The following is a 72,089-nucleotide window of genomic DNA, read 5'->3' on the forward strand; positions in this document are numbered from 1 at the left end:
GAACAGCCTGAGACAATGGAAAACATTGCCCAAAACTGACTGAGGGGTTTTCCTGGTGATTGCTTGCAAATTCTTGCTGCCGGCTTGATTAAAGCAACCAGAAGAGAGAAAGAAGAGAAGCACAGAGCTGTCATGGGCCTGGCCTGATAGAAGGCTGAGACAGAGCTCCTGGATGCGCAAGGCTGGGGGTAAAGCGAGTTGGCAGAGGAGAGGGCAGCCTTCTGCCTTCCCTACCTACCTGGCTTCATTTGCAGTGCTGAGCTGAGCTGACTTGAGGCCATTTTGGCCTCCTGTCCCTGCTATTTGCCTGCATTTGAGGCTAGCCCTGGGTGGCCTGAGAGGAAACCCCGGTGGAGCTTGGTCTTGAAAGTACACACAGAAAGGACACTGCATATGGCCCTTGTTTAACCTATGTCGTCTACATCTTGGATGGATAAGATGGGCTCTTTCCTACAAGGGACCTGACTTTGCCTGCTTTCAGGGCAGCTGAGATTTGCAGACATCTGAAATCTGAATTGGATCCAAGCTGCTTAGGTACGGCATGAGCAGAGTCCTGGGGGAACCTGGGCTCAGGTAGCACAGGCACAGAGAAGACAGTGGGGAGCAAAGCTGTGTGGGGAGATGGAAAAGCAGACATCTTGCCTCGAGCTGCAGCACTCTTCAGTCTCAGACCTGCAAGAACAATTGCTGTCAACAGTTTTCAGTGGGGCAATGCTAGCCATCTCCCAGCCCATGCACTGGGCATTAGTGCAGTGACTATATGATTTTGCTCGGGTTGATTTAGAGAATTTCACAGCTAAATTTAAAGCACCATTATGTAGGGTGATGTGTGGGGAACAGCACCATGCTTTTTTTTTTTTTTTTAAACTTGGCTTATGTATTTACTGCTTTCCTAAGTGGGTTCTTAAAAAATATCTGCCAAGTAGATTCTGTCTTGTAAATAGATCCAAATGAATTTTATTAAGATTTTTACATAAATCTTTCCTACCCTGCTCCCAAGTTGACTTTGGCAGTTTATAAACGCTTCTATGAATAAGGAAAAAAGGAGTATTTATCCTTTACGAATAAGTGAAGTGCAGATTTCCCTGGCTAGTTGGTTAAATATTTTTTGGATTGTCCTAGAAGAGAACAATGGCTCACATCCATTGATAAAGTACACCTTACCTCCATATTATTAACAAATGCAGTCGGGTGAATCAGACTGCATCTGCCATTGAGAATAGAGATGCTTGTTTGGAGGATGGCGCAGGACTGAGCTCCCAGTGTGTTGTGTTTATAGTTCCAAAACCAAAGTACCGATTGGAGATTTGTCCCCAGGTCAGAGTCTCCTTGACAGCCTGTGCACTGTTGCATATCAAGTGCTCCTGCCTAAAAAAGTTGGATGGCAAAAAATAAATAGTGGTGCTCTAGAGTAAAAGGCAAGTTCTGATGTCTCACACATTCTAGGAATATGCCTCTCAGACTGCCGGCTCAAAATTTAGGGAAATAAAAAAAAAAAACAAACAAAAAAACCCAAAGCCACAATGAAGGTGACAGGATGATGTGTCTGTGGTAAAAGAAGAATAGAAATTATTTTAAAGTAGAAAAACATGACTGGAAAGGTAACTGAACAGACTGTTGAACCTGCTGATTTTTTTGTTTTCTGATGATAAAACAAGAAAATCCATGCAACGGAGTTGATCATTAGTGTAACTGTGATTTTACTGCTATGTTGGATAATTTCTTTCAATAGCAGAGAAATGGAAAGAAATACGCCAAAGATAGAGGATCTATTTACAAATAAGTCAGCTGGGGCAAGCAGAAATTCATGTAATATGCCATGAGCACGCTGAGATCCAAAAAAGGCATAAGGACTGAAGAAAACAGTAAAATGCATAGCACAGAAAGCTGTCATTCTGTTGGAAAAAGCTATTACAGCAAACCCAAAGCTTTGGCAATTTGTGCAATCAAGAAACAGCAATTAATTGAAGCTGGAAGAGACGTTTTTCCAGATATAAACCTGGTTTTATAAGACTTTTTTTTGCTGCTATTTATCCGGAGGCTGTTTGCATTTTAGGCCTACCAAGTCTAATCCTTTGTTGCTTCATACCTATCAGGCTCTCCCTAATATTGCTGCCAAAGGCTCTTCAAAAGCTGTGGTCATCCAGAACCCTCCTCTGGCCAGCAGCCTGGCAATCGGTCCTGTCTTGTGGGGGTGGTGGCATCTCCCCGCACCGCCATGTCAGTGTGATCTTCTTGCGGTGTAGGGAACTGGATGTAGTTTTGCTGATATGACAATGACTTCTGGTGGCATCACCTTGGAAGACAAATTGACAATGTAGATTTTCATTAAAAAGAAAACCTAATATAAGTGTCTAAGATTTCTGTCTCGAAATCAGTGACCTGTATGTGGAACAGGGTAAGATACTGTAGTTCAAAAGAGACTCTGTTGCTCCTTGCTTCAATAAAAATGAGAGAGAAAGCAAGATTGCAGCTGAGAGGGAATTGGTTTTGGAAGCTCCAGAGCAGTGCACAGAAATAAAGCCCCCCCTGTCCTCCCTGCTCCAAGAAGTGTCTCTCTGGGGCCTGGCCAGGCACATGAATCACAGCAGAATTTAACAGGTTCAAGAGAAGCCGAGTGAAAGTGTTTGGTAACCCTGCCAGATTTATTGCTTTATTCATTATTTATGCAGACAGCAGATGCAGTACAGATTTAGGGACTGAGTACAGTAAATAAATGGCTGACACGGCCCAGCCAGATGCATTAAACACTTCGGCGCTTCATTCCTATTGCACCAGTATGCTAATTTTGGTTCCTAACCCCAGTGCTCAGATATTGGTATTAGAAGCAGCACCCACCCAAAGCTGTTTTGTTGTGGGTGACAGCAGCAGAGCCGAGATGGGATGGTGCCCGTGTCCCAGGGGCTGTGAGGGGTAAGTGTGCAGCGCAGCGCAGATGCTCTTCCTCCAGCGTCTGCAAGGTGATAGAGACTGTGTGGGAAATCTCTTGCTTAAGAAATGGGGTATCTGTCCCTTCCACTGGGGATTGTCTGGGCTAGTAAAGCACAGTGATCCCCGTACCTCCGGGGGCTTTCGTGGTCAGTGAGCCTTCATGGTGACTTGCAGGTGCTCTTCTGCAGCTGGGGCCCTGCAGAGTGGCAGATCCCACAGGTGGCACCTATCAGGTCTCGTTAGCTGTGGGGAGGAGGTGCTAACAAGAGCTGCACCCTCCCCTGGATCATGGCTGCCATGAGGAGTGAGGAACAAAGCTGCTCCTAGAGAAAAGGGGAGAGCTCTGCTCTTGTGGTTTGGTTGTTTGGCTCCATCCTTGGAGGCACCACAGCGGAGGCTGCGACTGGCAGGGGTGAGTGACTTGGGGGCTGCTGTGGCAAAAACTTTATGTTAGGGAAAAGAGGAATAAGGGAAGGCTGAGGTGGGCCTGATGGTGAGGGGGGAAGGGAAGGAGCCTGCTGCTCTAGGCTTGCTTGGTTGTCTGGTGCTTGGCCATGAGAAGGAATGGTCTGGCTGGGCAGCCTGATGTGAGACAGCTTGGGAAAGCTTTGTTCCTCTTGGTTCCTCAGTGCTGAACTTGGGGTGGCTCAGCTTCCTGCAGGTGCTGAGGAATGGCCAGGTACTGCGGCTCAGGGTACCCCAGTCCTGATGTTAGTGGCCAAAGCTTTAGTGACACCCAGCTGTATAGGTCAGCAGTCCCCCCTTCCTGGCAGTGTGTTTCTGTGGCTCTGTTGTTACTGGTGGCTTTCCTCCTCTCAGGCTTTCATGATGAGAAATTTGCCTCGCGGCAGCACGTGGGTGTGAGAGAAAGTGCTACAGCATGGCTTTGGGGGAAGGGTGTGGAGGAAGGCTGCAATCCTTTGTGCTGTTCTGAGCAAAAGGAAAGCCAAGAAGAGGGTCCTTTTCTTTCTTTTTTTTTTTTTTTTTTTATGATGCAGATAATGCATTTTCTTCTAGTTGGTGTTGATGTATTTCATACATCTGTCTTGGCCAAAACAGCTTTAATAATAGATGTGGGGAGAAAGCACTGACTGAAGGTTGCTCTGCTTGTATAAAACCGTTGCTGAACGTTCAATGATGATACAGCCTCTTGGCATAATTTAAATATTATTGTCTATGGTTATAGGAAATTTATCACATTTAAATTCCTGTCTGTCATCACTGATGTTATCTGGCTCCTGGGCGCGTACAAGTGACGGGTTTGAGGGAAAGCAGCACCCGCTGTCTCTGCTCGCCCTCGGTGCAAACCCTTGCCCTGTGGGAGGGCTGGTCCTCAGGGTGCTGTGGCAGGACAGGAGGCAGGTGGAGGTGCTATGCTCCGAACGAGACCTGTGGTGGGCTCCTCAGCTGTTTGCACTGATTAAGTATCCCTTGGCGCTTGGCAGCAGTAGGGCTATTAACCCTAATGTCCTGGCTAAACTCCAGCCTGGCTAATTACATTCTGCCCAATGAAGATTCAGGTAGGAAAATTATTCTTCTCTTCCTGTCCTAAACAGTGTTATGCAAAGGGTGGTTTAATGCTGAAAATGAAACCTGTTTTTATTCAGAAACTTAAATCTGGATTTAGGGATGTAACAGAAAATTGAGCCTTCAAAGCAATGCCCAGGCTCCTCAGCAGACCCAGGCACAGAATGTGGTTCTTTCTCTCTTCTGCAAAATTTTCACATTCCTTTACTAATAACAAACCTCCTAAAATCTGTTTAAGCTCATTACTTGCAGCAAATAAAAATACTTCACGCAAAAAGGAAACAGATGGTCCTGAATGTTGAAGATCTGTTTGAGATGTATTTTCAGCCCACTGTCTGGAACTTGTCTCGAGTTGTAAAGGAATCGAAGTTTAATTACGAGCTCTGCAATGCTAACACTGTATAAGCAGGGAATTCTCGCGTGTTGGCCTCTCTGCATATCAACATAACTAATTATTTTATGGTATCCATATCCTTGCTAAAGGAAAATATTTATGCATTTGTTGGAAGGAAAATAACTTTGGGATTGGGGGCTTCCCCTCTGGGACTAAATTGTTCCTACATTAGAGTCGAGTAGTTTTGCTGTTAAGCTGGAATAGACAAAAGATTTGCGTTACCCAGGCTGACCTGGCATCCTGCCTGTGGAAGTGGTGTATGTGGATGGTTCCTACCCACTTCACGTTTACATTTCAGAGTGGAAGCTGGGTCATGGTGCGAAGAGCCTCAGACTGCAGCTATGCCCTGTGTATACTGTAGCCTGCAGTGCCTGACTATTTGTCATTTCTCTGGATTTAAAGCTGTATTTGGGAAAGCACAGGCTTTAAGCAGAAGCAATGGTTATGGTTTTTTTTTTTCCATGGGGACACCTCAGGAGGTTAATTCAATCTGTGTTACTCGGACTCCACAGTTCCTGCTGGCACATCATCTGGTTTTCATAGTCAGTGTCCTGCTTCCAGCAGAAAGGCAATATGTGGCTTTAAAAAAAAAAAAAAAATCACACAGCTGCTGTCATGTACATGTTGTGTTCTTAGATGACCCATGGACATGCTTCCTGTCAGGTAGATATGATCACCTAGACTGAGTAGAGGAGGAAAACCTAAAGCCAGAGCTCATGCTGACCCCAAGCAGGGGAAGGGCTGTCTGTGGGTGCACCAAGGACAGCATCTGCAGGGCAGGTTAGCCCATTTCTTAGAGTAATAGTAATAATAATGTTGTCACCAAATTATTTTGATCAGGAGAGAGTTCATGAATCTGAGACTGACTATTCTGACTTGCTTAAGGTTCATGAGAAATTGGCAGGTAGGATGTGTGAGTAATGATGCTGCTCCTTACAGCCAGGCTGTTTAATGCTTGTGCTGAGGTTGATTACTTGGGACCTCTGATGCTTTTCTGCCTGGCTGGATGCTGGACATCATAGCGGGACAATGGCAAATGGCGAATAACATGTATCTAGAATGAATCTCTAAATGCATAATTTCAGGAATTACAGACTGTTGAACTTATATTTGCATAACATCAATGAATACCAGACTGGTAATCAAACAGGTATAAATTAAAAAAAAAAAAAAAAGGCTGTCGAGTAAAGGGGTTTTATTTTAAAAGTTAATGACTGACTTGTAGGATTTTTATGTAATGTATTTTTGTAGAAATCTTATTTTTGCCTCAAATCTAGGACTTGGTTTTTCTCACTTCCTCCCCTCATCCTTTCACAGGAAGATTGGAATAGTTGTAAAAAGTGAGGGTTTATGGAGGAGGCATTCTCAGCTTCTTTCTTATAAAATTATGGAGAAAGAAAAGGTCAAGCAAGGTTTCACTTATCAGATTTTCTGTCAGTTTTTCTCCTTTACCTTAACTGAAAAATAATGAAAAGTGAAAGGTATTTTTAAAAATAATCAAAATGAAAACTTCTGTTTCCTACAAAAAATAATTCAGCATTTTCTCGCAAGAAATGGTGAGTGACAGGTTTCTAACCTTGAAAATACTTCATATTTTACACCCCACCCCCCACCCCCGTCTCTTACCCCCAAGTGTGGCCAGCTCTGGCATCATGCCCAAGTGAATCAGTGAGAAGATGTCTCAAGGTTACTCTGTTCAGCACAGGAATATTTCTGGATTTTTTTCTTTTAGTTCCTCCTTGTTTGTTTTTGTTTGGGACATAGAAAACTCTGTTATTGCAAAATAAGCTAACATATCCTGGTTTATCCTCAAGGAAAAGAAAATCCAAACAAACTGTATTAAATGTTTGCCTAGCTGAGACCTTGAACTGCTCTTGTGTGTCTGCCCATGGCTATGACTGCGGGCAGAGCGACGGCCGTGCTCGGGGCTGGGGTCCAGCGGGTTCCTTGATGCATCACTCCCGCTCATCGGGGGTCTGGCCTGGCTCTCTGCAAAGGCACCAGCATTACCCAAATGACTCTTTTGTTGGTTGTTTGTTTTTTGGTTTTTTTTGTGGTTTTTTTTCATGGGCTGGCTTCACAATTTGTCTGTTTGAGGGTTTTCGATGATTCAGCCTCTGTGCTTGGCTGGGAGATTAGAAAGCCTCTTGCATCCTCAGCCCATAAGCTGTTCCAGCTGCCCCCGTGCAGGGGTTGGTGGTGTGACATTGTGGGGAGTCTAGCCAGAGCCCTCAGTGGGGTCCCTGGGGTTAGTGTGTGTTCCCTTTCTAAGGCTGAAACAAGCTTTTCAGGGGTTTTGTTCCCAAAACCACACCTGATTTTATTATTCCATTTGCAGCACGGGCACTCCTCTGCATACACGTTTCATAGCTCTAGGAATGTTCTCCTCTAATATTATAAAATATGACCTCACGAGGAGCCTAAACTTCTCCTAACTGCAGCCACTGCTTGCCCCGTGAGTGTACAAAGCAGTGGGGCTCTGTCTTTGCCAGCCCGTGGCGCAGGCCTGCTGTGGTGTGTGGGTGCCAGGGGTGCTGGCAGTGCTGCTGGGGAAGCCACAGGTGAGCAAGGCAAGAGGGGAGCAGCTCCTCTCCCTCCGTGTGGTCTTCAAGCCATGGTGCTATAGGCAGGGTATTGCCTCTGGTTACTATATCACCCCTGCATCCATGTGCAAACCAGGGACATCAGTTGGGTAATCCTCACCTTTCTTTCTGGTTGCTATGAAATCTGGTTTGTGCTTTAACCCTATTCTCAGTAATAGTCTTCTGTTGGGTAATACCTGTCAAGGAAACTCCAGGGATCAGACTCTGATTTTTTAGCTGTAGAGGTTTTGATCCTGTGCACCATGCTGAGCAGGTGAGCCTTGCCCAGCCTGCCGGTACAGGGTGCACAGCCTCCAACCCTGCCTCCTCCTCGGAACCCACCAACTCACTTACCCAAATACTCCGCTCTGACTGTACACCTTGGCACAGCGCACGCGCTTTAGCCTGTGTGCTAATGGTGACTCCGTATTTGAGCTGAGAGACAAGTACTTGTGAAAAATTCACCATACCCTGAGGAGGCTTGGGCTCCATTGGGATCCTGGAGTGTGAACTCGAGGGGGTCTGAGCTGCTGTCGAGTGTCTGCCCAGGCACATAAAGCCACTGGAGGCAGCATGTTGGCGCCAGAATTTCTTTGAGTTAAATCATGTTTGACAGTCTGAAACGATACCATCATCTGATGTCTAGTTTTCAGCTTGGCTATTTCTTCATCAGAGAATTTTTTTAAGTAGAAATCCTTCTAGTTTGTTTCAGCAAGTTTCAAAGTGGTTTTTTTGTTGTGTATTTTTGTTTGGTGGTTTGGTTTTTTTTAGTTTAGAAAGTGCAAAATTTACAGGAATAATTTCTATTCCTTTCAATTTATCTGCAACTTTTTTTGTTCACTGTAAACGCCTTCTTCTGTTTAACAACTTCCCTGTGGTCTCTGTGGATGCTATGGACCACGTGGGATCCTGCCGGGGCAATGCTCAGCCTGTAATGTGCTCTGTGTGTTTGTGTTCTGCTGCGTTATAAAGGACCGTCTCATCGCTTCAAGCCTCAGGCATGGGCAGTTGATATCAGTGCTCTCGGCTGCCTTGATACCATGATGCTATGGCCACTTAACTACCCTACAACGTGTACTAATGGGCTCAAAGTCTTATGAAGAACTCGTAGCAGTCGGTAGTCCTAGAGTCCTAGGCCCAAGTTCTACAGTGGGCACCAAAGGCACCCAGTACTATTCAGAAGGCAAGCGAACACACTGAGGGCATTGAAATACTTTCTCATAGGTGATCAATAGACTCCTCTTTATGCCATTTCTCATTTGATCCCTTCCTTGCCACTCTGCCCACAGCAAGATGGTATGCAATATATATATTCAGGGTACTGAGGAAAAATCAGTATTTCTTTCTATGGGATATCAAATAATGCTCCAAACCATGGGGATAACTTTATATTCAGTCACCTTTGAGATACTGTCTATCAAAATCAGTCTTCTTTGGTCCCAGTGCTCATATTTTGTGTGTGTGTTGCTTTGTGTTTCCGTGTATTTTGTTTTTGCCTACCTAGTCCTTACTCTGGCACCTTTATCCAGTATGCAAGTGTTATCTTGCTTTGCAGGCAGTCCCAAGTCTCTGTATCAGGAATCCAAATGAAGTCTGTTTTCCGAAGTGCCCAGCTTTGCTGCCAGTGAGGGGGTCTCCCCCTCCTCCCTTCAATCTTTTGCTTTGAGTGCGTTAATGAAATGTGTGTGCAGTCTTGGTACTGCTGCGAACTCAGGCACCTGGTGTCGCATCAGGAAGTGTCGGTGGCTGAACTGCAATAACATGTCCTCCCTGTACTAAATGCACCCCTTGTGGACTCCTGCTGTTCCTTCCTGCTTGGCAGTGTATGCTCCCAAACTGTCCCGCTGAAACCACCGCAGGAAGGAATGGTTCATCTGCAGTGGGTTTTGTAGTGTGAGGTTTGAAGGATGTTTTCTCCAAGGCATGAAGTTAAGCAATGTTTACATTGCTGTAGACATACTAATGTTGTTACGGTTCTCAGCAAAGTGCAGTGTGCAGTCTCAGCCTAAGCAGCTCTGTAGCATTTTTAACAATTCTTGAGCATGCTTTGTATTCTTCCAAAAGATGGATTTTGCATCTCCCCTCCCCCATCAACATGTAATCTGAAAATCCCCTTCAGACCTTCCCTGATGTCGATTAATGCATTAGAAATGGCATTTTATGAAAATAGCCAAGCAATTTTTTAATTGCGAATGTCACCAACCCCATCCTGGTGGTATTTGTTCTTGCATTTGGACCTGTGATCTAAGATCACACATTGCAGAGTTTCTCTACCGACCTTGTTGCAGACATTTTCTTCCTGAACATAAAGCTTATTGTTCTCCAGATGTAATTAGACCAAGTGTTATGACAGTTGGTAGGATTACAGCACTTTGATAAATGACTTGTTTCTTAGAAGGGAAGGTTTGTGAAAACAAGATCATTCATCTCATTTGTTGCTCGTTTCCTCTGCCCAACTTTCTCCTTGAAAATATGCATATGGAGTTAGATGTGTCCTCAAGGAGAGATTTTGATGTTTCTCACAGCCTGTGGGTCCCTTCAAGTGGCAGCCTTGCCCTTGAGCATGTCAGCTATTCATCAGAAAATGGTGTCATTTACAAACTTGGCAAAAGGCCTCTCATCAGCTTCTGTAGACCTCTGATAAAGATATCGAAGAGGGAAGGTCTCAGTACAGACTCCTGCAGTACCCTGCTTGCTACTGGCTTCTAGGTACTCATTAACTCCTACTCTCTGGAGCTCAACCATCCAACCTGTTTTTTGCCCATATAGTGGTCTCCTCCCCCCTTCCAGGCTGATACACCTGAAATGGTATAAAAACTGTGGGAGGTGGTGTTGAAAGAGTTGTGAAAGTTGAGGTAAACGGCATCCACAGCTCCAGTCGTTCCCCCATAGCAGGCAATCAGGTTGGTCAGGCACAATTTGCCTTTGTTCAATCCATATGGACTAGTTCCAGCTGCTGCCTTCTCCTCCAAGCCCAGTCCAAGAGGACTCACTCCATGACTTTCCCACCCACCAAGGCAAAGCTGGCTGTTCCCCAGAGTGTCTTTTTGGCCCTTTTGAAGATGGGTGCAAACTTGCTTTTCTTCAGTCATTGGGGACCTCCTCAATCATGACAACATCTCAAAGGTGACAAGAGTGGCCTTCTATAACATTTTTCCCTTCTCTTGGCACCCATAGGTGCAACTCATCTGGTCCTGTGGGCTTGAAATCAAGAGACTGGATGAAAAATCTTTGATTTCTGGTCTTGTAACTGTTACTGATACTGCTCTGTGGAGGTCGGATGGACTTGGTGCTGTCTCTTCCAGCCACAGTCACTGTGATGAACCCAATAGACCTGTGCTGCACGCCAAGGGAACTAGTTTTTTATTTCAGCACCAGTTAGCCTCCTTCCAGGAGGTTTTAATGACTACTCCTCATTAGTTAATGTATATCTTTCTGGACATGCTGAAGCTTTAGAGTGATTGCAATGTTGTTTGGAGATGGTTGTGTTTCCAAGCTGGTTGGAGCTAAGCATGAGGGCTTTCCTGTTAAGTTCTGCACGCTAGAGTTGATCATTTATCTATTTTCTGAGTAATATGTGTGTCAGAGCTCAAGACAGTAGCTTTCTAGAGGCTTGAACAATGGTGACTATCTGTTCCACTTTACAGTGTATTTTTTTATCTGAAATTGGGTTTTAGGCTTTCCTCTGTTGAGCTGTGTGACTGATCTTAAAAGCTTCTTGATATATTACCCAGGCCGATTAGATTCTGCTAGACCTCTCCATCACCAAGAATTGATTTCCCCCTCTTCTCCCCTTAATGCTTGAACTCAGAAGGCCCTTAGGGCTTCTGGCTTAATTAAAAATTAAATTTACAGATCATTTCTCAAATGATCCCTTAAGCAGCCAGTAATAATGATCACCTCTGAGTGGTGTGTGTCACTGTCATTTTAATGTGCTGTGTTGTAAATAGTCATGTGTCCCCTCTGTGAACCCTGTGTGGAGAAGGCGGCCCTATGCTGCTTTCTGCTTGTTTATGTGTATAATACAAAAATCAGTGTGTTTTGAGTCCTGGGGATCTATACCATACTCCATCTTCAGTCTGGCTGGACATGCTGGTTAGACTCATTCATGTCACCTTTTTTTCTTACCATAGAGAAGGAAGGCATAAATTGTCCTGCACTTATGAACGTTTCTGTTTTGAAAAATATTTTTGTCTCACCCAATTGTTTCCCCTACAATTTGAAGATTATTTTTTCCCCTCCTCACCTAGGGTATTCAGTTTCTTAAAGTCCCTTTTCTCCCAGCTGAAAGGAAACTCGCATTATGTGAAGGGTGTAGGAAAAGCTGCCAATCCAAAGCGGTACAAAAGGTTCTTGCTGTGATGCTTCACAGTAAACACACCTCTGAGAGTCTGTCAGGTACTTCAGTGTTACAGGTGGCAGAGTTCCTTGCAAATGGATCATCCAACAAACTGAGCCTTCTTTTATGAGAGTTCTCTATAAGCCAACCCACTAATGCCTTTGTCTGTAAATTGTGGGGTTTTTCTTTTATTGCATAATTTGCCTGAATTTATTTAATCTGTGATGAATCTGCCAAGAGTTTTCTCTGATTATTTGCTATTCATGCTACGCAATTGATTGCATAAAGCACTTGCTGTATCTGCCTCTTCTTCTTACTTTCTGGATTGTGTGTATGTTTTGAAATAGAAAATTAACATTAATAAATGGTGAATGCTTTTGCTGATGCACAAGTGTCCTGGTTTGAGGTAAAACAGAACCAACTTTCTGTTTAGTAATTTTATTTCTTAGCTAGACCTCTTCTAACCCTCTGAAATTAACAGCATGTTGTGTCTGAAATGGTTGGTTCAGAGTGATAAGAGAGTTTGTGCCAAGGGATGGTACACAGAGAGGCTCTTGATTGTACTTATTGCTATAACAACCAAGGTCAGCTAATTTTTGTTATTTGCCCCATTGGAGGGTTGGAAGCGGAGGGGCGTAGAGGGGTCCCACCTGCGGGGAGGAGCGGACAGGACAGGGGACCCAAAATTGACCAACAGGGGTATTCCATCCCATCTGCCCCATGCTCAGTATAAAAGCTGAGGGGTCAAAGGGTCAATTCTCTTCCTTCAATGTCTGATGTCCAAGGAGGACCCTGCCTGTTCATCTGCCTTTGATCCCGATCCATGGGTTCTTGACTTCAGCTCTGGAACCTGGTTCCCACCCGTCGCTGAGTCCAGTGCCTGCCTGACTTCCCCAGTGCCTGCTGGTGACATCACTCTGGAGCTTAATACGGTTTTGTACATACTGGATCTATTTCATTATTTTCCTTTTCATTTTATTCTTAATATTTCATTAAAGTAGTTTAGTTTCTTCTAAACTCGTAAATCTCTTTATCTCTCCTCCTCCTTTCCATGCATGAGAAGCTGCGGGGGAGCATCTGTCACCGGCCATGGCCAATTTGGCCAAAACCATGACAACAAGTCTCTGTCCTCATGCAATGTATGTATTTGCATGAAGCCACTCTCAAGCATTTGAGCAATAGCACCTGGGTGATTGCCGCTCTGCTGGGTGTAGACCTGCAGACTTGTACAAATGAGACCTCTATCTCCATGTTTGCTTTCTCATCAGATAAGTTTCTTCCCTTTGTATATTCGCTTGTCCTCTCCGTTCCATATTATGTTTATTTTTATTTCCTTTCTGTATCCTTTTTCTCTGTCATTCTAAAAAGCACTTAATATTTGAATTTACTCTAACTTTTGCATTAAATGTTCCTTTAACCTGACATTAGTAGTCCTATGTGAAGTCAGAAAAGGCTTGTGCTTGTTTCTTGATTTGGCCAGCTCAATCATTTTTCATTGTTCCTCACAGGCATTTTAGGAAGCTGGCTGTGCTATGTCACACCTTTTGAGCTGGCATCGGTGGACCTGTGTCCAACAGCCTCAGCTCTGCCGGTTAGAGCTGTGTTGTGTTGCTCTGATCTGTGTCTCAAGTGTGCTGCTCTCTTCCCTCTCCAGGCACTGCTCTGTTCTATTTCCAGATATATTTTTATTTGTTAAACTCCTAAAAGAGAGGTTGATGAGAAGGCAGTCCCAGGGAGGATATAGCCTAGAGATGCCGTGCCAGATCCTCTGCACTCAAGGTTGAATTCTGATGGGGATGAGCATTTAACAGCTCTGCAAGTGGTCTCTGAGCTGAAGCCCTGCAGTGATGGCAGAGAACAGGCTCAGGAAGAAAAAAAAACACCCTTTGAAGCCCTTTTTACCAGAGTAGTACATAGTTTAATAATTGTTTGAATTACTCCAGTGGAAGCCCCTTGCACTCTGAAAACATCACTAGAGAAAAATGTTAGCCCCAGCTGAGTTATCGAATCATTAACCTCAGCTACTGAAGTGACAGTGCTTGCTTGTGCCTGTGTAAAATAGCTATTCAACTGGTGGCATCAAAGGAGTGGCTAGTCTCTAAATTCTAGGGGGAGAAAAAGAGGAAATGCTGTCTAGAGTATTTCTTAAAACAGCCAGGGCTGCTTTAGAGCAGTGGCTTGAATCCACTGTGATTTGTAGAACCCTAAAGCTTTACTAGTGGAATTTTGGGCTCCTGCCCAAAGTAGGGGTCTCTGCATCACTACCTGCTGGAGATCCTCTGGAAACGGCCCTGAGAAACTCCTCCCTGTCAGTTTGAGCAATCCATAACTCCTGATCCTGTTGCTACTGGGGCTGAGGGGATGCAGTGGGGCCATGGGGAAGGGCTGTCCTAGAGCCAGGAGCTGCTGAAGCTGCTCTGACAGACCATCTTGAGAGCAAATTAGCTGAGGAGCAGTGGAGTAGCATGAGGCCAAGGAAAAATGGTCCTGGTTCCTCTCTTAGAGGTGCTATTGCACTACAGCAGATGCAGGCAGAGCAGAGTCTCTAAACACAGCCTCTGTAGTGGTTTGGGGTTTAAGAGACAGGGTGCTGTTGAGCTTCTGTTGGTGATTAGTAATTTTTCCATTTTCTCTCAGGACGAGCAGGATAAACTGTGTTACCGCCTCCAGCCACAGCAGTGCAAGGGTACCCGTCTAAGCAGATGCCACTGGCATACATGCATTAGGTTCCTGATGGACACGTGGATGGGTCAGCTTTCACCAGAAGCTCTGTGTGGTTGGAGAGTGAAGGCCAGATGGAAAGGTCAGGGTAAACTATTCCTCTCGCCCCCCCTCTCCCCCCGCCTCCAAATAGCATGATAGCTCTTGAAATGAAGGAAATGGCTCTCCCCAAGTGTTATTCTGGAGTCTGCATGCGTGTATGCCACAGATGACCTCAGGGTTTTCTCACAACTTGGGCTGTCATAACAGATAGACTCAGAGTTTAAGGCATCTTTTGCATCACTGATTTGCTTTTCCCTGTTCTCTTCCTATTCCTCACTTAAGGATGCTAGTGCACGAAAAGTCCTCGCTTCTGATCCTAGCTAACTCCAGGGGGTCGTGAATTAATAGTTAAGGTTATTGGGATGGCAACTTAGTTGATATGTTGTTGTTTGAACTTACTTGATTGATGCCTCCATGTACAGAGGCAGGAGAGCAGTGTCCCTGCAGGCAGCTGGCTCGCCTAAGGCAGGCTGGGCATGGCAGCAATCTTCATTTTTCTCACATGGCTCAGGCCAGCACTGCCCTTGGTTTCCCCCCTAGTATCTCACCGAGGACGCATCTGTATCATGCGGCTGCTGTTTGCGGCATTATCTGCCAACACCACCATGCTGATCTTGGTACAAATACTTGGTGGAAGAAAAGTCCTGCTCCAGGCAGTCTGTCTGCACCCGTGGCAGAGGGGGCAGGGATGCTGCTGGACTTGCTTGTGTAGCCTTAAATAAAAGCCTGTTTATCTGTGCTCTCTGATAGCGTATTATTTCCTAGCATAATGTATTTCAAAGTAGCCCAGAAACATCTGATTGCCTGCAAAAGAGAAAAACTATAGATAGCAAGTGCTCTGAAGCTATTCTAAAGTAAATCTGTTCGGTGTAACTGTGGAAAAAAGATTATTGAATGTATCTAGAAATGATACCTGTGGGGCTCCTGTCTTACATCTGCTGAACGTTTCTGGGGTGTCCTGGGACCAGTTCAGCCCCAAGGGCAAGACAGCTAAAAATGTTGTCATACCTGAGATGTCCTCTCTGCTTGCTCTGTCTTGTAGGATCCTAGTTCCTCAAGACTATCTGATATGAACTCACCGAAATTTTGAAGTTTGGCAAGGAAACCCCTGATTCACACAAGTTTCCCTGGGAGAAAGCTCTTTTGGGGTGGGTGAGAAGGAGAATACTTGCGTGGGATCAGTCAAAACAGTGTTTTAATTTCTGATCTGCTATCGTAAGTCATGCTGCCATGCCAAACTGAAAAGTATTCCGAGTGAAAAGTAGCAGTAATAAGAAAAAAAAAAAAAGAGGATTTTTGCCATAATGCTTTTTTTCCCCTCACTCCTTCCAATTCTCCCTCCACATTCTCTATGAAGTTCTAGTAAAGTCACTGGGATCTTGCCAAGTATTCAGCAAGAAAATGGTTCAGTTCCAGTATTTTTTTGACAGACCCATCACTGATCATTCTCTGGAGTCTGTCCTGTCTGCTCAACAGCTGGCTCTGCTCAGAGTCTACTCGAAATGTTTGTGTGTATTTGTAAATGATGGATTTAGGCAATCCCCAAAATAATTGTACAGTCCTGTTGTTTTATATTTGCTTTGGATAGGCATAAAGGATTATGCCAGGTACACACTATGGGACATGAACTTTATCTTCCTTTAATGTGTACATAAGCTGCCATCTGAGGTCATGGCAGGGTTAACATTTCTGCAGAGGGAACAGTTGGGACTTGCTGGGGTTCAGGGGAGTTTATACCTTATTGAGTGAGTGACTGAGTCTTCCAGTGCTGCTTTGAGGACTGATTTTGTGCAGCTGTAGCCTGGGGCACTCATGATGTTCAGATACGTCTTCCAGTGATAGATGTAATAGGTGTCAGTGGGACAGAAACATAATTATCCAGCTGAAATGGTCGTCTTTTTCTGCACATGGGCTGCAAACAGGGCTTCTGGGGTTCAGAGCCACTGCTTCAGCTCCTGGGGCTAGTTGGGTTTTGTGGATCTCCCCGTGCTGAAAGAATGACATTGACTTTAAACCCGGTACCTGTTGGATGTGTTCTTGGATCCTTATCCCAGCTCCTCAGGAGCATCTGGCTTGCACCAGCTCAGCAGCAGGAGCGGCGTGGTTTTTCCTCCCTTCCCCAAGCTGGGCAACTCTGCTTTGTGTGTGTCCCTCCTGCCGAAGGCAGAGCTTGTGGCCCCCTCCCTGGTTGCAGGCTCTGCATCCAGGGCAGAGCTGGCTACCTGTAGACAGCTTGCAGAACACACAGCACTTTGCAGGCTGTCCTCTGCTCAGAGACACTTTGCAGTGAAGCAGCAAAGCAGCTAGTATTCTCTGTAGTGACAAAAATGCAAAGAAAGTAATGTATGTGTGTATATATTTAACAAATAGAATAAACCCCTATTTTTTCCTCTGCCTTCTACTGTTTCTCCTGTCAATCTGTGTGCCACCAGTCCCGCTTGGAGACTCAGTTCCACTAATGCTGTGCTGACTTGTTTATACACAGTTGTGTAAATGAGGTTGGTTGATTTAGTTATTTAAGAGGAAAACATTGAAGTAGCCTCTGTGCTGTGCCTCTGTCCAGTGCACCTAGGCTCTGCTGCAACAAGATAAGCCAGAGCAGCCCTTTCAAGCTCCCCAGCAGAGCTCAGATGGACATCTCGGGGGACTGCTTCTCCAGCAGAAGTTTGTACTTGTCCTGCTGAGTCTTACGTCTTGCATCTAAGCTTGTTTTCTCTCTACTGACTTGAAGTAAATTAGCTTCTACTCTCTTTCTCTCTTCCCTCAGAGAAAAAAAAAAAAAGAGGGAAGAAAGGATAAGAGCTAGCTTGGGAACTGTTGCATATGTGAATGCAATTTTAAAGTAGAGTTTATCTGTTTTTCTTGGAGGCTGCAGTTAGTCTGTACAGCTGTGCTGGTTTGCCTGCTCCTACCAGGTTCATGTCAGCGCTCCCAACAGCCTCGTGAAGGTCCAACTCTGCCTCCTGTCCTGCTGCAGCTCAATCCTAATGCAGCAAATCGGGAAAGTATCTCTTGCTTTCTCTGTTTCTGCTGAATGCTGCTATCAGCTTGGTTATTGCTCAGCCATGGTGATATTGCTGCTTGATTTATATGGCCTCTACCCTTCTTGCTCCTCTGCCGCTTGAGTACAACCGTTATAAAAGCCATCTGCAGCTTGTGCCTTTATTCCTTGGATTTCTAGGCTGGCAGATGGTATGGACAAAAAAGAGCCTTCCTCTGTCTAAATTAAGCAATAACACATCAACTTCCAATCACATTCTTCTTATCACCTCGTGATTGCACTTTCATAAAATCCCTATTTCCATAGCTAAGCATGATAGATATTTCTCAGCCTTATGGCTTGTGTCTGAAAGGAGTCTCTGTGCCACAAGCCCTAAAAGAATATTTCAAGAAATTACACACCTGTCCTTGCCTCCCAATTTCCAGTTTGCAACAGCTCTGCTCAGACAGCCATTTGTTGCTGCTAAAATAAAACATCTACAAATTCTCCCGTTTGATAGGGGCTGGAGGTAGCAACAGCCTGGCTGTCGTGCTGGTGGCTGAATGGGCTGTTCGCCATCTCCTGTGCTCTCACTTAGTGTGAGTTTGGGTATCATTGCAATTCAGAAATCTCGTTTTAGAGGTTTTATCTTGTCACAATAAAAAGAAATAATTTGATTCTGTTCAGTTACGGTTTTTTTTTTTCTTTTGACCTGCTGGTTTATTATCGTTTCCTCATTTGGCCTAATTAAAGTGCTGTGTATAGCAGCTTGTTAGTCTTAACTATGTTCCTGCATCGCTCCGGGTAGTGCATCTTCGGTGATCACTTTAGCAGCAAGATTGGCCCTAGGCAAATAATTTGTAGCAAATCACTTGAGTGACTGCACATCGCCTCCTTTTTTGGTTTATGAATCGTCTGTGGCAGATCGTTGTTCTCTCAAGCTTGTTTCTTGTAATGATTTCCCACTAATTCCTGTGAATAATTTTTGGGCTGGGGTTGCTCAGCCATGATTCCTTGTGACTCGGCATTTGCAGTTCAAGCTGCTCCAAACAGACCTGTAATTTGCATAAGATGCTCTGGTTTCTCAATTGAATCAGTATAACCAACTTCAATATCCATACTTAATACAACAAATTCCAAATTTTGGGGGCATTGTGGATATTTTAGTCATTTTTTCAGCTTTACTAAAGACTTGTTTTGTAGCATTTGGAAGTTGAACAAAAATAATAGAAATAAATTTATTACAGAAAATGTCTATGTTTTACGCCTGGCGATGTTGTGTTATAAACTTTTTTGCAACATTCCCCTGGCTCTAGTTCTCGGTCTCCTCATTGCCCTATGAAAGGAGCTGGTTTTCTGTGACTCAAAGGGACACCCCACATCCAAAACCTGTGGAGCAGAGGTGATGCTTATTGATTGTATTGGTGTAGCAGAGGAGACCTGTGGCCCAAGCTAAACTCTTCTCTTAAATCTGCAGCAAATGCTAAAATTGGCCTGCAAAGGCCAATAACTCCTCCTTGGTTTTGCTGGGATGTGGGCAGGTTTGGAGCAGACGAGTTTTTCAGCTAGTTCCCATGAGCTGGCGAGGTGCTGGGGGCTCTTTGGTTCAGCACAGTCACGCAGGGTCACATCCAGTGCTGGGTCACTTCCAGCTCTTGTGTCCCCCCAGCCTCCTCGAGTGCCTTCATCAGCTCGGGCACCTCCATGCCCTCCAGGGGAGACCGTGTCTTACTCCCAGGAGGAGGCGTTTATTGTGCAGCAGGGGGGTAAGTTACTGCATAAATAAAACCAAAGTGCTTAGTTCCCCCTGCACAATACTCTAATGCAAAAATATGCTGGCTATTTTCTGCTCTTCCCACAAAAACTGATGTGTTTGTAAATTCTAAGCAAGTACTGACAGGTGACTAATTTATTTTTGTCAGCTTAGCAACAAAGGCTACCCTTTGCCACCATGTTCATTTGTTATGGCAGTGCGTTGGCTGACATTGAGATTCATTTGGTTTTTTAATATATCTCACTGATGCAGCATTGTAGCTATTCAGCTGCATTCTTCTCTTTTTCTTCTGAAACTAATTCATTTCTAATTTCTCACCATTATTTCCTTAATCTCTTCCATCTACAGACAGGCATTTACAATTTTCTTAAGGTGGTACTGCTATCCAAAAGCTGCAGTTTTGAGGCTCATCAGATCATTGCTGACTGCCACCTCTTCTTATACAACCCAAAATGCAAGGAGAAATGGTAGAGGAAGAGAAACAATTTGATTATTATTTTTTTTTCCCCCCTCTTTCTTTTCTGGAAGATGCAATGTGCCGTTGCCGAAAACGATCAAGACTGCTGTGCGAGCAAACGCATGAATATGTCTGTTAGCAAATACTGTTAAAGTTAGTAAGTGCCTGGAGCAGTGACAACACCAAGCCCTGTGCTGGCCACTCCAGGCTGGTGTGAACCCGTCCAGCCTGGGCAGCACCACGGGAAGCGCAGGGCTCAGCGTGGGCAAAGCCCATGTAGCATCATCCGCCTTCTGGGGAGACTGGAGCTCCTATTATTGTGGAGGGACATGCAGGAACAGATAAGGCTTTGCTCTGGAAAGTGAGGAGCTGGAAAAGTAATGGATGGACCTTTTGTGTTTCCTGTGCACTTCCTATGTAGCCCACTGATCCTGTAATATGAGTGAAATTCCTCCTCTTGACCTGCTCCTGCTGTCACCTAACACTGGGTGTCATCTCAGGGACAGCAGGACCAGGTGATGCTCTGCTGGTCATTCTGGGACTGGCTGCAGCATTTGACCAGCAGTAGTGATGCCAGGACAGGACAAAGGTGGTTCCCACAAGTTTTCTCACCACTGTGGGTTGGTAGTGGCCCAGGAACATGTTGCCCACCCGGAGTGAGCCACTGTTCTTGTTCATGCTGATGTGAAACAACCGTTACTCCTCCAGATGGGCTTTGCTCTGCTGGTGGCTGAAGTGAGCTGTGCTGAATCTGGGCCAAAGTTTCCAGGCATCACTTGTGCTGGGAGAGGTAACTCGCTGCCCTGCCTCTCAGTGCCTTTGTAGCACCTCATATGGCCAAAGATCCGTTCATCTCAAGTTTGACAGGATCGCTCATTAGAGTTTCTTGTCACTGTCTGTCAGGAGCTTATGGTTGTAATATGGAAAAAGCCAGGGGACTTGGCAGGCATTACTTTGTGCTTGCCTGTGTGCTATTTTCAGCATGCTAATGTGAATAAGCGTAGTAGCAGTCTTGGAGATTATTGGTTGAGATTTTTACCTGCACAGCATTCTCTTCATTTAAAGCAGATATGGAAATGGCTCGGACAGTTCTATGTCCTTTTGCCTTCATGTGTCAGTTTAAAGCTGCTGGATCTTCTTGTTTATTTTCAAAAACGTTGCTGGGAACTTCCGCTAAACATTATCAGCACTCACATTGAAACACATTTTTATAGCATGTTTCTAGACCCTTTAACTTCAACAAAGCATTGAATAGTTCACGGATGGCGCCGTTGCAATTAACTGTCCTCTGTGCATTCCTCTTAGCTTTCAGACGCAAACCCCGTGTTAACCATACATCATTATTAGACTGACTTCATAGCACTAATTGACACAGAATGAAATTCAAAGCAGGAAACAGAGAGGCTTTAGCATTCAGTATGAACAGACTGCAAATTAGTGTTACTGCTGTAAAGGTTAACTGAGATTGAAAACTGTTTACTACCATGTAAGCTGAATGTTTCCTTCTTTGGGTGGGGGTGGGAATAGCCATGACTGGCATCTAAAGAGTAGAGGGGATGCAAAGAGGAGGAGAGTACCTCACCCTGAGAAAATCTTGTAGCAATAATCACTGCTATGAAGTGACTATGGACATACTAAAGAATATGTGCTGGTTGGATCAGGTTAGATCCAACTGATGGGTTTTCTTTGTTCAAAGCAATGTGCCTGCTCCATGCCTACCTGAAAAGGTACAAGAGGCTGGATGTGCCAAGTGAGATATCTTTTGTCACACTTCAAGTGTGCCAGTCTTGGCGGTGTCTTATGGAGAATAATAACAATATGTGAAAGATTGCTGGACACCAATTTGATAAGCTTCAACTGGAATAAGTGAGTGCAGGTATTACTTAGTCTTCCGTTTGCCTCCGTAGGTGAAAAAGTGTCTTCTGAATAGGGTGGAGATGCCAGAAAATGTCTCTGGGATTGCATATTAATGTCAGCCTAAATCGAAAGTGATCATCTGAACTTCCTAGGCAGCTGTGACACTCCTGGACTGGGAGATCTTCAAAACCCCCTGAGTCTTATATGCTTGTATGGAAGGACAAGTAAGTCCCCAGCTTTCAATGAGTTGAAAGTTTGGGATATCTGAAGTCAAATTGGGGTAGGACTGAATGACCAAGTGTATACGGGCGCAAAATTTACTTCTGTTTCTTACTTTTAGGCCACAGATTTGTATGACAGAAAGAAAAAGTTATGGAGCAAGTCTTGCCTTACAGAAATTTGTCAGAAGACCCTCTAAATGTTTTTGGCAATTTTCTTGTGTTGTTTACTGTAAACACTGGGAGTATCTAATAGGCAGTTGAGTTCACTGAAAGTACTAAATTTGTACCCAGGATGAAGAGATACTAAATGTTTGCTGCTGAAAGCAGACCACAGCAGAATCATCACCTGCACTTATGCAGACTCTCTCACGTGGCAATCTTTCCTGTGACTGTAATACTAAAATTCTTTAAAACTAAGTTTTACCCTTAGTAGCAGTCTACAGCAGTCCAAAAACATCAGTTAAGGGGTTAGCAATACATATAACAGCCAATAAAACAGTTACTCCTTGACAAACAAGTTCATTAGAACAAGCTCATATATATTAAATATCTTTTTCTTGCCAGTTACTGCAGTGACGGCTCATCCAAACCAAACATACTGCCAATCTTTCAGCCGCAAGGTGAATTTCCATATGGCACAAGGTGCCATTTCTGATGACATACACACAGAGCCAGTAAAATCTGATAATATATTGCTTATTAGAATGCATGAAGATGCCGGAGGATGTCCAGCCACACTTTTTTGCTTACAAGGGTGTTCAGACAGAGCTTTAGAAAAGCTGAGTGGACAGTTCACTAATGACAATGTACTGTACGAGCTTATGAAAGCAGGGAAGCGCTGTGCAAATGGTTCATTAATTTCACTATAAATGAACCATCTAGAATAGAAAACTGACTATTGGTGACTAGAATAATTTGACTAGGAGAAATACTCATACAAAAACCCCTTTTCACCTTATATGAAAAAGGTTTGTGCTTGAGAAAAATCAGTGTAAATGCTGACTCACCCCATGAACCTTTAGCTTTTTCTTCTCCAGGCTCCTTGCTCGTCCACCAGCTGATGTGATGTAGCAGGAGTCCTTCAGAGGTTTGACCCCACCTTGTGAAATGAACCAAATCTGGTTTGCCCATCTATGAGTTACACTGCTGCAGAGAGAAGGTCTGAGCGCTGGCGTGATGAGAAGTCCTACTTTCTTACTCTTTCTGCTGAAAGCCAGAATATGGTCTGAATCCTTTTCAGATTAAATTCCTGCTACTGTCAGGGTCTTTACCAGTGAGTTTTCTAAGGTGTTGAGCACAACACAAAAGTGGCAGAACTCTGTAACTTCAGATTGATAATAAGATACATCTTGTTTATAATTTTAAATGAAAAGCTAAGTCTGCACCACCTGCAGAAAACATAAGAAATACACTGGCTGCTTCCCAGCCCCCTGGGCAGGTGTCATGTCCAAGAATGAACTTAGGATATGTATTTCCAGCTCAGAAATGCATACATAAGTGTGTAACCTCTTCTTCTGTCAGCTAAAAAAAGCAAATAGTGTTACACTTAAGTTACCATTTTTTGTTTTTCTTGATATGCATGCCATCACACCAATTAAGTAATTCTATCTCAGTTTAAAAATAATTTATAGGCAGATTCTCCTGAACTAAAGCATCTTTTGTGAAAGGTTACAGTGAAAGTGTCTATCTGCACTGTGATCAGACAGCTTGACTCCGAACAGCTGTATTTCATCTAATATGACTTCATGCTATGACTTGCTAACAGTGGGCTGTGTTGTGTGCTGTATCTGTACAATTAGCTTATCAGGAGATGTGAATATAATATAAATATTCAGTGACGAATTTAGAACTGACATATGCTGAATTTCAAAACTGTGAAATAAGCGGTTACCAGGGTCTGATATTAACCGCAACATTCGTAACATGTTTCGTTTTAATTGTGATTATCTCTTTCCGTTGTCAATATCTCCCTGGTGCAGGAAGCACTGCCCAAGTCTATCCTGAACACCCAGTGGTTGTGGGGGAGCCTTGTCCTAACGTGAGTTTCCTAGTGCCAAGATTTCAATATATTTCTCAACTTCAGCTAGATGCCTTTCCAAAGGCCTAATCCTGAACGGTCCCCAGCTGTGAAGAAGCTGTAAGGTGTGGACAGCCATGAACGTTTCAGGGTTTAGCCTCATTCCTCAGAGTAGCCACCACCATGTGGACCACTCAGCGTGAGGCTCTTGCTCTTGAGAAGCGAAAGGCTCAGCAACCTCTAACCACCACCTTTTGGTACTGCCAAGTAAGGCAATAGAACCAAATGATGGAAAAGTGGAATCTTTAGAAACTCGGAGTATTTAGAAAAGGGGTGGATGTAGGGAAGAGAAGGTACCTCACCTTCCTGGGGGCTTTGGCTTTACAGCTGGGCAGCCGGTAGTGGGGCTGGCACTGGGGAAGGGACAGAGAGCTCGTCGTGCCCAGGGAGGTCAGTGGGATGTACAACACTGCCACGCAGTAAGAGCTAAAACCCATAACTGACAAAGCTGGCTCTCGGGCAGTAAGCAAAAACAAGATGAAAGGTCCTCTGACAGCAATAACACAGAAGTCACACAGGGGCCGGAGCTCATTGTTCTCCGGTGGGGTGATGCTCGCTGCTGCACCACGGGTAGGGGCTGTGCTGGAGTCCTGCTTTCCCAACACCCCGGACCCTTTACAAGCTCCAGGTGCTCTGAGCATTTCATACCAGTGTAATGATATTGAACACAGTGCTACTATTATATAATTATAACAAGCTACAAGAACAACCTCATCATTGGCCTGTTCTCAATGTCTTGCAAGGCTTCCCTTTATTATTTAATTTAATTTCTCCCAGAGGTGGATTTAGAGTTTCTAGAAACTCCGTGTTTGTGCTGCACTCATTGGCTCCTCCCCAGTGTTGTGATTTACAAGGTGGCTGCATGTATACTCATTACTAATAGAAGATTTGTTTTTATGTCATGTACAAATTCTTTTGCTAAGAACTATGTAGTAACAAATTCTGTCACTTTGCTTTTCGGGTGGTTAATATATTTGCCTGACTTCCCCTGCCCAAAGAGCAGGGAAATGGAGATTATGCACTTTAACCAGAGTGTGTCTTTAAAGCTTGTGAGGAGGAGCGGAATAGGTGTATGAAATGACTAAATAAAAGGACAAACCAAATCCCATAAACTCATCTTTGTAATCACTAGGAATAACACATCATTAAGGCCAAATTATTTTCCCAACCAAAGCAAAGATGTGGAGTTGATTTGTACCAGTCACCAGTACCAGGTAGCCTTCAAACTGTCATCCTGATCATTAACTAAAGTTCTACAAGTTGTTTTCCACAGCCTGCTGTAAAACATCCTCCAAAATCAGAGTTTGGCAGTTCACGAAGGACTGAGGTGACCAATACCTGGTTGCGTATTCTCAAACGTGGTTAGTGGAGCAGGCAAAGAAGAGGATGTGACTGTGAATCACTAGTGCCTGAAGCTTTCACCTTACTTCAATTGCCATGGCAGGAGGGTGCCAGGGGTGCTTAGTGGCCTGTGTAAATTTCATGATTCTTTTGTATTTCAATTGCTTTCCAAAACCCTTGCTATGGACCAAAACCTAATTGTGATGCTCTAGAAACAACAATGAGCAGCTTTGCTCCAGGAAGCCCATCAGACTCACAGCTCTCACACCGGGCTCCTGAACTTCAAGCACAGAAAAACATTAATACCTTTGGCCTTAAAAACAAAAAAACCCCAAACCAACCAAACAAAAAAAAAAACACCCCAAAACAAAAAACCCCACGCACTGTAGTTGGGGTGCAGTTTTGCACTGAAGAGACATTTTTAACAAAGGGTGAAATCCCTTGTCCTTCAGAAGATGGTTTTGTTTACCTCAATCAGTGCTAAAATATTCATTAAAGACAGCAGAACTGCTTTGTATTATGCAGAGAAACTTTGTATTAAGTGTTGTCTGTATGTGTTCAGCATATGAATGCATAATGTTCTTAATACTCAGGCACTGCAAATAGTTGTTTTGAAAAAAGATCCAGATGACTTTCTAAAATGTATATTTGATTAAAAAAAATAAACTCAGGATTTTATCAGCCCTCTGGATAATTTTCATCTGAAAGACTGGACAAAATTTACTCCCAAGGAGTAAATTGATTGAAACAGAAAATGTGAGATTGGAAAAAACCCCAACCAACTGCTGTAACTTTTCTACTAATTGTTCTCTCCTGTTGCTTTTACAGGCATCCCTGTGTTGGTTTTTTTGGGGTGTGTTTGTTTGTTTGTTTGTTTTTAATAATGTGGACCTCTGTGCTGGGCTGGTTCTCCCCAAATGTGCTTCCCAGGAAACACCCTGGTTGCAGTCTTCCGATATGAAGTAATGTCATTCTGCTGGCATTAGTCAAATTTTCCACTGAAGCAACTGAAAAGTGCTCTGCAAAATTCACAGAAATGGTTTATAATTCTCAGCCTATAAAGCTAGGGAATTCCAAATTAAAATTGGCTTTTGGAGATGTGCATTAATGAATGTGAGATTGAGTTGGTGCCCTCTCACCCTCTACTTGTGTCCTGCTGGAAATATGTTGCTTCTTTGCGCCTTTATAGCAAAAAATGCCTGATCTGCAATACACCACGTTATTAGGTTTTTTTAAACAAGTTTTCATAATGTTTTAGGAAGTTTGTGTTAGTTTTGTTGTTAGGAAATGAAAGTGAGATTCATGAAGGTGTGCAAACTAATTGGGCATAGATAGAGACGAGTCTGGTTTCTTTAACACCTGCAGTCTTAACTATGCAGTAACTGACTCATAATCTGCTTCGGTTCATTGTACAGAAGAGAAGAGCAATATTTTTGCAACTTATAGCAGTATCTAATAATTTCTGAAAGCGGAGTAAAAAGAGATGACTTGACCACTTAGTAAGGCCATTTTTAGTCAAAATATTGTTTTTTCCCTTGGAATTATCCCATTCCAGTTGTCTAATGTGAATCTCTTTACTCCTGTGATAGAGGCTTAGTTATTAATAGCATTAATGAAATAAAACAGTGGTAAATTCCTAACTATTTTTATTCATCAAGTGTCTTGTGCATATTTTTCTGCCTTTTGTCATAATCTTCTATAGAGCTACATGCAAGTGAGCACTTTCCTATTCCCCCAACTGCTGTAATTCAATGTGATGGCTTTAAATAACGGGAAGCCATAAAATAGGATGGAGTTAAGCAAATTCATCTGGAAATAATGTGAAAAATATTATTTGGAGTACATACAGATCTTATTTTTAATTTTACCTATGCATTGCTGCATTAAAAGATGTTCCTTTTATGGTCCAAATCAACAAAATATAAAACTCCTAAAGGGGCATTTCCTTACTCTTGCCTGAGAAATGAGTCAGTGATGCTCCTCTCCATATATCTTATTAAACAAAAATATCATATTAATGTGTCTTTTATGTGAGGACATTTAAACGTGCTTGATGGCATTTGGTTTTCATTGCTACGAAGTGAGTTCATGAAGTTATGACTAAGGTTAGCCAGAATGAGCAATTGGGGAAGCTGACGTGTGAAGGTAAACTAGCATCAGCGCAAGCCTGGCTGGCGGCTATTCGTACGCTGACACGTGTGCTGGGGGTGTTATTGAGGGGAGGAATGTAGGGTGCTCACTACAAGTCTGCAGCCGCAGTTGTTTTCCTGTTCATGGCAAAACGCCAGTGGGGAAAAGTCAGGTTATGTGTCCATTCTGTGATTTCAGGTGGGATCTCTGCAAGGACGTGATTAGGTATCTTCCATTCTCAGGGCATCGAGGCAGCCTGTGGTGCACACGGGGTTTATTCTGACTTTTTTCAGGTGGACAAATAGTGCGTAAGCTATCAGAGCCGCTCAGTGATGGGTCTAGATGGACTTTTCTCATCTTCTGCATCCATATACTGTATATACTTCAAATACTGGTTTGCTGTCATTTTGCTGCATGGTAAGCTGTATTCCGAAGTGTTCCCTAGTCGTGGGTGCTGAGCAACTGTGCCTGCACGTGTGTGCTGCTCAGCTCAGTGACACCTCAACCTGGTGTGGCAGAGGTGACACAGAAAGCGTGCCTCTGGGAAAGGGGCGCTTCATGGGGCCGCAAGTGCTGCTTAATAAGAAAGGTACGCCTGTGCCAGATTAGAGGATCTTTTGTTCAAAATGCTACATAAATCAGACAAGGATGAATAGCCATGATTTATATTCTGCATTACTATGTGCGAGATGCTTTTTGCTGGAGAAGAGGGGCTGAAACACGTGTTATGTCTAAAAAGAAAGTCTGTACTAACTGCTGGACCAAAGCCAGATGCAGCCTTCACTGCATCACCTGCCAAAACGAGGAGCACAGCAATGGTGATGTGCTTTGCAACTGGGAGGAATGATGGTCTTCCTGCTCCTCCAATGACTAGCTCTGTGATTGAAGGAAAATCTAGCTTGATCTGTATGACTATTAAAAAAATTATGGTTTTTCATTTTGTCTGCGACAACCTTTTTACTGGAGTCTCAACCAGAAGAAGTGATGGTGCTAAGCAGGCTTGTCACTTGGTCCTCACCTGCGTTGTCTGGACTCACTGCCTGACTCTGCATTTCCAGCACTTAGTGACTCTTTGGAAAAAATATCTCTAACTAACAAGACATGCAGCAGTATTCTGTAAGTTTCTGCTTTAACCCTTCCTTCCACCACTTCTTCTACTGTTTAAATTAAACTCCAGGTTCACAGAGGCTCTTAATCCCACAGCAATGTCTACGTCTAACACTTAGCCAGGCCTATCTAAATTGTTGTTTGGTTTTTTTTTTAGTAAATACAGGATTGTATGGGTTTTTTTATGATTGAAGTACAAGTTTTGACTGAGCTTTTTAGAGTGGAAGTAAAATGTCAACCATATCTTCGGTGGATGTGCAAAGAGAGGAATTGGCGACATGATTTTTAGGGTTCTTTATTTCTCAAGCTCTGCTTTTTAAATGTTCAGGTGAACTCATGTCTCTCTGAAGATCTGTTTCCTTAGATTTCAGAGCACTGCCGCGCTGGTTGTTCTTCATCTTCCTGTTGTATCAGAGCTCTGCGGTGAAGCAGCAACGCCTTCTCTGACAGCCGTGTATACTGACAAAGGAAACTTTTTTTGTTGTGTCTCAAAAGAAGGTTCCTGAACCTACTCAATCCCAGATTTGCACTTTTTAAATCAGCTGTCTGAAAGCTCTAGGCTTCCCTTGGTCAACAACAGCATTATTTATAGCCTGCCTGCCTCAAGGGTAGGAGATAAAGTACTCCTTTTACACCAAATATTTGTACTTCTAGTCAGAACAGAAGATTTAATGAACTTTATATTTCTGTATTCCTACTGGGAGGAACTGGTTTCTTCTGGTCCTGCCCTGAATTACTTGCATGCTAAGAAAGACAGTTGAAAATGCCTCAGTTGAAAATCAGGCTGGGAAAAGAGATGGGAAAAGACCCTGGGGTTTGTTTCTTCTCCCCTGGGTTCAAACCTGCTGACCTGCAACTCTGCAGCTGTCCTGAGGTCAGGAAGGTTGAAGGACCCTCAGAGGGAGGTACAGTGAGCTGGGACCCTCTCCCATCACACGGGGTCTTTGCAGGCTGCTTCACCGTACCCTATACTCTGGCCATACTCAGAGCTTTTAGCTGAGTAAATGAAAGTTTCTGATTATGTAGATATGAAAGTATTAAATAAAAGCTTTTTACTTGGAAGGGAAAAAAATCCCAACAAAGCCATGAAGGAAGCTGGTAGCAGGAAAGTATATTCAGTGTCTCTAGGATTTCAGCAAGAATAAGCAGGGAAATTATTAGTCGGTGTTTTGGGAGAGGTAATAAAATTTCAAAAACTAAAATTAAATCCTTATCTCTCTGGCAACAGAAATAGAAGACTACAGAGGTTATATGGGGAAATGTTGCCTGCCTGTGTTCTCCAAGTTCAAGTGGCCTCTGAGTGCAGGAACACTTGCCAGATCTGGTACCAAAGTTTCCAGCAGTATTTTGCTCTTGTTAAATGTGAACACTTCTCTTCCATAGCTGAAGGACTATGGGAGGCTTTGCCGAGTCCTTAGGGCTGATAGGGTCCTGGAAAAGCAGGAGGAGTCCTCAGAGAGGGTAGAGAGGGACTGTTTCTCACTACAGCCCTATATACTTTTAAGATGCGATGGAGTATTTCAAGGTATCACCCCATCCCATAGTGGATAATGGTAGTAATCATGTGTATGGTTGCCTGTAACTAGATTTGTACGGTCCATCAGATGTGTGGGGGGCTGATGTTGTGTGGCTGCTAGACATTAAAAGGTGGGAGGTGCCATGGGGAAGCTGCAGGGATTGTTCGAGCTTTGTAGGTGTGAAGAGTCTGCTGCCAGTATCCTTGAGTGAGAGTATAATCAAGGAGACCTTAAACTCAGATTTTCTAAATAAAGTACATATAGTATGTTCAAGAGAAGCCTAAACATATATCTTTCTTTAGCTGTGATGGCTGAATGTCTAAGGATGGATTTTGTTTCCTCTCTTGATATTTTATGCTTCACATGTTAATTCTAAGCTTTGCCAAAAGCTCTCACAAAATTTACTTTTATTAGAAATTTCCCTTTTTAATTCTTCTCTCGTGCTTTTGCAAAGCCAGTGATACACAGAGATAGCCTTAAGCAGTTTCTACGGCTTCCTAGCATGTCTGCCAAACAAAGAAAGCACAGGTACTGCAGGTACAGCGTTTCCCTCTGCTGTAAGCTGCTGGGCACAGCCCAGCCCGGAGAGGCAGCTCCATCCCTCCGGCTGTTTCTTCCCTGTGCTGCCGCCCAGCAGCGGGTCCCTTCACCCTCCGTCTCCGCTGCAGCCCTTCCAGCCTGCCCCACCTCGGTGTGCGTTTCTGAGGTGCTTTCCCACTTGTATCTTCTGCCGGCTCTTTGGTGGTGTCATTCAGTACATAGCAATGAATCTGGACTTTTTCTTAAGTTTGTGTCTTGACATCTTTGAATCTGAATTTTGTAGTTTAGGTCCTGTAAATTGTATTGCTTGCTTGGAGCATTTCACTTTTTCTCAAGTCTTTTGCCTTCCAAGCTGTGATGTTAGTAGTTGAGACTTTCGGCCATTTAGCTGCAGCACCTTGCAGTAGAACTGGTATTTGCTCCTTTCCTAGGAGATATGGATTTTGGCCAGATGTTTGGACCAAGTTATTGAAACTCGGTGTGGGGCAGCACCTGGCTACGGGGTGGAGGGGCTGGGTGGGCTGCACAGTGCAACAGCAGTAAGCTGGTGGAGCTGCACTTCCCTGAGGTCGTTGAAGGTCCCCATCAGATAAATGCCCATATGCCCATGAGCCTTGCTTTGCCACAGGCAAAGCTGTTTTGTTTTTTTTTTTGTGTGTGTGTGGTTTTTCTTTTTTTTTGTGTACTGCTCCTAAAAGGAGCCTTAAGCAAGCAGCTCAGACATACAACACTAAGGGAGATGAAGACACCCAATCCTCCCCCAAGCCATTTCAGGTTTGCCAAGTGTTCTGTTTTCCATGAAAATGAATAGCTCCTGAGCTGGAGAATAGGGGTGAGATGCCATTTGGGAAAGGGTTTCCTGCACCTTTTTTTATGCATATTTTCAACTGAGTATTTTGTAAAAGGTCTCACTGTAACTCTGCTGCAGACCGAAATCTAAAGAGCTGGTATCAGCCCATTTCAACAAGCAGAGATCTTTCCTGATATTAGTATTCCATGGAGATATTCAAACATGGCCTGTGCACTGCTCTATGAGGGATGATTAAGTTCTCATTGCATAAGATGAGGGATTTTCCCACAGGTGTTCCCAGCCAGCACGTACGTGCTCCTGTACAGGGTGCAGTGTGGCGTGACTGTCTCAGATCTGGTTGTTTGCTACCTTCTGTCCGGGAGGAAACTACGCTGCTGTAGTGCTAGGGTTATACAAAAATAATATGCTTTAGAGGTCTTCAGCCAGAAAGGCTGACCTTAGGCTTACCTTGTATTCATAGAAAGGCTTACCTTATATTCGTAGACCATGCTATGAATATTACTAAGATACCAGTTTGGAACCTGGACTATTTCTTGCTCAAGACAAATATTCAGCTGTAGGTTTTTGTGTAGCTGCAGTGATGGAGGCTGCAAGGGGAGAAATATCCTTCAAGTTCCTTCTCCAGTTACTTGAATGAGAAGGGTAGAGAATATTTATAAATGCTGTTAGAGGTTTGAGAGAGAAGAGGGGTTTGAAGGACTGTGGATACGACTATCCTTTAATAAAAGAGTGAAGTGTAAATCATAGTTGGATGAGAACCTGTCTCGGTTGTTCCCCACTGGCTACCCCTTGCCATGAACGGACTGTTGCAATGGCCTCGCTCCTCCCTCTCTGCTGCGTTTTGTTGAACTGTTTTCTCTGTAAATTGAAAATGGGACATCCATAATGTGGAGATATTCTGGCAGACAGGGTGTCAGAAAAATCTGTGTATGATGCTCTTGTAATGATATTTTCTAGTGGCCGCAGCTTTTGTCAAATGGGCACAGACATCCATCCACGGTGATATTCCATAAATACACGTATACTGCCAAATCAATGGGCAGCACAACACATGGGCTGAATAGGCTTTAGCTGAGTTGAGCATTCAGTTTATCTGTTTTGGCAGAAAAAGATGCGTTTCTGATATTCCGTATCTTTCTATGATAGCTCTTTCTCAGGCCATCCTTACTCTGCTTTTATGAGCTTCAGGATGACTGGGAGAAAGTGTTTGCTTCAGATAGCCCATCAGTTGTTTGATAGCGCTGTGGGTTCTGGCTTGGCGCAAACATTACTGTGTTGGTTCCCATCATCTTTGTATTCTTGGCACCCCGTTTTGTTCTCATTACACAAGATGTTCATGATATGGCTACTATTGCCATATGTCTAATGGCAGATAAGCAGTATGCAGCTTGTTATCTCAAAGGAGAGCCAGAGTCTTACTGCAGTCGGTGGAGCCACAATAATTTATATTAGCTGAGTCTAGAGCATCATCATAAGTCTTCGGTTTGTTTAATGCAGTTTTATAAAACTGAGCTGCTGGGCGAGGGAGGTTGGGTTGTTTTTTTGAGGTGGTGGTTGGATCAGCAGACGGTACTTCAGATCAGTTTTTAACTCTGGCCTCGCTTTTTTGAACTGCAACTGTAGCCTGGCACTAACTGTATTGCACTTGTGGGGAGATTGATAGAATGACACTGGAATACTGGAGTACTTGGAAGTACAAGGCAGGAGCTATGCTCGCTCCCGGCAACCCACGGTAATCTCCTAAAAGACTATATTTCTGCCATTCAACTGAAAACACATTTCATCTGATCTTTTTGTGGCATCCCTCTGTTAGAAAATGCTGAAGTTCTCTTGAGTATAGATTTGTTTTGTTATTTTCACCATCGGACTGCTCTAATCTGTCAGATTTATGATCTGATTATTTTGCTTTATTGTTAGATCCCAAATTAATTAACACTGCAATGGAGCTGGCTCATTAGCAATATTCATTAGGGTCATCCCACACAGATAAGCATATCATCAGCCTAAGGACATGGATTTCCTTTTTGTATTATCACATCATTCATTTGCCCTTCCTGTCTCAGTGACACTCTGTGTTACTCCTTAATGCCAAAAAAGTCTACTTGACTGTCTTATTTGCTACGTATTCCCCGTCATCAGTTCCCATACGCGTTGTTTTAATGTTTGTTCGCACTGGGCAGTGTGATCTGCTGCTGCATTCCCATTTTACCCAAGCCTTCTGCCTTTGCTACTTGTATGCAAAGCCATATTCGTGGTGTCACTGCAGGAATCATTTGATTTATTTTGAGAGATGCATCTTATTGAGTTCTCCTGCTTTGGCAATAACTAGGTATCAATATATCAATTGTCAGGTCAAGTCTCCTAAACAACATCTGGCTGAGCCTGCTGTTTCTTTTGTTTGTCAATAAAGCAATTTTTCCTCCTATCACCCTGCAAAGTGCTGTTACGCAGACCTTGTGTTTTCTTTATGTGGTGGCTCTGAGTCTCATTTCAAAACAAACTGCTAAGCCCCAGTTGCGACAGGATTGTCTGTTAGAGCCAGTGTTTATCAAACATTGTTAACCTACATTACCTCATGGTACTGTGTGTCTCAGACACTTCAAGAGCCTCATGCCTACACCTCATGGTCTGAGGCAGCTACTAACTCATGTGCTGCACACTAGATATCACCTGAAATTTTGAAGAATGTCTCTCTTTGGGTGTTTTGGACACTTCTGCCTTGTGTTAGATTACCTGAAATGAGTGAGCAGGAGCTCTAGTGTAATACTACCATCCTCGTTTTTGTAATTGCATTTGGGGTTCCCCAGGTCACCTACTCTTCATATGAGTCTGTGGAAAGCCAAAGCTTGCATGGTCCTTGAAGCAGTACCGTTCTACTCGTCTAATTCAGCCCATGAAACACAAGACCAAAGACTTCCTCAGGTTAATTCATGCCTGGATTAGGTTACCTGCTGCAGAGAACAGGAGCCAAGTGAAGTGTGTGGCAATTTATTTTTTGCTAGAGTAGTTTAGGCTGCTTATCCTTGAGTATCTGAGAGCTGTAAACAAGCCTTTTTTCCATCACGTAACCAGACATATATCTGCTGTAGAGCCACCAAGAGTTGGGAAACGGTCGGTTACATATTTCCATCACTTGGCTGGAGGTTTGGGGAAGGGCTGCAGGACAGAGAGCTGAGTCCTGCATAAGGAGCAGGGAGAGTTGTTGAGCTTTAGGCTACAACATTGCCAACGTTTGAGAGTTCACTCTATCTGTCAGATAAAAGTCAAAAGGAATGGATTAAAATTCCTCAAAATGCATTTGACCTTGTCAAAACACTTTAATTTTCTTGACCTTCACTTCACCAGTATCTTCTGTGTTTCAAGTCCCAGCCAAATTTTGAAGCTTGAGAATTTCCCAGGGATAGATTTTACTCTTTCCCATCAGGACTCTGCCCTGCACTGGAGTCTTGCCAGCGTGAGGACACAGTGGCTTGTGGTGGCCTCCCAGAAAGGAAGGTCTGAACCTCTGTGAGTGTCTGTCAGCAGGAGTTGCTGAGCACAGTCCGGGGACTCTGCTTTCTCGAATTGGGTGTTTAGTAAGGCAGGACTGATGCATCAGCTGTGCCTTGCCAGAGTCACACCAGCTCCCTGAAGGAGCGGTGGGTGTGAGCAAATGTATTTTAACAGTGGCACAACAGTAAGAAGGATGAGCCACAGACACTGAGAATGAAAAACCAAAACAGGGATGCATTTTCTTCACTGCAAGAAGTGGGAAGTCTACTAGTAGTGTAGGTGCTGTGCAGTCAAGCATGGTCCTCTCAGTGGTGCTTTAAGGTGATGGTATGGGTAGTAGATACAAAGGAGAAGGCAGTGGTCAGCATGTTGGTCATGGTGCTAATAGGAATTGTCCTCGCTTATCAGATCTCCCTGGTAGCTGGGATATCCAGACCTCCTTTGCTGCAGCTCCCTTGGCCTATACATTTTGTAAACCTCCAAATGACATTTCCTGATGGCCACCAAAGCAATCAGGAGGTCAACCTTCCTCCCAGCTGAAAGACGCTAAAGGGAGCGGTAGCAATTTAAAGCTGTTTAAAGCCTAAATCCTGGTTGTTCCTCCTAAGCCTTCCATTTAGGATTATTTGAATTAATGTACATTGCTGTCTGAGAAGTTTCTTGCTACAGGCACTGTATTGACATTGCCAGTATCTACTGCTTTTACAAGAAAGAAAACAGCTTGAACAAGGGCTTTGAAAGAATCAGGCTGTTCAGAAGCCAGACGGAGTTGGGAATTGAAGCCAGGTATCACAAGTATGTTAACATTTCATTTAATCGCAAACTGTCATCTTTTTCAATGACCATCTCAGAAATATGCCCAGAATAACCACTTTCACTGAAGTTGAAAGGCTGGTATTGTATTTAGGGTTATCATTCCAGTATGCACAGAAGAGCTAGAAGAAGCCTGGAGGGAAAATAGATGTAAGAGAGCAATTCTTGATGTTAGTGATGCCAGGGTTATACATATGAAGGAAGTTACTCGGAGATATATTTTATTTTTTTCCTTTAAGGGGAGACAGATGTGTAAGTACATATAACGGAGAAAAAAATTCATAAGCCTTTAAAACAAACAACAAAAGAACCCAGATCCCTAACAGATTCAGTGCATGTGGTAGTCTGTAAATAGTTCATTACAGTTGTCCTTCAAAGTAGTTCCCAGGCCGGGATTGCAAATGATTTGGAAACAAATTATTTCGTGAGAAGAGATAAAGTGCATGGCGTCCAGAAGTGAAATAAATCTTAGAGCTTGATCTGGAGTGGAGGAAATACTTGAGAATTTCTCCAGGTCAGACCAAATTAAACAGGACTTTGATTTAGCAGTACCAAAACCCAACCCTACTGGGGTAACTCCCCAATACCATTGCTGTCATGAGGTGGATATGCACTGCTCTCCTCTGTGAGGGTTCCCGTTGTGAGGCTCATAGAATTGGGATTACAGCTATCCCAGGAAACGAAGTGATAATGATGCTCATTTACATGCACTTCAGTTGTACAGTTGTTGGGTCTCAAAATGAGAAGTATGGCAAAACCTCTGTTTAACTAGAATTGGTTTCTTTACATGAAATGGAGAGAGACTTCACTTGATTAATTTAAGTCTGCTTCCTGACTTTCATTAGCAAATAAAAGCTTCTTTGTATGCTGGGGTGGGGACAAAGATATCAAAGACTGCTGTTTTCTGCTGGGTGGTTTTCCGGATCAAGCCCTCAGGAAGCGGCTGGGACATTGGAACTGCTGCGAGGGGTCTCAGACACAGATCGGGACTGGCAGGTTTGTGCTCCAGGCTCCATGAGAAGACTTAGTCAGAAACTATTTTTGTTTAAAGCATTTCTCACTTTCTGCCATTATTCAAGACTTCAGGCCTTTTGCAGAGTCCCTCCAGCATCCCCTGCTGCAAACAAAGGCCCATCTGTGACCTGGCTGCTGGCCACTGCGTGCAGCCAGGGGAAATTTCGTCCTTCCCAAGTTACAGATGGAACCGAAAAATCAAAAAGAGGCCTTGGTACTGAGGAGTCCTGAGGTCGAGGACAGGGCAGATTTGCCCCAGAGTTGTACCACTGTCTCATAAGGATGCAAATGTTTGAATGAATCTTAATAGTTTTGTATTTTAGATAAAGCTGGGTCCAACTTCATACCAAAGTTACATCTCGCAAACGCAATCTGAAGTTAGACCACAGCAATGTTTTTTTTGTTTCTTTTTTTCCCCCTTTTTGCTCAAGAAAATGTTACCTGCAAGAAGTATCATGCTTTTCCTAGTAAAATTACTCATCTTGGGGTCCTTTGTTAATCTTAGAAGAATTATGTGTCTGTTAAGGTATGCAGACTGCGTGTTCCTTAACTTCCTAGCAGACATAGGTCTCCACTTACTGTCACAGAAGAAGGTTCAAGGCTATTTTCTGACAGGGAATCAAGGCAAGCAAGAATTTCTCAGAGGCTGCTTGTGCTTTTGCAGAAAGGAAGGCTGTATGTGGATGGTGCAAGATGCAAAGTGAGAATTGCACCAGAGCTGGCTGCCAGACTGAAATATGGCTGTGCTTGATGGATTGTCCTTAGGATAGAAAGCCTTGGGTAGTCATGGTGGGTAGGCAGATGGCATAAAGGTGTTTGATTTATTTACTTTTAATTACGGTGTTTGTTTAATTGTAGCACTGATGAAAAAGTCACAGAAAACACAGAAAAGCAGCAGTGAAGCTGCATGAAAGTACCTGATGTAAATGAAAAAGAGAACTCTCAGCCTTTCCCTTCTCTGAATCCTCAGAGCCCAGCCCTGGGCACCATGGGCAGAAAGAGAGACTGAAGCAGGGCAATGCCGAGTGGCTCTTGAAAGCCGCGAGAGCCTTTCTGAACATTGCTGTTCTCTGGCAAAGCACATTCTCACATTGTCCTTTGGTGGCCAGGATTGCTTTGCTCGGTGCTTAACCCTGAACATCTGTGATTCGAAACCCTCTGTGGGGTGAAGAGAATCAGAAACATCACTATAAAGCCAGCGTTAAAAGAGATGCTCTTAAAAAGCGCACAAAAAGGAACAGGAATCTTTCACTGAATCATTTCCTACAGAAAGTCGTAGACTGAACCCTCCTGACTTTGCTGTGAGTCACAGTCTCTGGTCAGGAGAAGGGGAGGGACGACCTTGCAGCTGTGACCCTTAGTTCAAGATGATCGACTGTTTCTTGAAAGTCTTCTGGAGATGACTCACGGTGCTCCCTTCGCTCTACAGCCTGTGGGCAAAAACATCCATCTGGAAAGGGGGAGAGTGAAGGTATCTGCCACGAACCATCAGGCTTTTACTGCAGATGGAAACAGTCAGTTGTTGAGTTGTGTGGTCTGTAAGCATGACAGGCCCTGTTTCCCATTATTTTGGAGAAAAGAAAAGAAAAAGAATCAGGAAAACAAAGTAAACTTTTGAATGACATGAGTCTGGTTTGATTTTACGATTTCAGATTGCAACAGTTTCCCATTTTATTTTTGTCCTCATGAGCTGTTAATTCTCCATCAGAATATGAACACAGTGAGTTCCTAGAGATGATTGAGAAGTGTCTGCAGCTGTCTCTGCAGGACTTCCCGTGATGGGTAGATGCAGGGTGGCCATCTCTGGGGCACGTGCCTTAGATGGGGTAACTGAATGGTTGCTATTTTTAAAGGGAGGAGGGTCACTAGCAGAAGATGATAGGGGACATGTTTTCCCATGTACTAGGTGACAAAATGTGATTCAAAAACTCATCTTTTACTGCAGTCTGGGAAACTAATAAGGATCATGGATAGGCGAAAAAAAGACTTACTCTCGTCCATAGAGTTCGCTGAGTGCTCTCTTCAGGCCTGGGAAGGAATCGGAACCGCAGTATGGAGCAGCAAATGGAGGTAGGACTGCGTGCCCAGCCCCTCTCTGGGAGAGCAGAGCAATTCTGCCGCACTCCCTGTTGGACGAGGCAGAGATGCTGTGGGCTAGTAGGAGGCTCCTCTGAAAACCAGAAGGTGTCAAAAGCACGGGGGTTGCTCCGAGACGCTGCTGAGCCCTCCTGAGGCATTGGGAATGGTACTGCTATGTGTAGCACGGGGCAGCGTCAGATATAGGGAATGTTAGAAACCTCAGTTAGGCAGGGGCAAATGCAGTAAAGATGATCCATTGGGCCATGAGTAAATTTTGAGCAAGTGTGTGGTGCCGTAAAAGAAAAGAAGATAGTGGTCTAAAAGGAGAAACAGAGTTGCCAAAGGCATCAACAAAGCTGGACGTTTGGAAGGAGTTTATACAGTATTTCCCTCTGCGTTTGTATGCGCTGAGCACCGCTGCAAAGACGGCCAGGGGTTACGTTTCTGGGTACTAGCCCTGATCCACTTCACATATTTGAATAGTGTTCAGGTAAAACAGAACGTGGTCTGGGTCAGTGTACTGAAGAGATTTCAGGAATGCCATCCTAATGTGGCACATCTCAGAGAGGGCGATTTTTAACTGAAGGACATGGAAGATGCGTGGGGCTGCAGCAGAACTGATGAGTGACTGAGGTTGAAGAGTCCAGCTGGAAATTTTGGCAGGGCTAATGGAATATGCGATGAAAGACTGGATTAGGACTGGGACCTGGAACAAAACAGCCTGAGATTATCTGTTGGAAGATCTTGAATTAACCTGTGATGATCAGCTTCCCTTGGAGCGCAAGCTGTCGGTCTGACCTCCTCTGCTGGGCGGGTGGCATGGCAGCAAAGCTCTGGGACCCTGTGGAGGGGAGCTGGTGTGGAGGGCCCTGCAGGGCTGGGAGGCAGATCCTGCGGAAGCCACTGCCTGCTGGGTGGAAACAGAAGCGTTTTGGAGCGCCAGCGTGGTGTGCATGGGCGATGACAGCCCAAGTTGCACAGGATTATTTGCCAGATGAAAATTATCGTTGCAGCAGAAGATGAATGAGCTAGCAACCTGAAAGCAAAAGGAACACTTACTGATTTTAAATTGAAAATTGATACACGATCCCATGTGTTATCAGAGATGGCATTTGTAGTACTGAAAAGGGAGTCATATGGAGTGGAAGGTGAGCAGGTAAAACTCTTGGGGCTCGGCTAAAGGAATATGAGCTAAAGGAGGTAGGGGTAAATAACTGGAAAAGATTTTGCTGTAGTAACAGCTGGTAAAAGTGCTTGTTATTGTGTTGAGTACATTAATGTCCTTGGTGTTTTTAAACCTGGGAGTTAGTTCACTGAAAGGTCAGGGACTGAATCAGTGAGAGGGAATTTAAGGATATCTCCAGGGAATGAGAAACTCTCAACAGAACACGCCTAGAGCTGAGAAAGCCCCGCTGCCCAAAGCCACGTCTCAACAACCTTTCTCTTCCGCTAAGGCAGGAATGATAAGATGAGTTGGATTTCTACTCTTGGTGTCAGATGCTGATAATAAGTGTGCTCACTTGGGTTTTTATTGGTTATAGCAGGGGAAAAAAATGGAATATTTAGCTAGTGCTGAAAGAAGTAAATTAAAAGTGAAAAATCTCTGTTGCTGCCAGGAAATCTGAATTGTTGATTTGAGAGGAAGCAAAGCAGTAAGGGCTGCTGTGGGCAGTGCCATTTGATCTCCCTTGCCCCGGCTGCGGGTTCAGCACTGCCGTACCTGCAGCAAAGCACTGGGATCACTGTGGGACTGTCCTTCTCCCAGAGGTGAAAGCTCGAGAGTTTCCCCACGGTCCTCTGAGGTACGCTCTTCACAAGGTGGGATGCATAAGGGTTTGCAGGGAGCAATTAGGGCCAGCAGAATTGGCCATTCTTGCTCTGTAAGGGCCTCAAGAGCTGGACATACGGCATGAAAGTAAGAAGAGCCCCAACCTCATGGAAAACAAGCGTGATGGGCAGGGTGACTATTTGTTAGAGGAACAAACGGCGGCTTGTACCTGGATGCCCCTTTCACATCTTGCAGAGTGGTGTGCGCAAGCATCCATCTAGTAGTGTGTGTTTTAAAACGGATGCAAGTAAATATTGCAGTATGTTGTATAGACCAGAGCAGACTGAAATCAGTGAACTCTGCAAGAGTGAACAGCCAGCTCCAGCAAACAAAGATGCTGCCGTGTGTGATGTTCTCCGGTCTTTGTTTCCTTTCAGTAATGGTGACTAAGGTTCAGTTATTTATGTCCTTGGTAGTAAGTATTGGGAGGCAATCATCATAAGAGCAGGCAACATCTCAGATATTTAAAATTTCAGTAAAATGTTCTGCCCTTCACATCTTTGAAGGAAGCAAGGGCAGAATAAACTTGTGTACGCAAGTGGGGATCTACGTTAGTGACATGTGAATTAGCCAGGCTTGCTGTGAATGGGAGCTGCTCGTTGTCTGTCACTGAAAATACATGACTTTGTATCACACAGCTCGTCTGAGTGCTCAGATAGGGTGATAGAAGGACTGCATTTTCTTTCTCTTTTTTGTTTTTAATTATTGTTTTAATGGCACAACAGAATGGTAAACAATGTTTGTTTCCAGAAATGGGTTTGCAGGAGCTCCTAGGAGGCATTGCAAACACTCAGGCATTCAGGCTCACCCCACAAAGAATAAACGGGGAATTGATACATGTGAATAGACCATGAGTCTGAATAATTGTCCTCCCAAACTCTGTGGGGAGTGCTGTTAGAGTCTGAACTTTGTGGGAGGAGAACTAGGATTTATTCGGTGAAGATTCACTTACCATAAATAAAGAAAAATAAATAAATAGGCTAAATAAGTAATGAATAGTCCAGCCAGCTCTAATGCTAAATAAACATACTGAATTGTAATGAAAATACTAAAGCCTGTTTGAACTGGAGATAGAAATCCAAGGAGAAATAACTGTGTGGTGCTTAAATTAGCACTCACCATAAAATATAAATATATGATATAAAATACAGATTTTTTTTTTTTTAAATTTCTTTTTTCCTCCTGAGATTTTAAAGATTCATCTGTTCCTTGTGTCTGGAAGGCTTGAACTAGACCCTGTTCAATGCTATACAGTGACATAAATCGCTGAAGAGTTACAAAATTCCTTGATGTATGCTTTTGGACAGTAACTATATTTGTAGCGGCTCTCATGGGGGTGCATTTATACTGATATGAGAGTGTTTTAAATTCATATAGCTATCTCCATATGAAGCATTTTTATAGGATTTTCCACACCATGGGGGGTTGCACGACTTTAATTATACAACTCAAGCTGAATTGGTGAAACTTATATGCGAAGATAAGCCTTTAGCAAGGCAGACTCCTGCACTTGAACTTAAAAGAAAATAATTTTCTTCTTGTGAGTTCCCCTGAGAACAGTTGGAAAAATCAATAGCTGCTCCAGCGCGCAGGAGGGGCTCTGCTTTGCAGCCAGCCCAGTGAGTGGCACGGTTGGTGTACATGTGTGTTTGCTTGTGCTCCCATCCCAGCCTAGCTGAGATGACCCAGCTCTGCCTGGTACGAGGCTGCTCTGGGGCCACCAAATACTAATCAGCCTCTTGCGGCCACTTTAGACCATTTATTAAACTCTGTAGAGCTGCACTGGAGCTGCAAACTGTGGCACGAGTCAAAGAGCGGCTTGAGTGAAACTGTGTGGTTGAGCCAAAGAAAAGCAATGTGCAAATGGAGCTCTCAGAAAGGGGGCAGGAATATTTCCCTTGGAGGAAGAGCAGTTGCCCTTTGTTCGAGGGCAAACCCCTCAGGTGATGGGGTGGGACCAGCCTCGAGGCTGCATGTGGCCGGTTCTGGTTGATGGGCTGAGGATGACCAGCAGTGCTGGTGCTTTGATCTCTTCAGCTTTGTTGACCAAGAGAAACCAAAGTGCCCTATAAGATTAGAAGCACTTTGGAGATTAAATGACAGCTAGAAATTGATACCGACATCCCAGAGGTGGACAGGAGGGTCTTAATGTGCAGATTGGCTATTACCTTCCTCTAAGGATGTGGGCAGCATGATGGCAGTGAGAGGGAAAAGACCTATCGGGAGCTAAGATTCACTAGCTCACCTGATAAAAACAGGAGAAACTCTTTACCTTCAGTTTATCTCCATCCCTAAGTTCTGCAAAGCAGCTCTTAGAGGCAGAATATATCCGTATTCTCTGACTGTGCAACACAACAAACAGAATATAAGAACTTAGCAGAAACTAATAACGTATGTAGTCTCCCAATGTGAACTGAAAATGAAAAAATGAGAGCTTTTTGCTTTATTATAATAGCGTGGAGCAGAGTGAAATAATGGCTCGGCATATGAAATAGAGTTAGGGGTATAATCAACCCAACCCCCACGTGATCCTACAACAGAGGCACTAATACTGGAGTCAGACAGGAGAGTTAATAAATTAAGGTGCAACTAAAATAGATTCATGGTCATTTAACAACATGTCAGGGCTCCTAAACAAATGAGTATAATGTATTTAAGTCTAATGTAAAAATAACTTTAAACAGAAAAGAATGAGGGAAAGAGAAAATGGGAGAAGATTTATTGCAGCAAGCAGCTGAGGTCAATGTTTTCACCAGAACAGGAACAGAAAACAGCACACGTGTGCCAGAAGGTGGCTGTCACACTTCCTCCTTCCCCTGGTAGGAAGTAAAACACATTGAGAAAGTATCTGAATACCCTTATGGTGAGTTGTTGAAGTGCCTAGGAATTGCCAAATGTGATTTGTCATCTTGAATTCTCCTGGAGCAGTCATTTTCTCCTGAAGTCAATGGCCTCATGTCATGAGAACCAGCCCCAGCATTCCCGCTCTGAGCATTGGCTCTGGGACTTGGCTGCTGAGCAAGCGTTCACATATGGCTGGGGTTTTTTTGTGTGGTTGGTTGTTTTTTGAGGGGCAGGTAGAATAAACTTGAGCTGCTGATTTATTTCTATTTTGTTCCCCCTGCATGGTTTTCAGCTTGTGAGAAGTCACCCTATCTGCTGGGTTTCCCATTGAAGGGTGATAATCATCAGTCCATCTCAGACAGAATAGATGCAGCCAGCGATTCTCTGGCTGCTGGGAATCCATCTCTGTCTGCAGACCTTGGCTAGGTACTTTAGGAAAAATATATACAGCTATATAAATGGTTACTTTTAAGCAGTGCCCTAAAGAGAAGCGAGGGGAATTCAGAGCTACCTATGCAGGCATTCAGGATGTTTTTGAGTTAGCCAAGGGAATGGCTGGTGGGGTGTTGGGAGTGCTTTAGCAGCTGTTCCTGGACAGAATATAAGGACCAGTTTTTCTGAATGGGCAGTTATGGACTGAGCCCTCTCTGACAGACCCAGTGCAAGCATGAAGCTTTGCATTCCAGAGTTTCGGCATAGTTGGGTAGGGCACAAAGCTGTCAGTGCTGTGCTGAAGGCTGAGGATGCTCTGCCTTTCCCTTCCCATCCCAAGAGCTGTTGCACGTGGATTGCTTGTTGGTTGTGCCGCAGCCTCCCCTGCCATCACACCCCTGAGCAAGGCGTCAGGCCAGGGCCTGGGCAGCCCCCGTGGCTAACATCAGACATTGCTGGCGAGGTTAAGCTGCACACCTTACCCGAGGCACGTGCAGAGCCCTTCGGAATGAATTGTTCTTAGTTCTTGCACACTGGTCTGTGAAACGTGAACTGGGGGGAGCATAGCATTTGCAGGAAGGACCCTCACTGTTACAGTCTTCCTCCTACTTTTCCCCTCCGTGCAGGGCTGCACCAGCTCTTCTGCCTTTCGTGGTGAGAAAAATGGGGAATAATTGTATTTCTTACAGTACTATTACTTCCTCTGCTCCTGTTAAAGCATGTATGTGCCTAAATAGGCTCTCTAAGGACTGCACTTTTAAAAAATATCTAAGTGAGTGCTATAAAAGAAGAAAAAAACTTCCATTTTTTCTGAGATTAAAATAGAGACATTAATTCCAACATTTAATGGCTATACTGTGATGGTGCTCGCACCCCTTCCATGTTGATTTTTTGTGACTTGTTTAGCACTTACTGTCAGTGTTGTTCACTGAAACAGTACATTATAAGTGAACAGGCTCCTAGATGACATGGATGATTTATAAATACTTTATACAGTCAGAACATATTTGTGCAGGACAACAATTTATTTGGTTATTTCCAGAGACTGAGCCACTAACAGTTACATTAGGGAGACAAAAAGGACTGAACTTCTGCTCAAGGGGGTCTGATTTTGGCCGTTACCCTAACGAATCTACTATTGCTGGATAAAAGTAGATAAGAAGTTTAAGCTTCAGGCTTTGTCTGCTTCAAAGATACCTTAGAAAAATGAAAAATCAGGACTTGCCTCTTCTAAAGTTGATATAAAACTCCACTGATGTCAACAGCACAGGTGCAAGGCTTGGGAAGTATTATAGCGTGAGAGAAATATTCTTGTTCTTTGCTTTCTGAATCAAGTGTTTGATTTAAAGTTTGTAAATGTACTTTAGAAATCCCTGGCTTAAATCTCTTATTTGAGGCAATAAGGTATCCTAGGCTCTTATGTCATAGAGCTAAGCCTACAAATAAATGTAAAAGAGAAACAGATGTAGACAAATATAAGCCTTGATCCTCTTTAAGATCTCAGCAAAGGGGCTGGGATCCCTGGACCAGCCAGCGGCCCCCGCACACTGGGACCCACCTGTGTAAATCTGACAGCAGGATCAGTTTTGCTGTGAAACTACAGTAAAAAAATGTCCAGATCATGTTTTCAGTGATGCTGAAAATTTGCTCCTCTAACTGAGTTTAAATGGAGCAGGAGTGTTCAGGATGTCAGGTCGTGCCTCTGTTGAGGTGCATTAGTTTGAGTTTGAAAATAATGACTTTTGTAGTTAAGCTGTAAGTGTAACTATATGAGAGATTTATAGGGGACAACTTTGTCTTGAATTACTGTTACTCTATCCAGATGTGTTCCTGGACGTGTGTGCCAGGCATGGGCTTTCCCTTTGTAAATCCTGGGAGGCTTCCACGTTACAGAGAACAGAGCTCCTCAGTGCCCCAGTGTCTGGGAGAATCCGCAGTATTGCTCACTGCGATAGGGCAAAATGAATGCAATCTCAATTGTAAAATTATCCCTTTCACAATTCAGGCCATTTCTAGTCCCTCACCACAGTAGGGCTTCATCAAGATGCAGGACAGGTTTTCAGAGCCCTTTTCCCTCCTGCTCCATCATTCCTGAAACTGCCAGATCTCCCCAGCAGCTCTGCTGGTTTTGTTTATTTACCTGCCGTTATCCTCCTTGTTCTCCATACTTGGAGGTCAGTAGATGACCAGCAGATTTGCCCAGTTTATTCCTGTGTATGACAAAAGAGACCTGGGTCACCCAATGAGCTGTGAACTTCTATTTCTATTTCGTTGCGGTTGTTCGACAGTGATCTGCACACTGCCAGTCATCCACCATATTGATGAGATTAGCTGGTAATTAAAAACCCAGCCAAGCCAGGCAGAGGAAGATGACTCAATTAGCAGAATGTCACTGAATCTAATTTACTTTGCTTATCACAGATTTATTCTCTAATGAATTAGAAGAGAAGAGCAGGACACCTTCAGAGGGAGATCTAGGGGCTTAAAAGGCTTAAATGTTTTCTAACCCCTTTATGCTCGTGGTTTGGTGTGCAGGGAGTGTGCCAATACTGCTAGTGGCACGGAAATGCCACTTCCCAAGGAACGCACCCTAAGAGAGCGTTATCAACTGAGAGCTGTCGTGCTGTTGGCTTTTTCATGTGACAAGTACTGGTTAGGTCAGACCTTCCTTTGTTTTTATAAGCCTTCATATATATTTTTAAGTCGGTAGTAAGCGGGGGCTTTGGATGTCACGTCATTGGAATCGTGCTCAGGGAGCGTTCGATCTCAGTGATGGTGGAACTGACACTGAATGTGATATTTGGCAAATGAAAGTATAAGGGATTTCCTGGAAACAAAAGCATGTCAGAAATAGACATTTTCCACTGTAATGAGTATTTTAAAGCGCTTCTCAATGTTTTTCTCATTTCAAATGTGATGTTCAGATGATTAACAACTAGAATAACGTATTTCACTGAAGCCCTTTGGAAATACTTTAAGAGACTATTGGACAGATGTACAGCTTAATTTGTATGTAAAGTGGAGACTATAAACCATTATCTCTTCTGCTCTCTTTATAGTAGATAGCATAGCATATTATGGTTGATTTAAGTGAGGATACTACTGGGCCCTAAGCTTTTAATCTGATCCACATGACAAAGCCCACATGGCTTCATGGGTCTTACTGAGCTCACGGGGACCCTACGGGGATCTGTCCATGCTGGTCACACAAGGGGATCAGGACTACGGGCTGTGAGTTTGTTACTCTCATTGGAGCTTGTGTATCACTGATGGATACCTGACCCTTTTAGTCTGGGAAGATGATTTCTGGCTTGGCAAAAAGACGCCAGTTGGAGCAAACAATCTCATTCTGCTAACTCTGTTCAAGTAACAATATATATATCAGAAAATATGAAGCTTTTAAAGCTTCCAAAGCTATTAGGGAATCTCTCTCAAGAGACTTAATCCGTGCTGGCATCTCTAACAGTCCATTGAACTGGTTTGGAAACTGTAATGAGATGTATGCTTTTCTGCAAGTGTGTATGTGTATGTTGATTGCAGGAGGGAGGGAAGACTTGATAATGAGAACGGATGGGATGGGATGGGAAGCCTTCTCTACTTCTGTCCTCAATCTGTTACCAAGATATGAGAAATGTCGGTTCACTGAGGCTGTAACTGTCCCTAAAATTCACTACTTCAACTAAATTTATAACACAGCTTCCGCACAGAAGAAAAAATATTTAGGTGTAGATTACTGTGCAGAGGTGGACACAAGTATTTTGCAATTTCAAGTGTTACACTTTAAATATTCTTTCCTGCTATTTTAAATCCATATTTCCTTATTTCTTGCCCCAGTAGTTCTCCATATCACAGAAAGCAATTTCTTCAGCAATGTGCAGTTGTTAGGGGGCTTCTTCTCTACCCCATCTCAGTTGCAGCAAGCTATTTTGCAGAGATTTGACCATTGCCAAACATACCTTTATAAACTAGTCTGGAGAGAGCAAAACTCACTAAGGTATTCTCATCAAGTTAATAATGACAAGGAAGTCCAAATCCTCTCCACTGAGTCACTGGAGTTCTAGCGCCAGGAGGTACTGTGTCATGTTCAAATGCTGTCAGCAGCTCTTGGAAGTGGGTATTTTGTATGTGTGCAGTTACTGAGATCCCGACTCCGAGACCTTTATAAAAGTCTAAGTGAACTATACAAATTTATGACTAGCTGTAGCATTGATATTAACAATTATTAGTTCCATTCTAACTCTGCTGTTAATACAGTGATTACCTTTGTTATTATTACTTGCTTTTTTTGTTAAGCGGGGAATAGTGTTTCGCACACGTTCTTAGGCATATAAGCCACAAAGACCAGCTCAAAGACCCTACAGTTTTAGAGCTAGATCTGCTCTGCTCACAGCAGGCAGACCTTACTCACTAAGCCTTTTCAATGACTTTCTTGATGGAAAATATTGCAGACTTCCACAAGGGCATCCCTGTCTGGCTCCAAGAAGAAGACAGGCAATGAAAGAGGTTAAATATTCATTCATTTTGCTTTTGGATGTACCAGCTGCAGAAACTGGGTCTTTTGATGGTTTCTATTTGTGAGCAATTTCTTGCGGGTTTGGAGAAGAGATTGTAAGCTACAGGTAACTTTAGCATGGCTCCGTTGTTGCAGCATTGGAGCTGATGTAAGCGTTAAGTAGAAGTGTTAACACAAAGAGATAGGAGTGAACAGAAGTGATAAAGAAAGCTGGGGAGCTCCTCAGGGATCCAAGGATGAGAGGCTTAAACTCATTGCTGTGAAACACAGGGAACAAGAGGAGAGAAGCCGAAGGATGTCATCAGGAAAGCTTATGCTGTAAAAGATGAGGCTGGACTGGAAATGTGAGGAAGCCTGCAGGCATGGGTGCTGGATGATGGCTGGGTGTTGTAGGTGGTGAATAGACCGCTCTATCGTTGCACAGGAAGGAGAGATACTTTATATGAAGGCGTAAATGACTGAAAATTTATCAGTTAAGAAGAAAAGAAAGATGTGAGTCAAAGACAGTGGTATTAGAGGACTGGCACTTTTACATACTCTAAATCTCAGGGATTGGACAGATCAAAGGGGAGTGGATTCCAGGATTAAGGCTATTGAATGAAGACTCTCCCCAGAGGCACTCGGGTTGTAAGAGTCAGTGCGGGTATCACCGTTACACTCAGAAGCAGCACCGTGGAAAAGGACCGTTCGAACAGTTCCTAAGCCCAGTTACACAGCATCCTTCTTCCCCACGGGATCTTAAGGAACATATCAGGAAAAGATCTCTGTCAACTAAATATTTATTTTAAGTGATATCACTGGAAAATGCAATGGATAAAAGGAACTTAGGCCTCTGAGGCTCACTTGTAAAACAGTGACAACCCTCTGCTCTGATGTTTTGGAGTAGCTTTTTTAGATTGCCATCATCCATGCATGGCTCCCTTAACTCCTTCAGGGGCTCCATCCTTAGTCCCTCCCCTGAGCAGCAAGGCAGCCGTGGTTCATTTAGCTAGAGAGAATTTGGAGGCGAGCAGAGGCTGTGTAGATAATAAGGCACAGGAGGGCCTTTTATTGCTTTTGTGGGAGCTGAAGATGAGCACAGCAAGGAATGGTTTCATTCACACATAACAAGCTAGACACCATCAAGTGTCGCTTTTAATTCTCCAATTGTCGATTAGAAAGAAGAGACGGAGAAGCTCAGAGCCCTGTCTAATGTAGCCACGTGCACTGCTGTTCCCTGCACTGCCAGCCAGCTGTCTTGTGGTAACTGGGGTCCACAACTTTGCGTGGGAGTCGATAATTACCATCACCACTCATTGTGTGAGCGCCAGGTGGTGATGGTGGCACAGGGGGATGAGGGGTCCAAGAGCCTGGTCTGGATGCACTGATGAGGAGGAAGATTCGTGTCTGCTTCTCGGAGTTGCATCCTGGCAATGCACGGCTGTGGAGGAAGAAGAGCAGCGCGAGGGAAATGGGAGTGGAGTCTATGGTTGAATATGAGAGGAAGCATCTGGGAAGAGAAGGGGGTTTCTGCCACCTGCGAGAACAGGAGTAAGAAGGGCTGAGGACCTGCTTGGATGGTGCTGATCGTGGTCGAGGCTGCTCGGTTTTCCCTAGGCTCGCCTACTGGGAGGAAGCTGGCACTGCCCTGTTCAGCAGCGTGGCTCTCTGCAGATTGCATTTCAGCTCCTCCCAAAAGTACTCCCCAGCATCTGGTTGCCCAGCCACAGCGCTGCTTCTTGCACACTTGCATTAATGTATTTTACTCCTGTGCATTGCAGGACAAGGCACGCGGGACTGGCCAGTGCCTCTGCCCTGCCCTGGGGCTCACCCACCCCCTGGTTCCGAAAGGGTGTAAGAGTGCTGAGGGTGCTCCGGATGGAGAGAGGGAATGAGACATTCTCTCAGCACAAGGATGTGCTGTGCCAAAACCAACAAATTTAGTAAGGCACCAAGAAATTTTAACATGGCCTAATAAAAATGCTGCCGCTTGAGCAACCAAGCCGCAGCCTCTGCTGCCCTCAAGGAAACTGTCCCACAGAACCGGGAAAATCGGAGCCCTGGAGCATCCCTGCAGCTGTGGAAAGTGAGTATAAATGGGAACAGAAGACACAAAAGTGAGAAGAAAAGGGAGATGGGACTCCTGAAGGCCCTTGTCCCAACTCCCTGGCTGCTCCTGTGTGCTAGGACCCAAACGTGGAGCTGCTAGAGACAGCCTGCCCTTCCTGCCATGGCAAACTGCAGCTCAGCGGGGCAAATCCAGCACAGAGCCAGTCTTACAAGGAAGACACTTCCCTCAAGCACCCAATAAAAGTTTTAAAAAAGATTTAAAAAATCAACAAAAAAAAAAAACCACAAACCCAAAAAGTTGTTTTATCAACCCACGGAGAGAGTTAATATGGGTCTTGAGTGGAATAAGATTACAAATCCTTTAACAACAGTCTCTATCTGTGTTAGCCAAGTAACATTTCTGTCTTTGACCCAGCCTCTCAAGGCCTTCTACAGATGAATACCAATGACCCAGGCCTTCATTATCCTGTCATTACACAAATCCTGCTGTTAATTTATGTATAGGAAAGAACTAGCAGCTACATAAGGCTCCATCAGCTGCATAATTACTGCATATATTATAAACCAGCAGCAAATGCTGTCTGTGAATACAAACCATCTCTGCTCATTAGAAACCTGCAAGAATTAATTAACCAGGGTGTGATTCTGCCACTTGTAGCTGTAGGTATTGTCCCCCAGTGTGGCTCAAGTTTCAGCTATCTTGGTCTTTCCAGTGACTTTAATGGAGATACCAGAGAAACGAAGATCAGCGTCCGGCCTAAATCAAGGCTGAAGGAGGCAAAATTGGGTGCTGGAGCCCCCAGCCAGCCCACCCCTCCCTGAGACCAGACATGGCCCCTGCAGGAGAAGGGCTCCTGCTCAGGTTTTGGCTCCGTCTAAACCCATCCATTTACAAGCCAAGGCAAAGCTGTCACAAGGGGAAGGCTGTGCCCCACATTTAACCTGTGCTCGTGGCTCCTTGCAGCTGGATCCATTTAGGGATCTGGCTTTGGGAGATCAGGGCGGTCACATCTGCTCTGCTAAGGTATCTGTCCCTGAGCAACGTCTGCTGGTGTTGAGCAGGCTCTGTCTTGAAAGCCTGGTAGCTGGTCCCTCTGCCTGCTCCAAAAACTTGTGCAGGGATGTGAACATGCTGTGTCCAGCCTGCTATGGGGCTGGATGCTATTTTCCTTCCCATCTCTTCTGCCAGTGTTTGAGCTCTTGGAATGCAGGTCTAGGTTAAACCTTTAAAAGAAATTAAATGATCCTATAATTTAAATAGAAAATGAAAGGATTTAGGAATTTTCCACAGTGACATTTGTATTCTAAGATTAATTTCCCAGCACAGTGCTTATAACTTCCCAGCTTTCTGTTTGCTTATGTACGAGAAAAATGTGCTCTGCCAGACTGACTGTAGCGATTAGTTAAATTACTCATACATCCATTATTAAAAAAACTTCTATTCTACTTTGAGCCTGTGTTTGTTTAGTGCCACCTGATAATAACTTTCTGCTTGAATGATGGCCACTAATTTTGTTTATGGCTCTTGAATGTCAATCATGCATATATTTTGGAAACTCAATTCAGGCTGGGAGGTGTGGGTATGTATAGATGCATGTTTTCATGACAGCTTATCAAGGGAAGTGGAATTGGGCTTTACCCAGCATATGACATGAGTGATAACAGATGATTTGGTAGCTGTATCAGTGGAAACTGCATAAAAAAAAATATGTATAAAAGGGAAAAAGCTCTGCTGGTGGGACACTGGGAGTGAGGGGTTGCTTCAACTGTTGATCCTAATTTCAGATGAGCACAGAGGCTCTGGTTAGCGGTTCAGACGCCTTCGTGGTGGTAACACTGATTACGTGTTTAATGATGAATTTCTTACAAAACACGGCAATAGAAACCTCTTTTGAGTCAATTATAGCATGAAGGGAGGGAAAGCTGCATTTCCCAGGAAGGAGCCTGCTTATTCTTTTCAAGATCATTGAGGTATTTTGAGTTTGTTGCTACTATTTTAAGCAAATTGCACATGTTGAACAATTAAAAAAACCAAATCCTACTTTGAAACTATTTTTTGGCATTTTTTTTTTTGTGGACCCACATAAAAAAATCTCTATATTCATACTTGAACTGTGGGCATGTTCCTGTGCCCATCATTCCCTTGGGAAAGGTCACGCTTGCTTTCCTGCTTGTGGACATGGTGGGAGCTGTGGTGCCTCCTCTTCCAGAGGCGGCCTGCAAAGTGCTCCAGAATGCTTTAAAATAACTCACTGCTGAAGCAGCCTCAAAGGACCGAAGGCAATCAAGTCCATCAGGCAGGGACAATTTTTAGTTTGACCATTTCTTCCACTAAATAAAATGTAGCATGTCCTCATTAGAATCAGAGAGATACATGAAAAGTGATCAAATTTTATTTTATTTTATCAAAAAGATAAAACATAGATAAAATTTATGGAGTACTAATCCGGAAGACATTTACCTTTTTTGACTATCCTCACTTTTCAGGGAATGCGTTTATTAAAGATACCGGTTGCGAGTTTGTAACTATATAGCTATTTTTGTTTCTCCCTCACATGCTCTTTTTGGCTGACAGAGAGTCTTCAGTTCAAATTTCCGTTGTCTTCGTGAACTGTCTTCTCATTTATTTACTTTCATTTTGCCTACTGGAAGTTGCTATTAGCAGTTAGGTAAAACTGCATGATGCCAGCACGCCTTTCTCAGGGGCAGGTTTTAGAGAAGTTGTCAGTTTAATAATATAGCAATAAATTCCATTTAATGTAAATCAAGACTTTCACAACAGTGTCTTGAAGTGGTTCATTTTGTCTTACAAATGTGAAGGTCTTGCATTGCGTTGCCTTGCCATGGTGAAATATTTCAAACACTCGATATAAAGAGGCCTTTGTGTTGTGTCTTAGACTTCTCTGGTATAAACACGCCGCTTCATTAGCAATTCCCTGTGAATGCTTCTGGTAAAGAGTGATTACTTTTCTTTACAAGTGTTGTCACTTCTCCTGTGGCTTAATTTGGGTTGCTGTGTAAAAGACATGGGGGGCACAGGGTGGGAAGAATTTCATATAAAATTTTTGACTCGTTCTGTGTAATCTCACCCCAGCATTTTGCTAGCTCTGATGTATTCGTCGTTTTAAAGGGTATGTCAACACAGTAAATTTTATACTGCCAATAAAACCTGTTGGTGAGCTCACTGAGAAATTCCTAGATCTTGGAAGGCAATTAATGTTTGAAATTACAAAGTGATCTGTTTATTGCAGCATTTTACACATCTACAAAATTAGGTTACCAGTCAGTAGCTAGCTGTAAGGGACAGTGTTGCAAGATAAACCAGAAGTAGTAAATACTGTAGATTACACTGTATGCTCTTCTTAATAGTCTAATTTTCAAAGGGGTATTGGAGAGAAAATGCTTACTATTTCCAGTTTATTCTTGAAATAGAAATAGTGGAGATATATAGCTTATTAAATGGATCTCTGGCATATGGTAATTATGCTGATTGTAATGATGGTTAAACTCTAGCTCCAGCTAAATGCTAACAAGTGAGGGGTAGCAGCCTTAATTAAATCCACAAAAGATGTTAGATACTGTTGTTCAGGCTCCCTAGCCATAGGAGCAAAGCTCCCGGTTGCCACCTAACCAAGTAAGCCCCTCGGGTCCCTCAGGACTGTATCCATCCAGACGACTGCCTAGTGATGCGTGGGGAGGGGTTGTCATTGCTACATCCTGTGACTCAGAGCATCACCAGGGCATGTTGTGTAGCCGGTGTTCTTGACGGCAGTTCAGGGATCTGGTATGCTGAGCGTTCCCCACTGAGACACAGACACCAGGAAGTTTGAGGTAGAAGTTGATCTGAAAGACTACCTGGCTCTGCTTGCTCTGGCTGCACCATGGTTGTCTGTCAGCACGTAAACACCACTAAAGTTTTAGCCCTTTGTATTTAATCTCTCTTTTAATGCTGTAAGTATTCCTTCCTCCATATATCTCAGTTTTCAAGATCGTTGGAGCCCTTCAGCTTTGAGGGGAGGTGTTACATCTCGAAGATACACACTCTGGTGGATGAATGGTTCTAAGAAGGAGCTGAGATACTGCTATCAGTGAGAGAAGGCTGTAAAGAAATGCCTTTGCATGTTTTTAATGTTCTCAAAGAAATTAAATTCTAAATTTTATTAGTGAGTGTGGTGAATTTGAGAAGTGTTTGCCGTGCCTTTGTGTAGTGAGTTTGGAGGGCAGCTGGTGCTTAGCTACTAATGTGACCACTCTGCCAATCTGAGGACATACTCTGGTCCTCTTGTAGCATTGAGCCTCTTCAGCTTCTGAACATTAGTCCCACTTCAGTTTTAAGAGTCAAACTGTTAAAATAGTTGGGGAGGACTGTTTAAGGAACCCTTCACATCATGAATTGCACAGTAATGAAGTTCTTTGCAAGATACACAATGGAGAGCTTGCGGGTTTCTGTCAGTAGCTATGTAAATCTGTAATTATCAACTCTGTGCAAGGTAGAAACTCAGGATGAGCAAGGCTGATCTCATGCTATAAATACCTTGGTTGATAATGTAGTCTAGATCACATATGCTTCTCTTGCAAATTAGAGTTAAGGTACTTACATTATTATAGACTAAACTGTGAAGTCTTAGCCCAGGAAAGTTGAAAACGTGTGCCCTGGTTCTCTGCTCATTCATGTCAAGTTTATATCAGACTCTATTCTGGACTTCTGCCAGTGGAAAGAAGAGGATCAGTGAAAACTGAAGCAGGGGTCAGCCCTTTTCTCGTTTCAAAAGGCACTCGTAAACAATTGGTGCCATTCAGGGCTGCAACAACCTACTGGCAGAAGAAATCTTTTTTCTTTTTCTGCTTCATTGACACTAAAGCACCTTATTCTTGATATTGCTGTCTGGTTAATGACTAGTTAGTAACAACTCTCTCTTCCTGAAGAAGCTCAGAGAGGCTAACCTAAGGCCTCAAACTCGTTGACAAGAAGATACTATTGTATGGGATTGGGCCAGGACACAGAATAGAAATAATGATTTCCTGATAGTGATGGGCAGAGAGCAGAAATCGAAGACCTTTCTTTGACCTTCAGCAAACTCAACCATGAAAAAGCAGATATTGCTGTTCTATCTAAAAGGGAAAGTGAAGGCCCAGAGGTACCTGATAAAATAATTTATGTTCCCCATTGAGACTCACCTAAAAGAAAACCTTTGCCTCTCAAATGTTGAAGTCATGTTAAGGAGTCGTTCTTTTTTTTTTTTTCTCCTTTTTCCAGTCTTATTCACCCTCTATATTAAAAGATTAAGTACATATATAACTTTACTTCATATCACCACGCCCCTGCCACCAATTTGGCTGAGGTCTTTTCCTATAGGTGACTGAAGCAAGGCATACGTGTTGTCAGTCTGTAGACAAAATTACTTTGAAGAAGCTTTTTATCACTTCTAGTTGGCAAAGAAACTCCATTCTAACCTTGTCCATGATATCTTTAAGGTCACACAAAGCTCTGGCATTAATAATGGAGACAGGGTTTTGGTTGGAATTGAGTGAGGGAGCAGCAGTTATGGGGCAGTTAAGCTCTGGGGTTCTTATACCCAAATCTTCAGAAAAATACTTAGATGACAAAATAAACAGATGACAAGAAAGTAGTCAAAAACCTCTAGAAATAAGACAAAAGTGAGTTGGCGTGTAGGTAAGGTCTGTTGTTTGCCTGATGTGTTTTGGGTACAATCACCTATTTAATTAACTGACGGTTTCTACGTCCAAATGGTGGAGGGGATTCCCGGTCCTTGGTGAGAGCTGTCACTTTGAGGTGCCAGTAGCTGAGCTGTGGTGCAACTTAGGGAGATCAGTAGATATGTAGGCACAACTTGCAGGGACATGGTGGAGTCATCCTACCTCCAACTCAGCACTGCTAGGCAGGAGGAAAGCATCTATTTGAGCAGACAGAATCAGGTCATGAGAGAGGAACCGTCCACCAGCCAGGGGAGCTTCTCACCACGAGGAATGTCCCCCACTGGTATGGGCAGATGGGCTGTAGTACTGGGATGATTTGGTTATTGGAAATCAAGACCCGCATCAACCACTAGTCTCAAAGGTGGGTGTCTGTTAAGTGAGGTCTATTAAGCAGGAGGATAAAGACAGGACCTTCATGGCAGCATGTTCTGCAACGCCGTCAGTACCACATCTGAGGCCAGATGAATGGTCAGTGTGTTAATACATGCTTGAATTCTTTCTAAATGGTGAATGGGTGTTTATTTATTTATTTTTAATTTATTAGAAAATGGAGAACATCATAGGCTGCAAGGAGATTATACAGGAAGGATGGGAAGTCATCAAGCTTCTGATAGACAAGAGCAAAGAAAGGACAGAAAAATATTTTTGCTTATGCTGTGACCATTAATATATGCAAGTGACAAATATTAAGTCAGTTGTTATGAGAGGCTCAGGGCAGGTAGCTGGAAGAATAAAACAAGACTTTAATAGGCAAATGAACAGAAGCTATAGTAAAAATAAAACCAGAAGATTCATGGATAAATATGATATGATGAGAAAGTGTCAAAGTAGGTTTTGTACAAAAGAAAGTTATGCCTCAGAAATGGGAATTCTCCAAGGAGAATATGTATATTAGGGTGATCCAGCTGACGTTACTCATTGTGGTCGGACTTTAAACAAAGTCTGACACTAAAGACATTCAAATAAACTAAGCTCTCAAAAGTTAAGAGGAAAAGCACTCTGGCTAACAGACAGGAAGCAACTGATAAGAATTACCATTTTTACAGTAGAAGGATGCTGCTGATGGGTTTCCTGTGGATTTTAGGTAGAACCTGTGCCATTCAACACACTCAAAAATGGTCTGGAAAAGAGGATTAATTAATAGTGAGATGACAAAATTTACTGAGACGGAAGATTCAAGGTAGTAAAAGCTAAAATTGACTGCAGAATAAACATGATAAAAAGTGACTGGGTGGCAGAATGAAACCAAAGGCTCAGTATTGATAAATGCCAAGTAATACACAAGAGGAAAAAATAACCTTAACTATTCATGCATCTTGATGGGCTCTAGATTAGCTATTTCCACTGAGGAAGGTGCTCTGAAAGTCCTTGTAAATATTTCTCTGAAAGCATCAGCTAATTCTAGCAGCAGTTAAAAAAGCAAATTGACTCTTAATAATTACTAGGAGAGGAAGTGAGAACAAACCAAAACCCATTATGCTATTGTATAAAGCTGTGCTCATCTCTCTAATTTGGTATGCCGTTAGAGTCCGCATCTCCAAAAGGATATTAGTAGGACTACTATGGACACAGGCATGAATATTATTATATAGCTTCTATCTGTGAAAAACAAAAGTCTTCAGCTTGGAAAAGAGATCACCGAGGAGAAGATAAAATAGAGCTCCTTAAAATCCGTGGTGGTGTGGAGCAGGTGAATGAGGAATGATTTTTTCATTGTTTCTCAGTAAATGATACACAGAGAAAGGAATAGGCAACACATTTAAAACACAAAAAAAGAAATCTCTTGTGCCACTTACATGTATGATGTGGAAGTAGCACACATAAGATGTGGAGTTCAAAGTTATAAGTGGGTTCAGGAAGAGATCAGGCAAGTTTCTGAAGGGTCAGTCGACGTGCTGGTGCACGTGGGACCTCCACCTGCCAGCTCCCCAAGCCAGTGGCTGTCAGAGGGTGGGGGGATCTTAGGGCTGGGAGCACTCTGTGGCTGTCCCACATACTTCTGGTCCCCATTCCGTAAATATGTAAGCTATGGCTGTCAGAGGCAGGGCACTGAGCTGATCAGTATGGATATTCTTCTGTTGAAAGAGCTGAGCAAGAAAGACAATATTTTTGGATTCTGATGGAGTTTATTTGCTTTACACCAGCCAGAAATCTTACCTGCCATTCCTGCACCGAGGATCAGAGTGCTGACGGGCAATAAATTTCTGACATGTCTGGCCCACAGTGAGATGCTCATAATGTGTCATGTCGGAATAAAAGTCCCCAGTGCCTTATAAGAAAAACATATTTTTTTTGCAAGTTCATCCTTCCAGACTGTATTTCTTCAACATTTGTGAGAATTAAAGAAATTAAAACCAATCTGGACCCTCTGTCTTATAGGACTTAGGACTTGCCAAGCACTTGTCACAGTTCTGGCAATCGCGTATAGAGAGAGATGAATGCGTCATAAAACGTATAAGGCTTGAAGAGAGTTTTATGTCTTTTAAAGAGGTCTGCTTGCCTTCCTCATAGTAAAGCACTTTGAGATCTGTGGATGAAAAAACCCAGCGCTGTATAGAACAATGAAAGTACTAACACCCTCTGGGATAAATCCTTCAGTATTAGGCAGGCCCGAGATAATTATCTCTTTCCAGCAGAGGAAGGAGGCAGCAAGCTGCATAGAGTTCTGAGTTTTATCTGTTCTCTTTCTGCCATCAGAGGAACAACTTTCATGCTCAGTTTGTATGAAAAAAATGTAATGAAACTCTACAGCAAGTAACTTAAAAGCTGAATAACTCATTAGGACTTCTGTCCTCCAATTATGTCCCAATTTTCTTACCCCACCAGCTGCCAGTTAATTCCTACTTTATTTTATATATCCATCTATTATGCCAGCAACTACTTTGCTGCCTTTGAGGTTTATCTTGCCTGGTCTCATGGTACTGTGCGTGGCTCAGAGTGCAGACTGGAGCATGGAGCTACCTTTGGACATGGTGTGCTGGCCACAGCTGTGTTTGGGTTCAAAGATTACCACTACCAACAGCTTGTCCTCTCCCTTCCCCCTAAGGTTTGCTGCCCTCTTCAGTTCTGCGGTTATAATTCGGACGCGTACGTGGAGTAACCTCAGGGGCAGTGGTGGACGGAAGTAAGATGATTTTGCTGAAAGAACTGTTTAACCCCGTTCAACAGCAGCCACAACAGCACAGCTAAATGCAACCTGTTTCCCTGGATGGTAAAAGCCATAAGCAGCTCCTTTCTGAACAAAGTCCATGCAGAGGTTTTGGGGCTGGAGGGGGATAATGTTGTTTATGGCTTGTAGAGGGCAAGAGTTGCAGAGCATTTTTCCCTTGCAGTGACCCAGGACTGGCAGGGCTGGAGGACTGGCTGTGGAAAGAGACAAGTTGGCTCCACACTTTGGCTGTCAGCAGTGTGGTGGCAAGCGCGGTACACCCGAGCTGCGATGTCCCAAATGCTGCTCCCCTCTTCCAACTGCCTCCCCACGAGCGTGCCAGGCTTCTCTACAGGCGTGGGAGTCCTTGCAGCATTGTATTGAATGGATGGGCTTATGTCGCTTATGAAAATGTGCTGTGTAACTTTGCCTTGTGTTAGCAAGCCATGAAACAGCACCGAGCAAGCAAGAACCTCTATAAGGCACAGGCCAGAGAGATACTGGCTGAGCTCCTGGGAGCAGGATATCTGTGTTAGTCCAGTAGAGCCCTTTTAGCAGGTCTAACTAGCCTGTGCATCGCTTGTCACCACTCTCCTGGTGCCAATCTGGAACTAGTCTGGATATGAACTAAGTACATTATATTTATTGCATGTTGTAAACGTGCCTGTAGGTTGCTGTTTCGCCTAGGCTCAGCTCCATGGAGGGATTTGGATACCTAATTCTGTGCAGCCAGCAGGAGTTAGGCATCCAGTTCTGTCTGAGGATCCCGTCCTGAGGCTCTTAGGCCAGTGTTACTCAAGAGATATTTAATATGATTCAGTGTGTGTAAATCATCATTGTTCTCTTTATCTGGAAAAGTGACACTTTGATTTATCCCAGCTCAGGACCTGGCATGCTGATTTTGTAGGAACACGCCTGCATTTCCTCCTGAAGCCCATGGCTGTGTCTCAGGGTGATCTGTATTCCATTGCAGCATAGAGTTTTTTTCAAAATTTCGGAGCTATTTACAACTTCACTGCCATGCTGTGGCATGATGCATTGCTTTGTAAGCAGGTTCTTAAACAACCAGGGTCTTAAATCCATAAACTGACTGTGAGTTGGCAACATTTTGAAAATCTCTTTGCCAAATAGCATACATTATAGTACCCTCCAAACAGGCGTCACAAAGATCTGACTGTCTGAAATATTCACATTTCTTTTGACATTATACCAAGGCATTATGAGACTACCTAAGGCTTATTTATTTCCCCTAAAAAAATAGGAAAAAAATGTATCTGTTCTTTGTGTAAAATGATGCTTCCGAAATACATGACATGCTAACTTCCTCTGATATTTCATTTCCTCCAGGATAGCATCCTTTTTTTTAAAAAAAAAAAAAAAAAAAAAAAAGATTGCTATCAATTTTGCATTTGGAACTTTCTTGCTAAGACATCCCCCAAACATATCTTCCCTGTGACACCTTGGCATTTGTGCATCTTCTCTTTCCTCTCGGCTCTCTGTTCTCTAGATGAGCTGAGTGGGGATGGCTCCTGTAGGTACGGAGCTGTCTTACGTTATTCTCACACACATATTTCAATTCATCTGCTTTCAACAGCTTTGGGGTTTCCACCCCCCCCCCCCCCCCCCCCGAAGACATAGCTACATTTCTCTGCAGCTTTACTTTTTACTGAGGCACCCATATGATCATTTTAATTTATCATTTCACATCACTTTGTTGCTTTTAAACAGTAAGTTGTCCATGAGCACTCATGTTTGGCAAGTAACATGGCTAGCTTGTGGAGAGCTATAATGGTTGTCCAGACGCTCTGTAATTGGATTAGTGTGGTTATACATGCTGCTGCTCTGCATGCTTCAGGTGCTTGTAAAGAAAATGGAAAATTTTTGCCATAATTGCTCCCCTTCCCCCCAGTATTGTAACTTTTCATGGAAGGAGGGGTGCGGGGAAATCCCGTTCCTAGTCATCTCTCTCCTTACTGACTGAGACAGTGCTGGCTGGTCAAAGCCTGAGCTATTCCTGAGCAGGCAACCATAACGGTGGGGCACATTGCGGCTTTTTCTGGGGAGACCAGTAGAATTGGAAGAACCAAGGAAAGTGAAAGGGGATATTGGGGATCTTAGCGAGAATGGAGCAAAATTTATTCCAAGTCCAGAATAGAATCCACCACTTGGACAATTATGCATCTTTAATCTCCAACCTTATTTCCACTGTTGCCTACTGGCTGCCTGTATTTATACCCCCTACCTCCTTGCCATCCCTTAAAACCAGAAAAATGAGAAGTGAGGCAGCAGAGTTCTTTGACAGAGGTTTGATTTTGGTTTTGGCTGTGACTTTTAGTCCTGTGGAGTCTGTTTGTTTTAAAGATGCAACACTGAAGACTAACCCCACAAGGCACATGGACACACCAGCCCTGACGTGCACGCAGCGGTTTTGTTTTCCTACTGCAGTCACTTGAAAAGCAGCAGTTTCAAAGTGGTCATACCCAATAGTTATCTTCTTGTGACCACACACCAAAATGAAGCGTACTGTAAAATCTGAAAGAAAACAGGAGAGAGGCAAAAGCCTGTTACTTAGCTTGAAATTTGTCAAAGATGTAATTTCTCCTTTTTTTCTAAATGAGTCATAGAGCCTTCAGCAAGTGGTTGAAAAGGACCTCAATTTGGCAGACTGTTCTTACCCTCTCCTAAATGGGGAGAATAAAGCACCTTTCTTCTAAGTAGGGCATTCAGTGAAACGTGTTGGAAGTATCTGGTGCAGTGTGTCCAAAAAATAATAGAAAAGAACATTTTCTGGATGCACCTGCATGTCATTCAGAATGGAAGCAGTTAATAACCCAATTACTTTACGGCATCCTCTTCAGCTTCAGTTTCCATTCTCTTTTATAACAATCTAAGAGGCTGTTGCCAAACTGCCTAGACATCCTTAGTGCTACCTGGTGAATCATAAATCTGCATGCAGTGCTCTCCAAAAGTGATCAGACTCAAATGATGTAAAATGAATTCTGGCCTTTTGCACCAACACCTCCTGGTGTTAATGTTCTTCCTTAACTGATTTCATGGAGTTGGGGAAGGAGCTGTTATTTTGGAATTTTTCTTATTAGGCGTTTTATTGCTCCTTATGTACCAAACTTTTCATGTAAAAGAAAAATAACTTCTGTGGTGGTGTAGATGGTGCAGCTGCTGCACCTGGTACTTGATGAGAACCAGGAGGAGAATCCCAAGCAAATACGAAACATGTCTGGAGGAGGGACACAAAGTCAAATCCATCATCCGTTATTTGTCATATCTGAGCAAATAGATAAAGCAAGTCAAGATCTCAGCCTAGTTGCTGATGAATTAAGATGTCTGTATCATCCAAGGCAACACTGTTCTTGACTGAATAACTGTAAGAACCCATTTATGCTTGGGGTCACCTAATGGTGGAGGTATATTGGCAGAACGTGACTTGGGGCCAGCACAGCATGCCCATCCTGTCACTTTGTCAGTCTTCCTATCAGATCTACCACCCAATTCTTTTCTGCACACTATCACACAGAAAAAAGACTTGTCTCACAGGGAAAAAATTACGTTCATTAATATATCCCTTTGATTCTTTTCATGCTGGACAAAAGGAAAACACTTCGCATAACAATCCACAGAATGAAGCCAATAGCTCTCCATTTTGCAGATGGTATACAGGATTGCTTTTTTTCTAAATACTTTTGGATGCAGACTCATGGAGCCTGACCTACAATCAGTGCAGGGTGGGTGGAAGCTGGAGACTTTTTCAGAGTTACTGGTTAATTTTGGCATACGCTACATGAAAGAGCAGCAGGGTGGGAAGGATGTTCTCCCCTCCTGCCATTCTTGCTTCTGATTCATTTCTGGGCTTCAATCCACGCATGCCCAGGATGTGATAAATGGCCACTGCAAGCCTTTGATAGATGAGGTGATTCTTAGTGAGGAGGATATACTGAACGGTGATCAGGAAAGGATTAGGCTTTATGCAAACCATTTTCCACTTCCATGTCCTAAGCTGGGCTCTACTGAATTCATCCTCTGTAAGGACCATTGATGCCAAGATGTGGCTAACCTGGAACATTTCAATCCCTGCTTCAAACTGTGGAGTGTTACCATGAGTATAACAGGAGCTGTAGCCTGTGATCCTGGAAGTCCTGCTTGGTCCTGAGGCTTCCAGCTCAAAAAGTCAGCTTCTGCCTGTCTGATTTATAGAGGGCTGAGATGCAAGCAGTCCCACCTTAACCTAAAAGTGGCTTTTGTTTAGAGAAGCGTCCTTCTGTTCCTTTGTTGATGCTGCTGGATCAGGGAGGGGGGCCAGTGTAGCCCAGAAGACTTGGTCACAGTCGGTTCTTGAAGATGCCAATAGACAAAAGTGTGTCAAGCAGGCTGATATTTGCCTCTTTCCCTCATTCTGTTTCTCAAAGAATACAAGCCTTAATACAACAATAAAGGAGTGAAAAAAATGAAAGGCAGAGAATACAAGAACAGAATTATTTTTGGAAAAAAAAAATATGTAGACTTTGTAGAAAATCTATACTTTAATTTCCCCAAACAATGTGAAAAAGCACATCGCTTTTTGTCTGACTCATTATGTCTCATTGAGAAGTGAATTGTAAATCTTCCTTGTTCAAGCATGATTAAGACTTACATGTCTCTTGTTGGCTAGATTTCCTATTGAGCATAGTAGCAGCCAAAGAAAATTATGGTACAATTTTATGTGATTAGGACAAATCCTTAAAAATCTGGGCAATTTTCAGTAACTGTGTCAAGACAGTAACTGAAACAGAAATTTTAACACTTGTCAAAGCTTCATTGTTGGACCAAACAAATGTTTCTAATTCATTGAGTCAAATTGTGTTTATTCATGTCAGTGTTTTGCTTTTTTTCTTATAGACATCTGTTATTTTTCTGTTATTGCTTACGTAGCCTTTTTATGCACATTTTCAAGAGTGAAAACATAGTTCATTCCTCTTCAAGCTTCGTTTAGATGGTCTTTTGTCCAAATCCTTTTTCCTTGTCATTTTCTTTTTTTATTAATTTTCAAATAAATTCATGATAACAATTGGCATAATTAGGGTAAACCAATAGGATTTGCAATAAAGCTTTGTGTTAGAGATCTTGTCAAACGTGGTGCAAGTATTGTATAGATCCCAGAGATGAGGAGGAAAAGACAAAGCCAAATCTGCAAATGAGGTCTTAAACTATTCCCTTCTGCAGCAACTGGAAATTCTAACACCTAGCTCAAGGAAAAAAATCAAAGCAGAAAAAGAAAGGAAAACATAAATAATTTGTAAGCTTGATAATAACCTCTGAAGGCATAAACAGTGCCGGGGAATAGGCAGCTACTGGAAATGCAAACGTGGTATTTTGTAACTAGCTAAACCAAGGATTCGGGCACTGCCCTCGTCAGTCTTCTCTGGTTTGGGATGAGCTCACGAGGGCACACTATGAAAGCCTTGGGCTATTGAGTTGTCTCATCCTATATAAAGTCTTAATTGTGTTTATTTCTCCATGGAATTCTGCACCTGATTTTTGCTGTATTTGGCTTGGAATCAGCCTAGATCTGCAAACATGGGTGTTCGTCTGCCACGATCCTCCCCTAGCCTATTTTAAGATAATTAGTTCCTTTGTTCTGAGTGGTTTTATACTGTCGGCCAATAGTTGATCTTTCTTCAACCTGAATATCTCGGAGTTGAACTTCGGTGTATCTTTCTATATGTCACTCAACTGCGGAGCACCCAACTGCCACAAGGAAGACAGGAGCCCGGCACACGCACACACACTTCACAGGGGTGAGAGCTGGTGCTTTGGGCTTGTCTGCTGTCAGCACTGGACGAGAATTGGCCAACATCCACTGCTGTAATAATTCTTTTTGGTCGATTAAACTTGCGATCAATACGTTAACAGAATCAGCTTCCTCACGCACGTTTCTTTTGTCACACAGGGAGGTTATATTCATCAAAGAGAGTTTCTTCCAGCCCAGTTGCTGAGTTTTTCTCCAGGACATGACCGCTACTGCCTTATTTCTGTATTTTTGATGGGCAGGTTCACACTGATTACAACTAGTAATAAATTCCTTTCAAATCTCAGGATTAAAAGTTCCTTCTGAATGAAATTGATATTACATGTAAATACTATATAGCTTTCTTTATTTTATCATCTTCTGGTTTACATTTCCGTCCAATGGATTCATGCCTTGTTATCACAGCTTCTTTCTTTTTTTTATTTTTTTTAAAGCAATTATCAGTTATCTGGTTTCTTTTAGAAGTTTAGTTTTGTATTCTTTCATATTTTTATGTGCTATGCTGCCCTCCACAATTTTCTAAACAAATTTTAATACCAGAAATTGTTAGCTCCAGTTTACACATCTCCCTTTCATTGCAAAAGTCACAAGCTAGATCTTTAAGTTAAAGGTGGATCAAAATGTCCAGAAACATTTAGTTTCATTTTAATTTTGGAGCACAATTTTAATACTTCTCTCCCATTTTCCACCAACTGTTGTTTTTGGACAACTCTGTGGGAGATCTGGAACATCAGTAAAGAGTTAGGAAATATTTACTGTGAAACAGTTTTCTTATTTTGAAATCAGTTCAATTGTCAGGATAACAATTTGATGCAGCTGCATGAGTGGTAGTGCTTGAAAAAGAAACTGCTATGTCCTTTTACAGTCCAATATTCCCTCTTCAAGTGAAATCCCTTGTAAAAGTTCAGGCCAGAATCAACCTAGAGAATCTTTTACCAAGGAGGTCTGACTTGGGCTGCCAAATAACTCTGATTTATTTTATTTTTTAGTGTGGACACTGATTCCAGTAATGTATTTCTTCAGTATTCCGTCATTTGGGGAGTTGGACTAGATGATCTCTAGAGGTCCCTTCCAACTCTGAAGATTCCGTGATTTGTTTCATAATTTTACCCAGATTAAAGTATCTCGGTGAGACTTATGAGTTGGGAGCTGCAGTGCTGTTGATCACCACCTAGCAGCTGGCCAAGGGCGATATGCACAACCCACAGGTCAAATGCTACTTACTGCATTTTGTTCCCCTGTTAAGTGCATAATTCATAGAGGAATAGCAAAGGTAGAAGTGCTTAAAACAAAGAAGCAAGCAACTGTTTGGACAAATAAACATAGAATAGATGTATGTTATGCCTTGAGGAGGGCTGAAGTCCCAAGGGCTATGTGAGGACGAGCCCAGCAGAGCTGTGGGTGAGCTGTTGATGGTGATTTCTCCTCACTGGGGTGCCAGTGATCTTGCCCAGCTCTGCTGCTGTCGCCAGGGGTGAGATGTCTGCACCGGCCATGGGAGACCCCAGCGCTGTTCCTGGTGGGACTGCCGTCAGGCAGGCTGCGGTGCTGGGAGGGGAAGTTTCCCTTGAGCGGGGGTCCCAGGGCTGCAGTCTCTGGTACGGCATTTGCGTGGGAAGCCCAGAGGAGTCTGAGTAATTGATTGTAAGCAGTAAGACCCATCCCTCATTTTTATGACATTACAGTGGCTGTAAACACTTAAGACATACAATATTAGAGTGATTTATGTTGGACAGGATCTCCAGAAGTCTCTAGCCCAATCCAGGGCTCACGGGAGATCCAGTTACAGAAGAGTGATTGTCCAGCTCAGCTTGGAATATGGCCAAAGACGGTGATCCCACACCCCCTCTGAGTCCCTATTCCAATGCTTGAGTACCTTCAGGAAGACATGTTTTTCTTAATATCTAATCAGAATTTCCTGTATTGTAACTTATGTCCGTTGCTGCGTGTCCTTTTGCCAAGGTTTAGTCTGGGCTTGTCATTTCTCATGGCGAAGTTTAATAAATAAATATTAGTGTGTTACTGCTACTACTTCAGTCCAAATAATAAGTATAAGGGCTCTTTTTGAGATGGTGTTATGCAGAATGAACTTTTTAAAGGTATTTTTGTGCATAAAAATGCAGATTGGAATGTAGAAGCACTGTGGTCTTTAGAGTAGGTGTTTTGAAAACCCCACTGGATACCTGCGTCCTCTGCAGATGCTTGTGAACCTGCCGCCTGGTGCAGCTGTATTGATAGATTTGTAACTGAAGCAGTGGTGCACACAGCCACCTAAGCGTCACAGCAGTGCTGCTTCCAACAGCTTGTTTTAAATAACATGCAGAAGACCCCAAGAAGGAAGTTAAAGCTAGAATTCGTTTATGTGTGGGCGTTTTCATGAGAGAGAGGTGCAAAGGAGTTGACTTCAGTCAAGGCAGGTGCAGGTACCCAGAGGGAGGTTCTCGGTACGAACGAGGAGCAGTAAATACAAAACAAGCAGTTTCAAATTGGCTTTTCATTATGGTTGGCTTATTTTAAAAAGCTGAGCTGAGTTTTCCTGGGTGTTTAATGTTTGCAATATCTATTGATTTCGGCTGGTGTTGGTACATGCTCGACTGTTTCAGAAGCGTTGGAGCAGCTGCTATGCTGAGACTGCTGCACAGAATTGCTGAGCACAATAATGTCATGGCTTGTTTGGGTTCCCCCCACTGCTCTTATCCAGCTTGCTATCTCTTGCCTTATCCTTACCTTGTAATGCCTTTAGCACGGGACTGTCTCTTGCATTGTGTGCAGCTACTCAAAGATCCTGATAAAGATCCTGACTGTGCCTAGTGCTTCTAGGAAACACTGCAAAAAAGCCCCATTCCATAATTATTTATTAATATGGTATGCATCAATATGAGACATTTCATTGGCTTTAATAGGCTTTGGATCAGTTTCCTTAGTACCTCTGGCCTTTTTTGGCTTCATTATTCATGAAGGAACATGTTTAATTCAGAGTTAGGGACTGCAAATATATCTAGTGTACCTTGTGACGCTCAATGCTTTTATCCATGGTTACAGAAGTTTATCCCTAAGCTTAGAGCAGCCTCATCTACATGGATGAGTACACGGCAGTCCCCCTTCTGAGGATGCTCAAGCTTGTATGAAATAAAGGTTCAGTTCCTCCACTCAGTGCAGATGTTTTTTTCTTTTTTGCCCTATGATGGGCTGTGTTCTCAGAGCTCGGCCGCTGCAGCGCACACCTCGGCTACGAAAGGCAGCCTTGGACCATGGACTGCCAAGTCAGCAACGGAGTTTAACAGGTCAAAACAAGGGTCGTGCTCTGCTCCATCCTATTTTCATTCAGGGACAGTCTTTTTGTCCACCTTCCATTATCTTTCCCCCAGCTTTTACCTAAAGATAAAAAGAAACAGCTTATAATTCATTACAGTTCATTAAAATGAAAATAAAATTTATTTTGCATCAAAATGAAAAAATATGACTTGTTCATTATTAGCATATAAATGGTATTTTTTATGTCACTCTGCCACAAAATCACTTACATTTTCAATGATCACAGCACACAAAATTAATTTTTGATAGCCTTTTGTGATTTGGTTGAAAATTCTCATTTCTTTTTGTGCATTAACAGCAAACTGTATCCACTGCTATTCATACCAAATTTTAGATAATGAAGCAATTAAAAATACATGGATTGAAGATCTTATCTCATTTTTCCTCTGGCCTATTTCTGCTTCATTATTCATGAAGGGATATGTTTAATTCAGAGTTAGTAATTGCAGATATATCTAGTATAAATTGTGCCTTATATTCTTTTACCCAGTTTCAATTTATTTTAGCAAATAGATCTATGGGGAAAAAAAGAGCAGGAAAGACAAAAGGGCAAAAACTACATCTCGGTGTCGCCAAACAAAACCTTACAGGTCTATTGCTTGTAAAATATGTCTGCAACTCAGGAAAAAGTTGATGCAATGAAGCGCTGTACTTGGCATATTAATATCCTTGCATTCGTATCAAATGGCTGAATTAAATTATTCTGATTTGAAGCAGTTTGAGAGACCTCATGACTCAGTGTGACTGTCGTTCTGGTGCTTTTATCCACAAAGTCAAAAAGTATCAAGTCAGTGAAAAGCAGAAGTAGTAGGGACATAAAACTAGATATAGCAGAGTTGAAATAACATTCAAGTGTTTTAGGAAGTGTTTTAGGGAAAGTAGAGGGACCTTCACTTGGCCAGAAAGTGAGAATGAGTCTGGATCATGTGTTTCCATGTGTCTGGAGGGAGATGCATCTATAATGGCTTGATAAAGTGTTCAGATCCTGAACACATAAAAATCATGAGAGCTTCCACTAGGTTTCGGATCCAAGGAAACAAAAGCCAGTACGTGCAGGAGAGGGAGCTGCCAAAGTGCAGTGAGGGCTGCTCCTTGGCCAGATGGCTCCTGCCTTCCCCTCTCATAAATCGCAGCCCAGAGGTTGGATTAGGGTTGGGATGCGGGTGCCAAGGAAAAGACAGCTGACACGCACGGAGGGTCTGACAGGCAGGAGAGGGTTCCAGCCGGGCAGCCAAGACACCTCCAGGTCTGCTGGTGCAATTTTCCCCCAAACCCCAGCTCATGTGGGGCCAGGTCGAGCTCCTGAGCTAGGATGTGGCTGAGGGCCCTCTGTGAGGTTTGGGTGGTGCCCGTGGAAGCTGCTCTTCAGGAGGAGGTTCTAACACGGTTAATTATATCCAGGAAATGTAAGGGTTGGCTGTTGGCTGCTGCAGTCCCAGGGTCTTCATGTTGGGTTGTAAGCTGTCCTTAGGAGTTGTCGCTAAAAAAAAACCCTTGTCCTGAACCTTCTGCAGAAGATGGGAAGGGGCGTAACACGGGTGAGTTTCCAACTGTTCCTCTGACTGTGTGTCAGAGTGCTCTGGAGAAAGGTTTTATTTTAATTGCTAAGGTCACAGCCTCAAACCTCCCCAAAAAGTACCAGAGGAACTTTGTACAGATGTCTCAGACTTGAAATAGAGTTTGTAGAATTAACAATCTGGATTTATTAAACATTGTGATCAGCACTTTCTAGTGCAATTATTAATGCAAATATTTCTGCCCAGTTATTTGATTAACTGAATAACTTGCAAAGTGATGCATAGCCTTTCCTGTGTAGTCCTTGATTCATAATTTCAATAAGTTAATTAATTACAATCTTATTTTCTCTCTTAATGAATTCTGGTTTGCTCTGATGGCTCTGGAAGTCTTAAAACATGTTGTGAATGATTCTCAGCTAAAGTTTCAGAGAGTTTTTATGTTTTGTAGGAAATAGCATTTAACAACTACTGCCTTTTGGGGCACAGAAGTCACAGCAGACTTCACCACAGCCACCAGTACTGACGAAAGTTCTGCCGCTCCCTGTGCTCCGTGAGGAAAATCCGCCCCTTCATAGACAAGTACCCGTATTTTCCCTAGACGACGTTGACAGTCATTGCTTTCAAAGAAATTACATTGCATTCAGTTACTCTGCTCAACAAAAGCAACGCTCCCTGAGCTGCCCTGGGTGCATGGCCATTGGAAGCGTGTGCCACAGCAGAGGTGCCAGGCCATGGCAGGATGTCGGATCTGACATTGTCTGCAATGTCACCTGTTGGTGACCTTGAATGTGTGTTTTGTGCTTTTTGTCCTGGATTTGCTGATAAGTGTGTTGATGGCTTTCAGAGCCCACATCGGTTGAAACCTGCTGTTGGTTCATCACATGCTGATGAAATTAAATATAATGCAAAATTCTTCCAAGTGCATGACATCTGTTTTCCTGGAATCCTGCTTTTAATAAGCTCATGAGGAGCAGATTTCCTGGAAGTCAAACTGGTACAGGGAGGAGCAACTTCCAGTAGGGTTCTGCTATTGAATCGCTGTGGCTGTGCTAAAGCTGACCCACTTACTGCCTGTGGTAAATGGGTATTTTGGGGTGCTACCAAGCCAACAGTGTAGGTTGTCTCTCCTCTATAGGTGAGGAGATGTGTCTCCTCCTCACCAAATGGCCTATTTTTTTTACCACTTCAACATGGCATTTCCTTTGCTCCTACAGTTTCTCCCAGCTTTTTTTTTCCTACCGTCCCCTGTTCGGATTTGTTCCTTTATCTTTTGCTGCATCTTTCCAGATTTAGGCTGATTTTGGAGAAAGAAGGGAGGCCATTTGTTTGGGGACTTTTCCATTATCTCAGACCATACCTCCTCAATCTCCTCCTCCTTTTCTATCCCATTGTTTGTCATATGAATGTTTCTGATCTCTGCCTTGCCCTTCCATCACCACAGTTTCCTCCCTTTCCATTTGTCCACTTTCCTCCATCCTTCCGCTGGACGGTGGCATGGGAAAAAACGCCACTGAACTCAGAGCAGTCATCTTCTCCTCGCCTTCCACTGATGTTGCAAAACATGTGGCAAAAGCAGTCCCAGCAGGCATCCTTGAGAGAGACCTGGAGGCCGGAGAATAGAGAGTGTCAGACACTGAGCTAATAATCCATCTCTAATTCAAAACAGAGTAATTGAGATACCCATCACACACACTAACTGGTCATAAACATGAGCTTGGCACCGGCCTAGATCTTGCCTCCTCAGTGTCCTAGTCTTCTATGAACGGTCATCTAAACAGCCACACAAAGGAAGGCTTCATCAGCTTCGCTTCATTAGAAACTAATTAGAACTGTCACCCCAAGCTGAGAAGATACCTTTGAAGTACAAATATTTCCTCAGCTTTTCTTAATCAAGGCTTTCTTTCTATGCCCCTCTTTATATGCTGATTCCAGTCGGCACATGAACTAGAGATCCTGGAAGGCTGGGAGGAAAAATTCCTCTTGCAGTTTTTCCAACTGGACAAAAACCCAAAATCCATTGGAAATCTAATGATTTCCAGCACAACGTGCCGGCCAAGAAAATCTGGAGAAGCTGCAAATAAGCATCCGGATGTCTGGATAAATCCCTGAACTGAAAAAAATCTTTGGAGGTTTGTTTATTCTTATGAAGAGAATAAAACCTTATTATTTATCAATATTA

Source organism: Larus michahellis, chromosome 8 (genome assembly GCF_964199755.1).
Source record: "Larus michahellis chromosome 8, bLarMic1.1, whole genome shotgun sequence".
Classification (NCBI taxonomy): Eukaryota; Metazoa; Chordata; class Aves; order Charadriiformes; family Laridae; genus Larus; species Larus michahellis.